The sequence below is a fragment of the Rhea pennata genome, chromosome 15, assembly GCF_028389875.1.
Source record: "Rhea pennata isolate bPtePen1 chromosome 15, bPtePen1.pri, whole genome shotgun sequence".
NCBI classification, from domain to species: Eukaryota; Metazoa; Chordata; class Aves; order Rheiformes; family Rheidae; genus Rhea; species Rhea pennata.
The window spans coordinates 1,338,605-1,407,980 of NC_084677.1; the positions used below are offsets into that span (position 1 = coordinate 1,338,605).

Genomic DNA, 69,376 nt, shown 5'->3' on the forward strand with positions numbered 1-69,376 from the left:
CTAGTGCCAGGCTCAGGAAGTTGAGCTCAGGAACAGGAGCTACGGCAGCTGGAGAACAGGTCAGATCCCCTGGGCTCGGTGTTGCATCCCTGGGATGGCGCCGGCAGCTGCCCTGGGTAAGGATGCACAGGCCTCAGGCTGAAGTTATCCAGCCTTGCCACTGCCTGTGGTTGAAGCTTGGAGGAAAGCGAGAACAAAAATAGTTCACCCTTTGCTCAGATTTATTACCGTGGTCAAAAGCCCCTTTGTACTTAGCAGAGGATGAAGCAAAACGATGTGTGCCAAGGGGCTTGCAATCCACAGCTATCACTCCAATAAAAAGGAGAGGGCAACAAGAGCAGCTATTTTTATTATTGCATTCATTGGCAAACCATTTCCAGGTCTTGTCGAGGCTTTCAGTTCTTTCTTTTTCCTGACTTGAACAGGCAGAATCGCAAAAAGCTTCATAAACCAAAAAATTCCAAGGAAACAGGCAGTTTGTATCTATAAAAACATTTCGAATTCATTTGATTATGACAAAAAAACTTGCATTTCCATTTCAGCTACATTTCATTGATTTAGTATTACTAGTTTAATCGCTTTATAGCAAAAAAAAACCCATAGAATCATAGAATTGGTGAGGTTGGAAGGGACCGCTGCAGATCATCTAGTCCAACCCTCAAGTGAGTGGCCCATACAGGGATCAAACCCGTGACCTTGGCATTATTAGCACCAAGCTCTAACCAACTGAGCTACACCTAACCCCCAAAGTTTAAACTTTTACAAGACACTGGAGAAAACATGGGTTGAAATATTTTTGCCCTCTCGTTCCTTCCTTGCAACCCCAGATGAGAAAAGGCATTTTGGGCACCTCCTCTTTGCAATTTGATGTATCAGCTTTATTTAATGCCAACCCAAGCCTTCAGCATCCCAAAACTGCAAGTGCTGATTTGGACAGGTATAAGAAGGAGCCTTCCAATTGCATTTCTCCCTGCCTCCCATTACTCTTCCTGCTCTCCAGTCATTTTGAGCACAGCTGAATCTCTGGGCCGGTAACACAGCAGCAGCCAAGCTGGGACAGGCAAACCATCCACCACAGTCTGCTCCTGATCAGGAGGGGTTGGTGGCCATGCAAAACTATGCATCCCCTTGCTCTGGGAACACACTCATACCCTTATCATGGGCCAGGACACGGCGGGGGGCTTGTTTTGATGATTAGCACTGTATGTCCCTGTCCACAGCTATCTTCAAAGCTACCTTTGAACCTCGCTGTTGGCTTCCTATGGACATCAAAGAGGTCTTCACCATCCTGCTTTCCCCTCCTCAAGAGCTGTTGTCCTTCTTGGGGTTGACACCAGGTCCTTTGCTTCACTGCGAAGCTGACCAGCTACAACCCATAGAGTACCCTCAGCTGCCTCGTTCTTCACCTGGCCTATCCTCAGGCTGGAAAACCTGTGTTGGGTGAAAACCCATGTTGGAAGTACCAGGGCTTTCTGCTGCCGCTGGAGGTACCGAATCATCTGTTATAGGCTCTGAAGAGCTAAGAGCAAAGGGGCATTTGTGATTTTTTGCTCAGCCAGAAGTCAGGGAATTTGCAAGGAAGGATTTCAGCTCTATTCTCATCTGCCCTGTAAGGTCTGATGAGGTTGAGGTGTCCACAAAAGTGGCAACAGTGACAAAAGTGGATGGCCTTGAATTCATTAAGCGTTGTGATGTTTAAAGGCGTTGCAAGATCAGCAGGATTTGCAGCAGCAGTAGCAAAAAACAAAAAGGCAGATCAAACTGTCAGTAAATGCCCCCCACCCAGAAATTTTTCCTTTTTTCCTTGAGCACACTGAGCCGAAGGAACAGCAGGAGCCGCGCTGCCAGGGCAGGCGGCCGTAAGGCAGGTGCGAGGCGTTTCGACCTCGGAGCGAATTTGCGGACAGGTTATGCCGTCTGCCGAGGCGAGGGGCGGTGATTAGCCCGCGCACCCTGCCACGGGGAAAGCGCGAGGCGGAGGTGGAGCGCAGGGCACGCAGGACACGGCCCACGGCGCGCGGCCCACGGCGCGGAGCTGCTGCCGCCGCCGCCGCCGCCCCCTCTCCCCCCCGCCCCCGACAGCGGCGCCGAGAGGCGGGGCCAACGCCGGGGCGGGGCCGCGCCGAGGCCACGCCTCTTTATGCTAATGAACGCTGAATCACGCTTGCAGGGCCGACGCTACGGTCGGCCCCGGAGGCAGGCGACTGAACCACCTCAGCGAGGGGAGGGGAGGAGGCCAGCGCGGCCGAGCGCTCCGCGCGCCGCAGTGGGCACGTGCAAGGAGGGCACGCGCTCAGTTCACCATCGTGGATAACAGTCTTTGTAGGAGTGGGCAATTGTGGCTGCGGGCGGGGGGGCGTTTGGCTCTTGTCCCCCCCACCAGCTGCCCGGGCATGGTAGCGTCCCGGAGGGAGGGACGGAAGGGCGCCGGGCGGGGGCGGGGAGAATCACGTGACCGCCTGGTCGCCGCCATTTTGTCTTGCGGTGGCTGGGTATTTAGAGCGCAGCGCCCGAGCTGGTAGCTCACTTCAGCCGGGAACGAGCTCAGAAGTGCTACCACCCCCCTCCACCACCCTGCTTGGGGCCGGCCCCCCCCCTCCCCCCTGCCCAGTACCAGCCTCCACCCCGTCTCCCTCTCCTCCCTCCCCCTCTTCCCACCTCGGCTTCCGCCATTTTGTCGCCGAGCCCTGCCTGAGGAGGACCCGGAGCCCCGAGGCAGGCGGCGGAGGGTTTTCCTCTCCCCTTCCTTTTTTTTTTTGTGCTTGTTTTTATTTTTTTGTGTTCTCCGCTTCCTCCAGCTGCGCGTAGCACACAGCTCCCGTCCCCTCTTCCCCCATCCCCTTAGCCCAGCACCTCAGAGCCATGTCGTCGGGCAGCACCCCCGAGTACGCCTCCTTCTTCGCCGTGATGGGCGCTTCAGCTGCTATGGTCTTCAGCGGTGAGAAACCTTTCCTACCGAGCCGTACCCCCGGGGGGCGGAACGGCTGCCTTGGCGCCGGCGAGGGGAGCTGTGCCCTGGCCTCCGCCATGCTAGGGGCAGGTGTCCCTCGCCCGCCAACGGAGGGATTTTCGGCTTGCCGGCTCCCTGTCGGGTCGGGTGGGGGAAGGTGGCGGCGGGCGCGGGGAGGAGCGAGCACAGCCTGGGTTTCCGCGCTGCGTTAGCGTGGAGGCTCGTCCGCGGAGGGGCTTTGGGGAGGGAGAAGGGGTTCCCCTTTTTCCCCCCTGAACGAGGGGGGCCGGTAGTGGCAGCCGCTGGGGATGTGGGGGTGTTGGCGAAGGAATTGCCTAGAAAGCCTTGCTCAGCGGAGCCTGGTGGCTGGCCTGGATGTGGGTGTCCTCCGTCAGAGCGCTGGGGGTGGAGGAGCCAGAAGTGGTCCCACCTCCTTGGCTGAAGGCGCCTGCAGCCGAGGCGGGGGCTTCCTCTGGGGCTGGGAGCGAGGCGCGGGGCCTGCCCCGCCGTGGGGCCGTGCGGGGCTCCCACCGCAGCCGCTCCCGCGGCGTTGTTCTCCCCTGCGCCCCCGCCCCGAGCGTGTGAGCCCCGGTGAGCCGGAACCCTCTGACCCCGCGCTCGGTCTGTGGGGGCGAGCGGGCGGCTGAGGCTGCCTGCCACCCGCCGAGCCGGCTCCGCTCCATCCCGCCCCCTCCGCCGGGCGCCTCGGCTCTCGGCCTCCTGCCCGCCGGCGCTCCCGGCCGCTCCATCCGGGCTACCGCGGGCGCTCGGGAGCCGGTGAGGGGCGCGGGGGTGACGTCACCGCGGAGGGGGCCCCGGCGGTCACGTGACTGCGGCGGCGCGCCGGCGCCCCAGAGCGTGGCCGTCGCAGGGGTCCTTCCAGCGGGCGTGAAAAAGCGCCTGCAGTGACGGTGCCGGACGGCTCCACGGTACCAGTGGCTGCCTAGACGGCAGCAGCCTCCCCCTGGAAGGATCACCGCCTTCAGGGAAGGCCGTTCTCTGCACTGGAGACTGAAGGCTGCTTTCAAGGAAGAAGGGCTAAACTGGTACAGTTTGGTCAGTGGTCTCCCCGTTGCCCTTCAGATAACTGTGTAATACAGTGGCTGATAACCGTCTGCTGTGTGCTTATTAACGCTGAATTAGCTGTGCTTTCAGATCTAACTTGTCAGATACTACGTGGCCATCCTCAATGTCAAAAACACATAACCTAAAGGCCTTGCTCTCATAATGTTGTACATGTTATGATGAGTTTTAATATCTGCTGCTGCGTGTGACCTTCAGGAATTTCCTCAGTGCTTTCACTTGGCAATTTTTGATGGTGAATCTGCACCAGTCTTCTATAAGATCAAGTCACCTAGTCTTTCCAGCTTCTCCAAGAAGATAGAGTTGATCTGGTTCTGCACTGTTTGGGCTGGATGTAGCTTTCCCCCCCATAAATAGGGCAAAAGCTATTTTTAAAATGAAAACATATGAATGCTTTCAGTCCCACTAGGAAGTGGTCTTGTGCACCTGAGCAGTAAGACTTAAATATGCCAGCTCCTTTTAGGAGTAAGGCTAGTTTTAGAGGGCTTAATATCACTAAAAAGAACAGATAGTTTCTGACAGTCTCTTTTTAAAATGGGAGCTGCACCAAATATCAGAAAATGAAACTTCTGTGGTGGCACTTCATCTGCATCTTAAGTCATTGTTTGGTTAAACTTGGAGTGAATTGGGTTGTTGAGCAGTATCACTCTTCCTGCAGAAGAATGTTTATGCAAATGTTCATAAATCCTGTTGTACACCAGAAGGACTATTATATGATCCTTTGTCTAAGACTCTCTTGTAGCCTGAGTAAAGCCTTCACTAAATGTTACTGTTACTGCTGAGCATGAGTGTTGCCTCATGGATCACATGCAATGACCATCCATCCAACAGTGGCTTGAATGGGTTCACTTTTTTTGAAGTATAGATACTACAGTAAGTAGGAGGAACTCAAGTCTCTTCAAAAGAGGAAAAGTTAACCCATTCATTTACATGCACACACATACACTGACCTGTTGTCTGTTCATCTGTTACCTCGTTTTGGTTCCTTAATTAGGAATTAAATGAGAGTTCTGAAGCAGCTACAGCTTGAGTTGCACATGGCTGTTAGTGTCCTTGGCCTCACTGATCATGTTGAAGTAGCCTCTGAGGTGGTAGCTAGGTCTCTAAAGGTAGAGTTACAGGAGCTACTCTTGTTTGATTAGTATTTTGGATTAGAAACGGCACTTGTAGGGAAACTATCTAGCCTTGCTGGTGTTGGCAAAGTTGACTGCCTAGCAGTTTCACATGTTTCCTGGCTTCCACCTTAGAATGGAAAGGCCTGATTTTACTGTATATGCTCTTGATCAGTTTGTGCCAATTAGCGGGGTGAAGGCATTTTATGTTGAGGTAGTTAGTGGCCTACTGTCTTGGAGATCAAGCAGTATACTTATGCTGGATAAGTGGGAAGTTTCTACAGCGTTACCGACGTACTATTTTCAAGAAGTTACCATAGTCTACAAAACTATTGACTTACAAGCTACTTGGCCAGTGATGATGATGGAGTAATAGGCTAAGACATCATTACATTTTCGAGAAATGAAAAGAAATTGGGTTGGCAGATCCTTGCCTTTTGCAATACCAGTAATTGAGGTCTTAACTTCCTTAAAGTTCAGTATTTCTTCAGTTATTTGTGCAAAATTGAACTTGGGAGCAAAACGTAGACATTAAAATGTTTAAAAGGCCATACAACTCAATCTTTCTCTGAAAGCCTCACAGTGAGGGATATAAAGTTGAGTTGGCATTTTAGTAAGAATTCAAAGAATTACTTGGCATCTCTAAAGTAAGACTAAAGTGTTTCCTAGATACTGTAGGTTTCATGTTGTATTGTGGGATTGCAAATTAAACAAGGAGGCTTTGAATTAGGTAAGCACTCAAAATGAGTTGATCTGCTGTACTGATGAATGATGGTAACTGTCATTGCTATTGGTATGTGACTGGTTCTTGATATGGAGTCTTGGTGACAGATGATTGTAATACTAGCAGATGTGATCCATCAAGTTAGATTCTTAGGGCACTAATACACATGATGAAGAATAGTTACCTGCCAAATCTAAGTAGATATTGCTAACTCAAAATTGTCTTGATTGTGAATGCTGCTGAACTACTTGTCTAATTAAATATCTCAATATTTTTAAGGTAGTGCTGCAGAGGTGTCAGTACAGGATCAGCTAACATTTGTAGTGCCATACAGCTTTCCCGATTGGGATGCAGCACTACAGCATGTTCTGATTGTTAATTGAACATTAATTGTTAAACCAAACTGATTTAGAATCAAGGAGCTTAAAAATCAGCCTGGATAAGCAGTGTAAAACTGCCAAAAGAGTCCTGGATCAGTGTTAATTAGTGCAGTAATCATGTCTGATTCATGCTGTATCTAAAGATCAGATTCTTGTGGAGCTTGTATTTCAGAGACCTGTTTCTAGTAAACATGTTCAAGTTCTATACTGTCCAGGCTAGTTTGATGTGAAAACAAGCAACTTTATGCAGTTCTGTTTGGTGTTTGAACATTAACTGCTGATAGTAAACAGATAGCAAAACTTGTTCTGGTCAGCTAGTACTGATGGCATCTAGAAAGACTACAGCAGGCTCCTGTGACCTTGGCTATCTTCAAACCTGCTTACTCATTTGGTGATTACAACCTGTTCTGATAGCTAAGGTTCCTTTATTTCCTATATGTAAAACATGTTATTGGCTCAGTGTCAGATGCTGTTGAGTGATCAAGTTATACAAGTGTTTCCATGTGACTTCTGCATGTCAGAAATGGAAAAACATGGTATTGGACAAAGCTGTCTGATTTGGTGCTTGCTGATGCTTTTCATAGAAAAGCATGGTGTTTTGGGCTTACACTGCTGTTGACTTCGGTGTTAGTTTGATTTTGACACCCTGTTGCGTGGGGGGGCTCCTAACATTCAGTGCCTTTCATACTGCTACGGCATCAAGCATCTGGAAGATCGCTAATGAAGAGAATTTTAGCCAACAGTTTTAAAACTAGTTCTATGTCCTACTTCTCATTTTTGCTGCAGAGCATATAAAATAAGCTTTTTAGTGTCAGCTAGGGCCACAGATATTGTAACAGCTGGTTAGTTAAGTGACCTCCATGGTGAACTTGCTAGCTCAGAATATCTAGCTTAATGCAGCTGACTGAACCCCGCACAGTCTGATTCTGGAAGACACCGTTTCTATAAACAACTTGAAGGCAAATTATGCTTATGCTTCCTGAAATGTTGTTGTCCCTTGAGTCTCCCCAAGGGGAAGGGAGCTGCTGACTTCTCAAGACCAACCTATACATATCATCCAAAGAGAAGCCTGTAGATTCCTTAGCTGTAACTTGTGGGGGGGGGGGGGGAAGTGAAGCTGCAGAGTAAAGTGCAACTTAAGATGCCATCTTCTGTTCCAGAATCACTAGAGAATACTTCAAAGGCAGTGTGGTATGAGCAGGAATAGTTGCACAGGAAGAAACTTGATTATCAGAACTTGGAACTGCTAAACTCTGAAGTAGAGACTAGCATAAACCATCTTTTACTGCAAGCAGGTAAAACATGGACTCAAGACAAAAGTATTGTAACAGAAGTGAGTCAGGTAAGCAATATTTCTACAGCTTAGATAAACTAAGGGAAGACATCTAAATAAGGGCATCCTTTCCACTCAGTAAATACCAGTGTTTGGAACATCTGAAATCCATATTCAGCATAAAAATGAATAGAAACGGTTTTAACCATTGGCTCTGCAAAACCTGGCTGAAGCAGACAGTTTATGCTGCTGCTTGTACTGTGGCTGACTTGCAAGTATGCATAATAAGACTCCTGTGTCTCACCCTGAAGTCATTGTAGACTACACAGTTTGCAGGTGCTCTGGGAGCATTCAGGGCAGCAGCGAAGATGAACACCAGCTGCCTCAGAATCTCTGATCATGCTTGCTTTTTCTTCTTCCTAAGACTAGTCTGTTCCATCTGCCCTGAGTCGGACTAGCTTCAACCAGTGGTTGCAAGCCTAAAAAAATGACTTCATTCTGATCAGTGATACTTGAGACATCTGGCTTCAGAAGTGCATGCTTCCACCTGTTCAGCTGTCATCACAAAATGAGGTGTAACCTGTTGAGGTTGCTATACTTCCTTCAAGAAGTGAAACTTGTGTGGCCAAGTGAGTCTGTTGGATGTGCTGTCAGATGACTGGCTTTGCTGTGCTTCAGAAGTGAGACATCTTACCTGCAAGTGACTTCTGCTGGTGGTATGGGCTCTTTTTGGCTAACTAGATGAAAATGACTCCTGCAGCAGGTTGAAATAACTGCTTTGCTAGTCAGCTTCTGGATCAGTGGTCCACCCAGTATGAGAAATGGGTCACCTTTAAAATTGCAGGGCGGTTTGTATGATAAAGATGAATAGCAAGCTAATGGACTCAGCTTCCATGTTCATGGACCTGTATGCCGCCTTGCTGGCTTAAGAGCAAGCCTGCGCTCTGATGTAATGTACAGTCCTTATCACACTTTGCAACACAGCATCTGAATCCAACCCTTTTGCAAACTAGAGTACCTTTAAGTCAGTGGTTTTGAGCTGCTTGAACAGCTAACTAGTAACTTTTTTAGACCACCACTTGTACAGCATAACCATGAGGAACTGGCAGGCTTGGTTTTCAGATTTGCTGAATGAGAGCAAATTGCCTGTGTTAGCCTTGATGACTGATTTTGTTAATTCTGTAACCTAAAAGTGCTAGGCTTACCTGAAGCCTCCATACCCTCTGAAGTTAGGGACAGTATGTTTTTATTCTTCTGTAATCCTACAGAAGGGGACTCACCGAAGAACTGAAAAGCATGTAACTTCTTGTAGAGTGGCTTATCTGTTTACTCTCAACAGTTACCAGTGGGGGCCTAGCTAAAGTATTCAGTCAGTGATTTGAATTTGCATAGGCTCCAAATATTCTGCTGATGGGGCAATTTTTTACCTGGTGATGCAAATGTACACAGCAGCAGGGTTTTATTTATGAGTTATCCATGTGGATTCTTACTGTAATCTGAGGTATAGCTGTCTTCCTGTTAAATTTGTTGGCAGGAAAGTCTTTAGAATATCAGTGGGAAGAAGCTTGTTTCTTTGAAAATGCCAAAGCTTTTGGCGTGGCAAAGCAAGCAGTGTATTTGACCTGGATACAACTTAAACTGTTGGAGAACTCAACAGAACAAAGCCTCACAGATCTTTAGGTGAATTGATATCTGCTGTTTGGTTCAAGGGAAGCTTGCTTCTTACTGTATAGGATAGCCCATTTGATACTGGATTAATCAAGGTTCCAGATGTGAGTTCTTATCCAAGATGTAGTGTTTCAGACTTCTATGACAGTAACACAAAATATGTAAATGGAAAGCTTGGTTTTTATTACTAAATCATTTGCTACTGCAAGGAAATACTGTTTATTAGTGTTCTGGAAATCTCTCCTGTATCATTCACTGCTCTTGTTTCTCACCACAGTTAAGTGGGTTTTCTATACAGCAATCACTTGCTCTTAATGGACTGAATGCTGGAGTATGCATAGCAAGCTCTGAACACAAACCTCTGATTCTTCAACTAAGCATATATAGATGTATTGCAACAGCTGAGGCTGGAGAAAGCTGTATCTATGCAAATAATTCTTTGGCTTTAAGGCTGTTGATAATGCAGTCACTACCCAGCAGTTGCAGTCTTGGTGGGTAGTAATAAATACAGCTCTTTTTCCGTTTTTGTCTTCCATATATGTGTCTTCAAACTGTATTCACTGAGAAGGTTTCAGAAGCCATATCCCTATCTTGTAACTCAAAGGTAGCCTAAATGTAGAATGTGTGAAGTACTGTGCTTCAAATGTGTGAAGTACTGTGCTTTAAACACTCACAGTTGTCCAGAGGTACGTGACAACTGACCTGAGTGCTAAGTGACCCACAGCTGAAGAGCCGTGACATTTGATGGCTGTGTCCTGGTAGGAGATGGAAATAGGCTCTGCCACCTGGAATACTGTACTGTAGTATTGCCAAAGATGGAGGGAGCATTTTTGAGTTTAGTGAAGCACAACAGAACCAGCTGTCCTGTAGGGGATGCAGCTATAGGAGACTCCAATGTAAGCCTGCTGATCAGGTTGCTGATACAAGACTTCTCTGGGGGAAGATGTGCCAAGCCCTGTTGAGGCTGTACTTAATGGGACTTGTGACTTCCCTCACCTCCCCTCAGGCCTGGTAATGTAATAGCTCTTCAGAGCTATATAAAACTGTAAGGTGTGACAGCTAGCTGCCACAGTCTGTGTAGACTAAGGCTTATCCAGATACCTTAATTTGTTAAGGTATAAGTGTTTGCCTGTGCCCCAGATTAGATCAGCTGAGAATTCACAAGTTTGCTCTGATCTTCCCTTCTCCAAAACCTTAAGCGGACTGGCTTTCTGTAAGCAGTATTACAAAACTAGCTTCTGTGTGGATCGACATGTTAATTGCAACATGTTTAAATAACTTCAGGTTTGGAGGAACTACTGACTGCTCTGATCTTCAACAATGAACTCCCTTTCCCTCACAAGCCTCCGCACAGGATTGCGGACAAGAGTCCAGACAAAAGAAATGACTTCTATGAAATGCTCTGGCCAGTCTAGAAGTAGTCAGAATCTTTTCCGCATACTTAATGTCTCTGAAGGATGCTCCAGCCAGAAGAGAAAGCCCCTAATTCAAGTTAGATGTAGGGTAATTTCTATCTTCCTAGGCCTCCCAAGGGAGGGGCACTTCACTGCTGTCACTGATTTTGCTGGGTTAAGACTGCACTGGTTTCCAGGCACATAGTTTAAATCTCCAAGTTCAGCTCTTGGTTCTGACTTTGTAGTAAACTAGACTATTTTAGATGTGAAGAGTTGTTCAGTGTGACTTAGAACTGAGGCCATCCTGCCTCAGTGGTGATCAGGATTTTGACTGGAAGAGAACCAGACTGCAGGGAATTCCAGAGCTGTGCTGGTACAGCATCAATCTGCAGTTCATTGAAACTTTCCCTTCAGGCTAGTGTAACTAAACCTAAACTTCCTGCTGACAGTGAGACTTGAGTTAGCACTGTGCCTTTACTAATCTTCTGAAGGTTTAGTGCAAAGCCAGGAGGACTACTATTCGGTTCTTGACTGCTTGAGTAAGACTCTGTAGATGCTGATGTGAAGCAGGAAACTATATATCATAAACCCATGAATACCTTCCAGTAACTTTTCTGGGCAACAACACTCGGATGCTACTAAGAGGAACAGGAAGTCTTCACTGTGGAACAAGCAGCTCTCCCTTTTAGAAGGGAGTACAGAAGCTTTTTGTGTGTGTGGATTGAACAAACTCGAGTGTAGCAAGTGTCTGAATAGCAAAGTGACTTGAAATCCTCGTAGCTTTGGCTACTTCTCAACTGTGTTTTAGAGCAGGCAAGAGCACGGTTTCATGCTAGTTAAATAGGACTTATCTCTGAATGTCTCCCTGATGGTATCTGAAAAGGAGGTTCCCTTTCCAAATAGCTGAGTTGTGCTGTTTCAAGTACCTAGTCCTGGATGTCTGCTGACCTCCATATTATCTCTTCACTGGCTATGAGTGCATTCCCAAGTTCCAATCTGCTTGACTGGGGACTGTCCAGTTATAGGGCTCTTAACTTACTCCAGGATAAGTTTGAGAGAACAGTGAGTCTTCTGAAGTACTTCAGAATCAAAGCATGAAGCATTCATTGAAGCTTTTGTGAGACTAACTTAAGTTTTCAAGGCAGAAGATCCTTGTGGGGTAGGACTACAGGTCTCTCAAATCCAGCAGCTCTCACTTAGAGGTGATAAGCCTGGGTTGTAGTTTGCAAACCTGGCTTTGGATTCATGGCTTAGTCTCTGTGTGCTCAGATGATGCATCTGGGTGGGTGGTGATATGCTCCAGTGAACTTTAGGAGCAAGGTTGTTGTAGTCTTCTAAGCTATAATCTCTGCCATTAACTGTGGTTCCAGTAGTTGGATTATCAACTGTTTGGACTTGAATCTTTCACAAGTAGAGAGATTGGCTGAACAGTGTCCTTTCAGCAAGGAATGAAGCACAGCAATAGTATACACATTCACTGCTATCTCAGTATATTTGATACAACTGAAACTGTATACTTCATCTCAGACAAAGCCAAGAGCCAGGCAGGCTTTGTGATAAAAAGACTTCTGAAGGATGCTGGTGGGAGACAACTTGGCCCAAGTGGCCTAAAGTTCAGTGACTATAAAACTTAACTTTCAGTCATGTTACATCCTGCTGCACTAGCAAGGTGCCTGCTGCATTTTTCTCCATAATTCCACTGAACAGAGCCTCTCCAGTGTGGACTTTCTGAGGACGTGAACTCTACAAGGTCAGGCTTAGACACTAAGCCTTGGTCCCTATAGAGAATGGATCTCTGTACTGGAGCACATTCCCTAACATGAAGCTAACTAGGTTGGAGAAAGTGTTTTATCACAGATACCAGAAGAGCACCCTCTTATCTAGTTTCCATCTAGATAAATGGACAAATCACTTCCCATCCTTTAGGGGAGTGTTCCTGGCAGCAAAATCAAGTAGTCAAGTGACAAGTTAGACTTGCACAATTCTCCCCTGTGCTTACTCAATGGTTCTAATGCTGCGGTCTAATGAAAGATACAGTGTTTGGGGACATGTTTAACATGATGATTTTTCTCTTCCAGCCTTGGGAGCTGCTTATGGAACAGCAAAGAGTGGCACAGGCATTGCAGCCATGTCTGTCATGAGGCCTGAGCTGATCATGAAGTCAATCATCCCTGTTGTCATGGCGGGTATTATAGCCATCTATGGCCTGGTAGTGGCAGTCCTTATTGCCAATGGCCTCTCACCCTCTATCACGCTATTCAAGTAAGTTTGTGCTATGCCTATTGTTTTTGTCCAAGTTTGTCTTAATCACTATTTAGTTGTTCCCAAATGGGTGGGTGTCACCTAACAAGGCCACAAGCAAGACTGGCAATGCAGTGCAGTGTAAATGCTAAATGATTCTAGCCAGGGCTCCAGAGTTTGGGCTGGATTTCAACTGTCTTGCCTAATGTCTTAGTTTCAGTTGTAGGGATGCTGACTAGTTTACTATATTTTACATATTAGCAAGTTATATGTATCAAATAATAAATTATATATGTTAGCTAACAAATCAGACATTCTATTGCTAGAGGCAGTGCAGTGGTTTATAATTTGTGTTTGGACAGTCCTAGGACAGGAAGCTAAGGTGGTTTCATGGAGCCAGATTCTAGACTTGGAATATTCAGGTCTTTCCAAGGAGTTAATCAGACTGTCTAAATAGTTCAACTGTTGCCTCGGAGATGCATGTGAATAATTAATATTGCTGACTTCTTTACATGCTGGTAAGCCAATCCTCAAGGTATGCAGGGCTTCTACACCTGCTGCAGTCTGAAACTTAATCTACCTTTGGCTTTTGAGAATAGCTGGAACAAGCTTGAGACTTGTCAGAGTAACACAAGGCCTCTGAGATGTTTAACAGACTAGACACCTGCATCATGGTGCAAGCTGTAGCTCACGAGCCTTATGTTTGGCCTAATCATATTCAGCCCTGATCTGAGAAACAGCAGGTTCAAATGTTCCTTCTTGGTTACCAGATGGTCAAATACTGATAGAGACTGCTCCTCAGGTACCCCAGTCTGGAAAACCAGACCATTCACATGAACCTGACACACTCATGTCAGTCAGTGCAATCTTCCTGTGCTGTAGTGCGGGAGACTTAATTTATCCAGATGTGCTGTGATAAGGTTGCTAAAGATGGGAAGCAAACAGCTGTTAATAGGCTACACAGCACAGTGGGATAGGTGTTACTGCAAATGGTAGTCCAGACACCTAGATTAAGTACTGCTCCAGCAGCATGCTAAACCTGGTGCTGACCAAAGCAACTACAGGCAGGCCCGGGTGGCTGTGCAAACTTGTAGGCCCAATAACCAGGCTTAGTTTACATGGCATATTTGACATCAGCTGATCAAGATCCTGCATAGCTCCTGATTCTTGAAGTGTGTGCTTTCTGAGACAACTAGCTTCAGTACTTACCCTTAAGCAAGCAGAGCATATCTTGTTATGGAAGCTTTTGCTGCAGGGAAGATGCTCCCTTTATATGTTAATCCTTATTATTAACCCCCCTACTCTGAGGAGAGCAAAGAGCTGACTAGCCTGAAGTTAAAAGGTTGGGTTTCCTGTTGCTTGCCACTGAAACTTTTCTCATCTCTGTCCTACAGGAGCTTTCTTCATCTGGGTGCTGGCTTGAGTGTCGGCCTCAGTGGTCTGGCTGCTGGTTTTGCCATTGGCATTGTGGGTGATGCAGGTGTACGGGGAACAGCACAGCAGCCTCGGTTATTTGTGGGCATGATCCTGATTTTGATCTTCGCTGAAGTTTTGGGTCTCTATGGCCTCATTGTTGCCCTTATTCTCTCTACAAAGTAAATGTCACAGTGTGATGTAAAGAGATATAACAAATCCACATTTAAAAGAAGCTCCAGAATGAAAATGGTCTCTCCAATGTGTACAGTTGTCCCAATTTGGTAGTTGATCTCTTGTAAATGAGCAATGTATGTTAGTGACTTGTCTGTCCTGTGTGTACTTCAATATTAAATTGGATGGGCTGCTCCAAGCCTCCTGCATGGCTTGGAGTGGCCTGTGTGCAATTTTCCACCCATTTGCTGTTAGTACTTTATGTATAAATATGAACTAGACATGTAATTTTTTCTCTTCACTGGATGTTTATTTATAAAAGACTTGACATGTTCATACATCTATGGAGCAAGGATTTTCAATTTCCCATGCTATATATATTAATCTTATATAGGTAGATTATTACACTGTGGGGTCAATTGTAAGTGCAGAGAATTCCTTGGATGTAATTTTGATTCTAAAGATTGCTGTAGTGTCCTGGTATTGGAGTATGAGAATTGTTTGTGTTATATTACAGCAATTGTCAGAAACACTCCTGTGTTTCCAGTAGTAAAAGCGTATGCTCCGGCATCAAAGTCGTGCACCCAGTGTTGGGTTACAAAGTTATACAATGTTTCCAAATAAAACTTCCTCACTACATTGCTGTATCAGACTCCTGTGGCTTAATTTAATGTATTTGATAAGTCTCTTGCTGCCTCCTCAGGAAGGGGGAAAGGTTCCCTCAAGAGGATTCAGATGCTTGAAGTAACTGAGCACAGGGAAGAGGAGTCCCATGTGGTAATTAAAGGCTAAAGTGACCTTTCTCCTGGGCAAAGAACAACGGTGCTTCTGACTGCTGCCTGTGAGGAGCAGTCAGTGACTAGTAGCAGTGCTACTGATGCTCAGATACAACCTGACAAAGCAGTATCTCTTCTGTGTCACATGCTAATTCCATGTAGCAGGCTGGGCAGAGTGCTCTGATCAGACTAGCTCAGGGAGCAAGGGTGCAGGCTTCAGCATGTGACAAGGAACAGAAGCTGCCAGAGGTCCTTTGGGCAGCTTGTCCTTCTGCTTGCTGGGCAAAGAAACTTAGCTGGTTGAGAAGCCACAGTGCTAGCAAAAGATACCTCTAAAATGCTTGGACTTATCCCTTTAAATAATCAGCTTGTAAGTTGAGAAAATTCCAGCTGAAGTTCTGCTGTTACAGCTAAGTAAAGCTGAAGCAACCTTCTCTTGGACTTAAATGTCACAAAGTAATGCTGGAGCTGGTACAACAAATCCACATCAAGAACCCTACATGTGGAATTTGTTCCAGACTAGCTTCAGGAAGCGCTCACCATGTGTATCACCATTGTGTGACTGGAGAACAAATGGAGCATTTCTTGACTATTATACTTGGACAGCTGGTACTTGTAATGCCTTGGTGATCAAGTTAAGCTGAGGACTTTGGAATGATCTGTCACAACCCCTTTACTGTCAGTTGTCATGAGAACATAGGTGTAGCAGTGGTGTGACTGTGTCAGTATGTTTAGTGTATATACCTGTGCAGAAAATGGGTCAAATACATACATTGTAAAGAACTGTGGCCCAAAGCACTGGGAATGTAATTGGAATAGTAACAGCTGGAGCATCAATCTGGCAGAAGCATATTCACCTTCTAGGTAGCTGGTCTCCATACTAGAGGTCACTTGGTGGGTTGTTATATAAGCAAATAGTCCTGTAGTATGAGTTTTCATCACAGCTTCCATGAAGGTGTAGTTTTATCAATTGGTTCATTCTGTTTTCTAGAAGCTGATCTGCCTGGATTCATTTAACAGACTCTCAGCTGTTTGCCTTTGCAATGGGAGTACCCTACAGATCTTATGTTTTAGAATGACTTCAGAGCACTCTCAGCAGTGGTGATGGTAGTAAACCATCTGGTTTACTCTGGGTGTATGGAGACATAAGCTCATATATGGAAAATGATGGATATCTACTGAAGTATCGGATGGGGGCAGAGGAAAGTTTTTATAAAGCTTGCTGATTTTAATCACTTTGATCTCTCTCGAGCAGAAGTAGCAGTCTCAAGCTCTAAACTATTTAACCCAGTGGTCATAAACGCTTATGGAAACTATAGTGTAATTCTCTCTGTGATATTTGCAATGAGTGTCTTCCTACAGCTGTTGCAAAGCTTGCAGCTGGGATGGGTGAATTAGAATTTCAGGCTCTTCCCTGAAAGCGTACTACATGTAATTCTGTTTTGCAGTGCTAGTCAGAAGAACTGTATTTTGATTATGTAGTAGGATAGGAGGAGACCTGGCTGAAGTTGTGAATATGTTTATGTGTTTTTACGTTCTTTAGGGGGAGTCTGCTGTCAGCCTTGGTTTCAGCCAGTTTAGAAGAATGTGAACAGTAGAAGAACATGAGTAAATTGCATTTAAGAGAGCAGCTAAATGCTGATGGCAATTATTTCCAGAAGAAAAAAGCAATTTAAAGGCAGGTCTCTGTAGGACCTCTAAAGATCACGTTTTAGCTTGGTGACATCTTACAGAAGAGTGGCGGTTACTAGGCTCGGGTTCATGACAGACATTTACATAACCAAATGCAGGCAAAATCCTATCACCAAGCATTTTGTTTCATGCCTTAGAATGTCAAGCCTTTCTCATTATTATATAAGCCCACGCAAGGCAGAAAAACAGAGCATAAAACAAAAGCTGGAGTAAGCCTGCATAGGGAGAGGATTGCTTTGCAGTGAGGACTAGCAAAGCAAAGGAGTTATGAGTAAAATTAACAGTCTGAATGTGTTGCTTTAGCCATACATTTGCTCTGGTGGTCACACTAGATCTTCACGGATGACTCCCAGGTGAAAACTTGCATTTCAAGTCCTTTGTTGATGCTGTGTTTTCAGAGAATTTCTCAAGTGGCTCAGGGCATTAGGAAAATTATGGACTTTTCAGTCCCTTTCCCTCATTTACTGCCAGCATTGTGCTAGCAGAGTACCGTCCCTGCCAGGGGATGGGAAGACACTGATGTCAAATTCTCTCTTGCTAGGACAGAATTATACCATGGTTTCCTTAAATGTTTATGGCCACTGGGTAAGCATAGTTGACTTTATAGTTGGTTTGGAAGAGGAGAACAAGCAGTCTCAGACCATGAAAGGACAGGCTCTAGAGTGCCTGATTCAAAAGAGGTGGCGTCTACTGGCACATAAATAGTTTCTCTCTAGTGTGGCAGATTGCGTGCCTGTGATTGTGCACTGCAGAGTGAGTCAGCCCTGCAGAGAATGGAGCAGGATGGCTCTGCAGCAGCAGCAGATACATGTCCATTAGCAGTCAGTTCAGGCTAGGTAAGGTCAGGAGATGCCTGCTGTCAGATGCTGCATGCATAGACAATGTCTTCATAGAGCTTGCTGACCTTTCTCTTATTTAAATATTTAATACTAGCTGTGTTTTTTCCCCCAAAAAAAGGCTGCAGGTCTTTGCTTTGCTGATCTGTTGGAGAAGCACATCCTTGAAGTTTGGCCAGTGACTGCTTTCTAGGACTGCTTTAGTAGGTTCAAATATATCTTTAAATGAACTGCAATAAGATAACTCCTGTTCAGGAGAAACGCCTATTCCTCTCCCATAGGTATCCAAGGGAACCCTGTGGTTGATGCATTACTGGAGATGGGAAATGAACACCGCTGACCAGAAAAGTGTAACTGTTGGTGAGAAAAGCCCAGCAGCTGGGGTGAAAGAAGGAACAAGCCAAGCAGTAAGAGCTGCAGAAAGCTGTATGAATGAGGAGAAAGCTGTACTTGTGGTTCAAGATCTGGGTCCAGTTTCCAGCATTATTCCAGTTCCCTTGTGTGATGTTGAACAGACTGTGTTGCAGTTCTACACTGTGAAGTGGAGGTGATAATCATTTGTCAGAGATCTAGTTTTAATTATACATGCAGCACACAGCTTTGCTCTGAGTGGAAGCCTGTGGCTGTTTCTGTAACACAAATAGTTTTTGGCCTAGAAGATAGCAGGAAGGAGTCAGAATGCTATAGAACATGTCCAGCAGCTGAGTGCAAGAAATGGTTAGGTCTGAACAAGAAACCTGTCTTCATTCCCATCAGCATAGAAACCTGGGAAAGCCTTGGCTTTATGCTGGCTTAATGTTGTTAGATGACCTGATTTTAGTCTTGCTGTGTGTAGAAGTAACCAGGTGATAACTTGCATGTTCTTTTTCTACATCAATCAGCCTGCTCAATGACCCAGTCCAGAGCCAGCTTTTTATGGGCACTGAGGCAATTCTGTATAGGATGCTGAGCTGTTCACTGGCATTACGAATTTTCCCCCTTCTCCCATGAGAGTGAGTCTTCTGATATGAGGTGGATTTTGCACCCAGCTTGAGCACTGAGGGAATGGGAGTGTCTGTCAGTATTTTCAAGTAGGTTAATTCAGAAGATTTTGGTAAAAACTTGCTTCAGGATTACTGCAGTGGTCAGTGGTAAAGAGGAGTTGCATCTCTTCAGCGTTTCTTATTTCAGAATCAGGATTTCATCAGCTCCAGCAAACCATAGAATGTTTGCTAACAGAAGGATTTCATCACCATCATTACAAATGTGCTAATCCCATCTGGACTCCTAGCTAGCGGGGGTGAGTGATTATTCAGCTGATAGGGTCAAACTTAAGATTGTTTGAGAAATTTCAGCCTTGAATTTCTAATATGATTTTTTTTAACTTTAACCTTCACCTGTCTTTCAGATAATTGCTTTAAATTACTGTGTTGTTCTAAAAGGAAAAGTCAACTAAATTTACTTTAAAAATCCTCATGGTTTATCTTTTGAGAGCTTCCAGTTTGGGATAAACTCAGCAAGGGAAATTGCTCAGTATGGGGGTGATCACACCCCCATGTGGAATTACTTCTGTTTCAGTTCAGAATATAGTTTGGGTAGCAGTTGAGTCCTCAGTGTCTATGATCTGTTGGAATAGTCTGGTTGGGTGACGTCTCTAAAATTCCTTAACATATGTGTATAGTAGGATTTTATCTATGATTGTTTAGGGATTGTTTTTTCTTGGGAGATCTGGTTTCCAGAGAAGCATAGTAACCTGGAAAAGTAAATATGCTTTAGGAGAATAAAAACCTCATGAAGAGAAATTAATTCCAAAAGCTAAGCAATTGTTTCAAACTACAATGCAACAGCAGATATAATAAAAATAACTCTCAATAAACCTTGCTTCCCTCCCAGTTTAACCACACGGATGTTGATTTTGTGGCCTTTTACAGTTTCCATCTTAGCTTCCCATAGAAAACCTCACTGTTCTACAGGTGAGATTACCTGTGTCTGACATACAGGGATTTACCACTTGTACTCTTAGTATACCTCTTTCTTAGAATCGATAAGGTTGAAAGGGACCTCTGGAGATCATCTAGTCCAACCCCCCTGCTCAAGCAGGGTCAGCTCTGCAGGTATGAACCATCTCTTTCTCCTGATACAATAAACAAAAGAGGAATTCTTCCCAGTGCCATTTACTCTGGAACATGACTTTTTCTGTTTCAAAGTCAAAAGGATTGTGTTCCCATCTCTGTTTTTGTTACTGTCACTCACTAATAAATGCTGTTATCTTTCTCTACAAGCCATGCTATATTTAAGCTCCTTAGACAGTCACAGCTTTGCTACTCATGTCTCTGAATTTCTGTGTCAGACTAGTTTCTGTATCAAAGCTTCAAAACCAAACCATCCCAAAACAAGCCCCCCACCTACAACCACTCCCCCACCTTGAAGTATGTTAGGACCAGAACTATCGTAGGGACCAAACTGCAGAGTGCTGAATGCCTTCCACAAGACCCTGAGCTTTGACTTTTCTCACCGATTCCTATCAGAGTGGGAGAGTTGGATAGCAGGAGGCCAAGAGGTGGCCCTGGAAAACCCCGTTACTCAGGTTAGCCATTTTTCTTTTGCTGAGGGAATGAAATGTGCTCACCACCTGCTGAAGTCACCAGTAAACCTCTCTGTTTACTGAATGTTTACTGGTGACTTTTTCACTGGCCCTGGTCCCTTATTTGTACTTTGAACCATCTTGTTTATGCTGTTAAATCTCTTCTTTGCTCATGTGCCACTTGAAAGGGGTGACCTCAAGTGGCAGAGAATGATAATGACCACCAACATCTAAAATGCCTTTGTTTAGATCAGGTAAGTTGAGATGAAATCAGGAAATCGCTATTATTCCCAGGACTGGCTGTGTGTTTCCAATTCATTGATGTGAACAACATCCCTGGCTGCTGTGTGCATTAGGGCAATTTCTTAGACTTCTTTGTGAATGCACATGAAAAGTTAGAAGCCAAGGCTTTATCTTCACAAGCATTTCTTTTGGCAGCAATGCTAGCCTAAGCCCTCCCTCCTCTCGCCACCTATATCTTCTTTCACAGCTATAGCACACTCCCCCCTGTTTCTCCCAAGTGTGTTGATACAACTGCCATGCTGCCAGGCAGTGAATCTAATTCCGGAATTGAGCCAGGTTAAAAATAACTAGACCTGAAGAAAAAAAAATGTCTGCTAAAGAAAATGCATGCGAAACTTCAGCTTGAGATTCCCTCAGCCTATTACTGGAGCAGTAGAAAGAGTGTGCAATTGCTGATGACACAAGACAGAGTTCATTTCAAACTCAGCAATAAAGACAGAACATCCAAAGGGATAAGTATGTAAGCAGGTCAGATAGATGACATAAAGTTGGTCTGTGTGACATACCTACAACTTTGATGAGGCAAATTGCAATATATTTAATCTCAGCACAGGCTGTTCTGTTTTTCCCAGCAGCGTGGAGGAAGGTTCAGGCATCAATGTTCTGATTCAGTGACTCATTTTCTGGTTTACATCTTCTTACAGATTTTGCATCCCTTTGTCACCAAAGGGTCAGCAAATAAATCTATGTCAACAGAGTGGACATTGTGGCAGAATATTCTTAAGCAGTGGATGTTACTATCTGTAAGCAGTCAGTATTTGCGTTTACCTGGATGTCTCTTCCACTGCCCAGAAAAGTTACTGTCACAAGTCTGTCAGCACGTACATTCAGATGGAAGTGCCCTCCTTTGGCCACAGGCAGTTTGGGTGCTGCATATATCTTTTGACATCTGAGTTCACTGTAGCAGCTTGGAAGGGTACCTTCAGTCCTGAGAGAATCATTTGATCAAATAAACAGGCTTCAGATATATTTTCGGGATCCATTTTCTCATTCCACCTTGATGCTTTTGTTTCTTCAGCTTTGCCTGTACTAAAGCCACAAATCATTCCCAACTGATGTGCACCTGGATGCCCCTGAACATGGATAATTTCAGCCACAATGAGAAAAACCTGCCTGAAGCCATTCTTGGCCTCAAATTCCCAAAACAGTGCTGTGCATGGTTTTTCTGGGCTGTATTCAAATCATTCCCAGCTATCTGTTTCAGGGGCCTTTACCACTAACCCTGCTGACAGTAAGATGTAGTTTACATAGTGCAGGCAATCATTGACATCATGGAATGGTAAGTACAGCATAAAATCTCATCTAAATTCAATTGTTGGCCAGGCAGGGATGTTATGTTCATGCACAATTATGTTCCCCATCATTTATCTTTTCCAGTGTGATTCATCAGAGGAGCTTATATCAGCACCCTGCCTAGACACAGTCCTTGACTCTCTGCAATACTGTGGGGCGCTGAATTAGATGCACTAGAGTGAGAATGGAGACTGTTGCAGCAAACAGTTGTCCCTCTGAAGCAAAGAGGATAGAAAGTAAATGGAAGTGTTTGCAAGGAGATATTTAGCTCTAAATACTTAGACTGTTGAGGATGCTGGCTTTGATTTGAACAAAATGTAGTACTTGCCTTTGAAGCTTAGGCATTTTGGAGATCTATTCCCCTTCTGGCCACAGAGATTGCAGACATCAAAAGGGCCATTGGTAGCATCAGAACCACTGGAGAGAAAAGGCAGGAGAAATCACTGTTATAGCACAGAACAAGCATTCTATGTTCGCTTCCACGCTACTACTGACTTGTCAAGTGACCCTAGGGAGCCTGCCTATGGTAATGCTGTTAGCTTAAAAATAACATTAAAAAGAAGTAATGACTTACTGGCCCAGGTTACGGTTAATTCTTTTTTCCTGAACATGAGATTCAAGAAGGAATAGTGAAGTGAGGCGTTCTACCACTTTTACTTTGACTGAGCCAATAAGCAGTTTGAATTTTATTTTGTCAGTGTAATTGGTTTGGTGTAGTATTGTGCCTAGCCAGCTTTCCAAACAGGTACACAATTTGCAACACTTCATCTACCAGCAATCTGGGGCAAGAAGCAACTTGTACATTTGAGGTTAGGTTCAGTTGGTTAGAGCATGGTGCTAATAATGCCAAGGTCGTGGGTTTGATCCACATATGGGCCACTTGTTTGAGGATTAGACTAGATGATCTCCAGAGGTCCCTTCCAACCTTACCAATTCTATGAGTCCATGATCTAGCACACCTGAGTGTAGTCATTCAAGAAGTAAATACTCATGAGCCCGACAAAGTAAAGCCTACAGTGTTGCTTCCTTGCATACTGAATGTAATCCACTGGCACCACAGGGTACGCTGTGCATGCTGTGGGCAGACCCTGGAGAATCACCTGCATGTGCAACACCAGTTCCTCCAAGCAGAGTCCCCCAGAGGAGCTTCTGTCCACCATAGGCATTGAAGCCAAAGTTACTTATTCATAAATACACAGACTTAAAAGCCATTAGGAACCACTAATTCATCTCAGCTGACCTCTCAGACCTTTGAACTTTGCCTGATGTTATGCTTGAGTACAGCCTTTCTTCCACAAAGGCATTCAGTTCTGACTCGAAGATGTCAAACACTGGACGTGTATGCCAACCACTGGCTCAGCAGTACTGAAGGATACAGCACCAGAACCCGTCAGCTTATGGCATGACTTTTCAGCTATACCTGCATCGTGGCTCACTAAGTGCTGCAGGATCCTCAGCTGGAAATTACCAGGTATGGGTAAGGTAGCAAATTTGTAAGGGTAAAGGTAGCTTGGGCTAATTCTAGTCTATCCTAGAGCTGCAAAATTCTTCAGTGATGATTCTTCAGACTAACTCCTGCCCTGAGAAGCTCGTATCTGCAATTAGTGTAAACACAACAGAAAAAGAATCTGCCCTAAACCTTTCTAATCTGAGCATAAGGCAAGCAGCAGCAGGAGGTGTGCATTGAATGGCAAGAACAAGGTAACAAGATGATTGTGACAAAAATAACATCTGCAGTGGCCAGTGCGCTGAGATGTCGCCTGCTACAACTCCTCCTCCACTATTTTCTCCAGCTCATTTGAGCTCACTGAATTTGGGGGTTCCCTGGGTACGAGTCCCTTCACAATGGTGTTTTAAAGACCTTTCCAAGAGCATTTCACAAATTATCCATTACATACTGCAGTGAAACACCAGCATTTGCTGCTGCCAACCCCCTTAGAAACTTTAATATGAAACATCACTCATTTGTTTACATGTAATGCTTAGTGTGATTAAAACTGATCCAGTGAGTAAATCTACTGAGACATTCAGCTGCAAGCGTAGGAACTGTCAAGAAACCAGCCTGATGGTTAGGCTTACTCTAATTTGGGCTGCAACAGAGCGGGAGAAAGGAGGCAGAGGAGCCACAGCTCTGCAAACTCATGACACCCTGGTGGGATTGGTTGTTTTTTCCTTCAGTGCACAAGCAGCACACAACTGGTGCATTCAGAGGCAGCCAGTTCCTCTGGACGTGCTAGCTCCCCAGATGAGAACGGAAATTTTTCTATTTATTTTATGTTCACCACAGACAATTACCTTTGGTCCTGTGCAGGTGACAAAAATAGACTGCACGCTCATCATCCTTTGTAATTCAGTAAGTAACCTTGAGGCCCCAGAGAGGCAGTTCAGCAGCGACTGCCGGAGGCTGTGGTGTATAGAGGCCACCCTGAGCTAGAAAGTCACCGTTCGGACATTGTATGTCAGGTTTCACCCATCTCTCTCCCAACTAGATCTTTCTCTGCCTTTGAACAGTCTCTCACTGAGCTCTGGTGGTATCAGGGTCTATTTTTCTTCTCAGCCGCCTCAAATGGTTTTATTTCAGATTTATAGCCTCCCCGGCAAGAGGGATACGAGGCTTCAAACCGCTGTCGGGGTTTTAAAGCAAGCTTGCCACCTCCCAGAGTGATCCTCCGGTGCAGCAGCAGCTGGGTTTGCAGGAGCTGCTACTTTAGATGCTTGCAGAGAGAGAGGTCAGGGCTGGAGATACCTACAGCAGCTGGAGCCTCAGAGATGCTAAGCCGGAGGCGGCAGCTCTCACGCATGCCACCGGGCAGCGGGGCCTTCCGGCATGGTGCAGAGGAAGAGGCTCATGGAGCGCAGCCCCTCTGCCAGGCAAAGCCCTGCTCTCCCCACTGCCCATGGCCACCGCGGCCTCGCCAAGGCCTGTGGGGCACCACAGCCCGTCAAACAGCCGCTGGGGCAGAGCTGCTACCGGGAGAGGAGGCCGCCCTCTCTGAGGGGCTGTGGCAGCGCCCGGGAGGACAAACCCCCAGGTCGTCCCCCACCCCCAGCAGCCTGCAGCTCTCGGGCTTCGCAGCAAGCAGTGGGGGCCCTTAGCAGGTTTCTCTTCCCTCCCCTCAGGTCCCCAGCCTGACCGGCCTCCCCTCAAGCCCCCTCCGGACTCCTCCCCCGCCCGCGCAAAGGCAGTAACCTCCTCAAGATGGCGGCCACCGCCAACCACCCCCCCCCTTTTCCCGCCCTTCCCATGATGGCGGCTCGGAGGGAGCTGGTCACGTGGGGAGGGGCGCCTGCAGTCGCCGGCTGGGCGGGCTCACGTGACCGGGGCGCGGGCGGCGCTGGACTGAGGCAGCCTCGCGCGCCGGCCTCGCCGTGGGGCGCGGAGGTGGTGGTCGGGTCTCGGCGCCCGGCTCCTCCCTCCGCCCCTCCCGCAGGCGCGGCAGAGCCGAGTGCGGCGGGGCCCCGCCGGCGGCCATGCGGGGGCAGCGGAGCCGCGGCGCTGGGGCGGGCTGAGGCGAGGGCAGCGGAGCCGCGGCGCTGGGGCGGGCTGAGGCGGCGGCGCGGCCCCAGGTGAGGTGAGGTGGCGGTGGGCGGCCTTTTCCTTAGAGCCCCATCCCAAGGGGGCCCGGTGGGGTAGGAGGCGCCTGTGCCGGCGCCCCGGGAGCGGGAAGGAGCCGGGAGCAGCGCGCTGCCCGCGTACGGTCGCGGGGACCCCCGGTCCGGGCTGCCGCCCTGTGCTGGAAGAGCAGCATCGCCTTTCTCTCACTGCCTGTCTGCCCCGGGAACCCAGCCCTGATTTCCAGCCCGTGTCACCTTCCCTCCTTCCTTCCTTCCCTGACCGGTTTCAGGTTGGTTCCCTCGCAGCCCTGATAATGCCATCTAATAAATCTGTCTCGGATGCTCCGATCTTCCAGTTCACAAACTGCCGCATCCTGAGGAATCACGAGCTGCAGAGGTGAGTGGGCTCAGCTGGGGGCTGAAAAGGCTCATTATGGGGCCTACAAAGTTGACCTTGAACCCAGAAGTATTCTAGGAAGCGGATCCCGATTTCTTAGGGCGTCACGTGTAGGTTCCTGTAAGCTGCTCTCCCGCTGTCCCTTGTCTCCCTCAGTCCTGCTTTTGGCCTGATCTTTGAAGGCAGTGAGATGTGTACATCATACTTCTAACGTGCTCCCCTCATCTTTAATTTGTCTCTCTTCCCACCCCCTCAGTCAACTTCGGGGCCCATTAGCCATTTCTGCTACATTTGATAGAGGACTTGGGATTATCGGGGGAGTCTAATAAAACTAGAGGTCAATGATATGTCAATCATATTGTCTCAAGAGAGACAATCATATCCTAGAATAGAATAGTTTCTGAACACGGCCCTTCAAAGGTGTCAGAGAACTCACAAAGAGGAGGATCTTGACTAAGAAAACAAAAATACTTTATTTCCCTGCTTGTGGAGCAAGCTGTGGTTGCCTCCGTTACTTGTGCCTTGGCCTTCTTTTCCCGGGTGTTTCCAGATCCCTACACAATATTAGAGATTGCAACTGGATAGTCTAGCAGATATGGGGAGAGAATGAGGGTTTGTGGCACGTGGAGCTGTTGGGGGCCCCTCTTCCGCCGCCAGGAGGAGCGGTGTGTGTGTGTGACTGTCCGTTCAGGGAGGACCTGTGGGTGCGAGAAGGGAAGATCCTCAACCCGGAGAAACTGTTCTTTGATGAGAAGGGGTCTGCCGACATCCAGCTGGACTGCAAGGACAGCATCATTGCCCCTGGTTTCATTGATGTGCAGATCAATGGTAAGGAGAAGCCACATGCACTCTTGGAGAAACTGGGGGTTCCCAGGCATGTCTGCTGTTGCTCTTTGTTGTGTGTATGCTGGCTGTGATCAAATTTATTTCAGCAGGGCATCAGCTGCTTGAGGGAGATGTGAATCACCAAGCTCATGATAAAGAACCATTATGCCCATGGTTACTGCTGTTGCATAATGGATCCATTTTGGTGCTTTCGCCCTGTAGGGTTTTGAGCCCAGCTTTTTTCTTAACTTCTTTTTAATCAGTAGTTTCTTTTCTTCTGCATCCGGCTGGTAGTATGCCTGCTCTGCACTTTCTAGGACATGGGGAGGACAGCGCGACTTCTCAAAGGAGCAGAGTTTACCAGCAGTTGCTCTTTCCTGGACGCCTAGAACGGCTTGTTCAGTGCTAGATTACATTAAAAGACAGATCTCCTCTTTAATGGGTTTCAAATTTACTTTTTTTCCCCCGAGTCAAAAGGAAACGTTGATGTTTCTTGCAGAACACTGGGATGTTACAGCAAAAAGCACTTCAGCAGGACAATGTTGGTTGGTTTTGCAGAGCTTTGAGAGTGTAAAACACAAGTGCTGATAGAGCCCTTTGAGCCCAGTCAGTGCAGATATGAATGGAGTGGCTCACTTTGCTCACACAAAATATTTCTTAAGCATTTTTTGTATGGGGAAACGTAACACCTTCTCAGAGTACCCTATTTGTCCTTGACAAAGGGGAAATTCTGGGCAAGGAGGAGCACTGTCCTGTGAGGAGGCTGCAGCTTTCATCTCTGTTTTGTTCATGGTGCAGGAGGCTTTGGCGTTGATTTCTCACTGGCTACAGATGACTTCAAATCAGGGATTGACCTAGTCAGTCAGAAAATCCTCTCCCATGGAGTGACCTCCTTCTGTCCCACCTTGGTGACTTCTCCCCCATCTGTGTACCACCAGGTAAGAGAATATCCTCCCCACTCATCCCCAGGGTGATAAAGGGCTGAAGGCAGAGACTGGTACCATGAGCTGAGAGGACTGAGGCTGTAGCCTCATTCTTCAGAGGCTGAGATAGCTGCCTTAGAGGAAGAGCCATGAGCATGAGCAGCTGACTCCGATTTCTTGGCCTTTACCTTTAGACTATTGAGACAACGATGCCTCCTAGGCAGCTGCCTTGCACAAATGGGGCATGCAACTTGCTTTTTCTTTGTGAGCTGTGTTTTAGTGGTTCCCAGTGCTCCACCTTCGAAGCACTGTAGGGACCCAAGGATTTGGAGGCAATATTCCCCAAGTGGAACAGAGATGCAGCTGTTTCTGCTAAAGTGAAACACTTCAGAGTGCTCCACTGAGCAGAACCATCTGAATTTTACATGACAAATATCAGCCCTTGCTATTGGTACCTGTGGCTGCTGCTCTGTTGGGGCAGCTCCATGAGTATCCCAGCAAAGATACTCTGTTGGGCAGGCTGGAGTACTGTGTCTGCAAGGCTTCTGACAAACCTCCCTTCTCTAGATTCTCCCTCAGATCAGTATAAGAAATGGTGGAGCCCATGGAGCAGGTATCCTGGGTAAGTGCTTTTGCTCCTTATTATTCTACCTGGTGCTACTGTAGGAGAACAACTATCTTTTTTCTCATTAAGGGAAAAGAAGCTACATTAGGGGCAGAACAAATGGAGGCTGGACCTCCAGTTGATGGGAGGGATACATGGGTAGGCGTAGACCTGCTTTCTCCTTCAGCCTTTCTCTGGCTTTTGTCATATTCTCTGCCATTGAATGTGCACAACTCCAGCACTTCCAGGCCAGACAGGATAATAGCAGCACGCTGCTTGGCTTGGCCAGTCACCAGTGCTATGTCTCTTACTATGCTTACCATGCTGAGCACTACAATCCAGAGGCTTTTGTTATTTACTGGGTATTTGGGGCATCAGTGCCTCCTCAACCTGAAAAAATGGGTTGAGGTACCTCTTTGGGAAGATTGCCTTCCTGGGATCTTACTTGGAGCTCTTCATATCCAGATCCAAGAATGGAGTACCAGTGGAGCACAGCTTGGAAATGGATGATAGAAGTGATCTTGGAGGGCCTGAGCTGGGGGAAGCTGGAGATTTGGGGCTGCCAGCAGCTATTACACAGGGCTATTACACATGTTGGCACAGGGGGGAGCTGATTGCTAGTGGAGAGAGCTGGGGTAGCCGGACTGGAGCAAAATAAAAGTGAACAGGAAAAAACCTTGCTCCCACTCAGGCCTCTGTTGTTACTCATGCTCAGAGTTACCTGAACAGAGGGTATTTTGCTGAGAGAGGATACCAGGAGCTTGAGTGGATAGAAGGATAGAAGCAGCAGGTTTCCTAGTCTGAGAAAGGAAGAGCCATGGCTGTGTGTTCCTGTTTGGGCAGGGGCCCACCTGGAAGGACCATTTATCAGCAAGGAGAAGAAGGGGGCGCACCCAGAGCACTGCCTCCACACCTTTGAGGCAGGTGCCTTTCAAGACGTGCTTGCCACCTATGGGACCCTGGACTGTGTCCGGATAGTCACCCTGGCCCCAGAGATGAAGAGGAGCAGTGAGGTGATCCGTGAATTCACCAAGCGGGGCATCTGCGTCTCACTCGGTAAGGGCTAGAGTGTAATGCTTAGGGGAAGCTCAGGCTGACAGCTCAGTTCCTCTCTGTGCTGCACAAAGCATGGGCCAGGCAACCACGTCCCTCAGGGCCATAGCACCTCTAATGGTGTCTTGGTGCAACTGGTCTGGATGGGATTTCCTTTTGCTGTCCCCTCCAAGACCAGAGAACTGCCTCTCCATTTCCCATAGCTAGTGGGAGCTTTTGCAGGACAGTGGTTTTCCGGGGTCACCGGCAGCAGTCCTAGCCTATATGGAGGTAACAGACTTGTCACAAATAAGGATGTAGGTTGATGTTGAAGATCTGTCTCCCTTTGTATGATAAGGGTCAAATTTCATATTGATTAAAGAGCCCCTGCAGTTTAACATAAGGTAGTGCTGGTACTGTTCAAATGGAGGAAAGATTTTTTTTTAAAAAAAAAAAAAAAAAACCTTCACTTTAATAACGGCTACTTGGAAAGGTTCAAACTCTGAAGTTCAGCTGCTTTAGACCTTATTGACAGGTGAAATGAGTTTTCCAAAGGTTACTGCTTACTTCTGATAACTCAGTTCTTCAACCAGAAAGGGTGTGGGAGACATTTTCCTCCTCCACTGCTTTGAGGCTACTGACTTAAAACTGGCCACATTTTTCTGGTCCTGTTTCACATATTCTTCTTTCCCTCAGATTCATTGAAAAAGAGATTTTTGGTTTTTTAAGAGGTTTTTCTTCAGAGTGAAATTGAGCCTTAAGCAACAAGAGTGCTTGTACAGCAGAGCCCACAGCTCTTACCTTACAGCCCGGATAAGGAGAAGAACCTCAGAAAGGCAAAGTTTACCCATAGAGATTAGAGCTGCTGTCAGCATTGGGAAAAACAAAATTTTCTTTTGCATTGTGTATTATCCACGTTCTTTCTCAGCAAAGTCCCCACTGTCTCTCTACTCAACGTACATCTTCTCTGTATTAAGCCTTTAAATACCTGAGGATAGCAGAATGGCCCTTGGGCCTCTAGTCTAGTCAAATGGCTAACTCTCCCCAGTGCTGCAGGGAGCAAGGCAGCATCTCTGATTATTACAGTATGAACAGTGAGTGTGTTCAGGCGAACCATCTGCTACCAGAGTCCCTCGCAGTCATTGCCAGATATCTCTGTGCCAAGGCTGGTATCTCATACCTGGACCGATTGTGGGGGGCATCAGAATAGGGTCCTAGTGTCAGAACAACTTTATTCTTGGATATCCCTGTGGGGAAATAAATGGAGAGACAGGAAGAAAAAAAATCATGCAGTGGCCTTTGTTTCCAGGTCACTCAGTGGCTAATCTCTCCCAGGCAGAGGAGGCTGTGCAGCATGGTGCTACCTTCATCACTCACCTCTTCAATGCCATGTTGCCGGTGAGTAGCCAAGGGTACTTGCCCTGTGCTTCTAATGCTTTCAAGTGCTTTCTCTCTCTCCCGCCTCGGGTGCTTATTCTTCTCGGCTTGTTTCATACCAGGCCTTTCAACGGGATTTCGGTAGAGAACTGAATGCAGTACATTTCTACTGCCTGATCTAAAAGAATCAAGGCTGTAGCCAACTTGTGAAGTTGATGAGTTGTCCAGCCATGTCTGGTAAAGCATGGAGCGCCCAGCTGCCTATCTGTCACTGTGTGGTAGAGATGGCAGCTCTGTCCCCTGGCAGGAGCAATCTCAGACTCAAAGTCCTGGCGATGCTCCCCACAGCTTGTTCTCTCTCTCCCCCTTGGGCAGTTCCATCATCGTGATCCTGGGATCGTGGGGCTGCTGACAAGTGACAAGATTCCTGCTGGGCGGAGAGTCTTCTATGGCATGATCTCTGATGGCATCCACACCAACCCTGCCGCGCTGCGAATTGCCCACCGAGCACACCCCAAAGGTGAGCCATGCCAGGCCCATCCAGTGTTGTCAGCCTGGCCCCCTGCCATCTCAAACGCTGTACCATCTCCCACAAGACAGTTGTATGAGTGCTGTGGTTTGGTGCCTGAAAGATGCTCCTGCCACATATTCTGGACAACCAGAACCTCCCACTTCAATAAGGTGCTGCTGAAGATGTCTTTGATCCCCTCTGTGAGGGTCAGCAGAGCGTGGTGCTTGGACCTGCAGTGAGAGCAGGTATGAAGCTAACACAGCCTATTTCTTTGCATTCCTCAGGCCTGGTGCTGGTGACAGATGCTATCGCTGGTATGGGGCTGGCACCAGGTCGGCACACGCTGGGCCAGCAGGTAGTGGAGATTGATGGGCTGAACACCTACATTGCAGGTAAGCGCTTCTTGTCTCTTGCAAAAGAGACAGGGTTAGCACTGTCTTTCATATCTGTTCCTGGAGAGCTCAGCATTATTTTCAGAGCCTGGCAGCGTAAGGCAGCACTTGTGCCACCTTCTTGGACTTTGTTGCCTGCTCAATTAATAGCCGAATAGTAACACGGCCCTGAGGTGAATGCAGCACCTCATGAGGAGGGGCAAGGGCCCTGTTTTGCTGGAGTAAGGAAGAATCTGTTGTTTCTTAGTTATCCACACCAACTTTGGACTCCTTATTGCACAGTGTTATGGATGCTAGATGTTCTGGTGGGGTCAGAAAGGACAGATATTTACTGTCCTTTGTCTTTACCATAACACCACTGCTTTTGGTTAAAGAAGTTTCCAAACTGCAAACAATTGGAGACTTGGAAGATATTTCAGAGGAGGGTCGTTCCTTGCTCAGTACCCATCCCCTGTCTCTGACAGCAGCTTCCTAAGCTGTGAGCTCGAGTTTTATTCAGTCCAGCTGGTCTTATGTTGGAACTGTGGGGTGATTTCCCAGTAGCCCTCCCTGCACTGCCAAAATAGGTTGTGTCGCACCTCATTCTATCACAGCAATGGCTGAGAGCCTTCCAACTTGTTCCTGATATTGATGTGTAGAAGAACCCAATTTTGGGACAATTGCATGTCCCAAGATTTCTACCACCTTGTGTTTTGCTTTCCCCCCACCTTTTCCTTGATACTAGTTAAGGGGACGTGCTCAATGCTGTCCTGCTTCTCTTCCAGGCACGAAGACCCTGAGTGGTAGTGTAGCAACCATGGATGCGTGTGTGCGACACTTCCTAGAAGCCACAGGTAAATAAACCTTATCCACAAGCCAACACTGCCTGTGTGGACTCAGGAAGAAGTCTGGCTCTTGCTCAGCTAGAGAATGTTTCTCTTTTGCCCAAGACATGAGGAGAAAGGCCAATATCAGTGACACAGACCTCACAGATTAGCATCTTTTTAAGCAGGGACTGCATTTTAACTTGTAGCACTAATGACAGGTGATCTCTTATCTTTTTTCTGACAAAGGGATTAAAGGTAATTGATTTCCTCTCCTCATGTCCTAGATACTTAGTTCTCCTCTCCCTGCTGAGTTGATAGGGACATTCCCTTCCTCAACTCCGTCCTGCTGTGGTGACAGCATTGCAGCCCCTCCTGCACTTCTTCTATGTAAGCTCCTGGTAGTTCAGGGAAAAGGCAGCATCCCCCAGGGAGATCAGGTGTTAGTGCTCTACCATGACAGGAGAGGAGAAAGATTAGTATTGGCAAGTACAGTGGTGCTTCTGTGGGTTTGGTTATCCAGATAAGTCTCTGCCAGGCTACTGACTGAAAGAGCTTCATTGCTGCATTTGCCCCTGAAATACTGCCTTATTCAAGGGACTTTTGGGCTGCTCTGCAATGGTTCTGTGTTTGCTGTCCTAATGCCTCCTCCTTTGTTCAAGGGTGCTCAGTAGAGACTGCTTTGGAGGCAGCATCTCTCCATCCTGCCCAGCTCCTGGGGATTGAACATAAAAAGGGAACCCTGAACTATGACTCTGATGCAGGTACTGGTATGGGGACAGCGGTGCAACTTCTTACACTGAGGGCTCCTGTGTACTGGAGTGGATGTTGGGCAAAGCAGGGGCTGCTGCCAGTGCAACCCTTTCCGTGCAACCCTCCCTATACAGCCCTCTGGGAATTTCTGGTAAATCTGCTTTGCTGCTTACGTGGGATTTGCTTTGGGCTTTTTGTAGTTCTTGGCTCCTGGTGGTGATTGCTGAGCCCTTTAGACAGAACTCCACATCTCGGCTGGGCATGGAGCATAGCTACCATAGCAGGGATGGCACAATGCACTGCTGTCTTGCTGACCTTTCTGCACTGAGGAGATGCTCTTTCCTTCTAACCGAGTCCTAGAGCCTAGCTCCTCCCAGCCAGCTTCAGCTGCTCCAGTTCCCTTTCCTCCATTTCTCTCTGACGACTCTTCCTTTCTCTCTTGTCTGGTGCAGATTTCCTGATGCTGAATGACAGTCTGTATGTGCAAGCCACATACATCGCAGGCGAGCAAGTCTGGAGACAAGATACGTTATGCATGTGACTGGGTTTTCCTGGTGCCGCCCCCCCCCCCCCCCCCCCCCCGACGCTCCCTGGCACTGTGGTTAGCAGCTTTGGTAACCACCCCACTTTTTTCTTCTTCCTTCCTGCAACTCCCTTAAAGGAGACTCATACCAAAGAGCTGTGTTTTCCAGCACAACCACTGCTTCCAGTGCAACCACAGCCATGCCTGCAACAAACTTGTTGGTGCTCATGGGTGGAGTGGAAAAAGCAGGCAGGTCTGTTGTGGGGGGGGGGGTGATTGTTAGTCCCTGGAGTGTCCTGAAGGACTGCACAACTGTCCTGTACAGAGTCCCCAGGCAGAGGTGCTCCTGTCGCTGTCTTAGAGCAGTGTGAGGCTGTCCTGGTCTCTGCACTGCTTTATACAGCACACACTAACCTGCCCTGTGTCCAAGGCAGGCTCAAGCCATCATTCCTCTCCTTGCTGTTTGCCTTACTCTGGGGCAGCCATGGTTGATCAGACATCAGCTTCCACCAGCTCAGCTTGCAGTTCTTCATGTTAAAAGGTTCCTGTTGTGTTGGCAGAAGTTCAGGATCCTGTTCTGATCCCCTGGAACTTCCTCCATCGTGCGGAGCAAGGCTGCCACAGCTCACTAACTCAATACCGTTGTGGGGCTGTATTTCTATGTGGCTGAATCCTCAGGGCAGAGATCAAACCCAGGAAAACAAGGCATTGTTGGCCCTTTGTGCCTTTTCCCTGCATGGGTATTGAATCCACAGCCTGTGGTTTCTGCTGGAGACATGGACAACATCCTGCCACAGAGAGCAGTGTTCCTCTTCACCCTCTGCTCTGGCTAGATGGATTCTGCAGGCTCTAGTCTCTGCACCCTGCCTTCACATCACCTGATAGGTTGGTACTTTCCTTAAGTCACGGATGGGATGTTTAGGGGATGTGTCCAGCCTGGTAATGACTGTCTCACCAGCCCTTGGTCCAGCTCAGGGGCAAAGGGAAAGAATTCTGTGGTTCACAGGAGAGAGTTACAGTGGGATTCTGGCCTTTTAAGACAGTTGCTGATAGCTCACTATTTCTATGCTCATTATTATCTTCTCCAACACTTGACTGTCAGCTAATTTCCCGACACTTGAAAACTTCTTTTTGAAGACTGATTGTGACTTGGAACCTTCCGTGATCAAAAAAGCCTTGTGATAAGTCACAGAATAAGTCTGAAAAGCCTCAAACCAATTAGATGACCTCTGTAAGCAAGAGGAAGGCTTAGGCAAGGGCTAAGTCTTAGCAAGAGCAGAGGTTGCAAAGCAAGACAAGAGTCTGGTAAGTTTGTAGAAGTGTACAGATTTTTCCAGTATCTTTTTATAGCCTTTAACAGCAACATTTGAAAGTGCTTTCCTAGCAATTTAAAGCCCTGATGGAATGACTGGCAGCCTTGGAGGATTTCTAACATCTACTGCCTATGTCAGCAGAAACTGTAACCACCAGGACTGAAGTATTTGAAAGAGACATCAAATACTGTGCTATGAAATACAACGTGCTTCAGCATTACAAACTTCACCAGAGGAGCATCTGACTGCTTATTTAAAAAAAAAAGGGGGGGGGGAGGGGAGAAGAAATAAAAGAAATAATAATAAAAAAAAAAAAAATCCAAGGGGGGGAAAAAATGGAAAAACATGAAATAAGGTGTCTAACTTGCTGGGGGGGGGGTTGTTGTTGTTTTTTTTCAAAATTTAAATAATCAAAAGGACATCTAAAATAGAAATAGATTTGGGCAATACCTGCATACAGGGGTTAGAGGCTTAAGCCTACCCATTTTGGTCTGCTCAAACTGTGCCCTGATGTACCCCCTGTGTTGTATACTGGAGTGGCATGTAACAGGTTGGGATTTGAGCTGTTGGTGACTCTGATTTTCGAACTTCTGCGTCTTTGGGGGGATTTTCATTAAATTGGACAAAGGCAGTGTGGTATTCGGTCCTGTAGTGAGAGAGGCCTCATCATTGCAGGTAGTGGCGATATGACCCTGCATCGCCTGGTGGCCCTCGGAGGAGAGGAAGGGAGACCGGCTCGTGAGAGAACAAATGCGCTTTTTTAAAGCGGGAATTGGGCTGCTCCCCTTTCTCAGCAAGGCAGGTGGGAGCTTGGCGCCAGGTAACAGGCGCCTGCGAGAGCCTCACAGCCCCTGTGCCAGGGCGTAGCCGCCTCCCAGAGCCAGGGCTTGCCGGCCGCTTTCCAAAAAAAGCCTTAATGCTTCATGGCCACCTTCCTCGAGCCTCCTCCGAGCAGCTTTCCCTGAGGAGCTGTACGTGCTGCTTGCAAAACCTCTTTGCAGAGGCCTGCTGGGGAAGGAGGGCTGTAGCCAAAGCTGGGAGCAACTGCTGCTCTGGTGGGGCTGGGTTGCCTGGCAGAGGGCAACTTTCCTGTTCAACTTATTCATCAATGACCTGGATGAGGGGACAGAGTGCCTCCTCAGCAAGTTTGCTAATGATACCAAGCTGGGAGGAGTGGCTGACACACCAGAGGGCTGTGCTGCCATTCAGAGAGACCTGGACAGGCTGGAGAGCTGGGCAGAGAGGAACCTCATGAGGTTCAACAAGGGCAAGTGCAGACTCCTGCACCTAGGGAGAAAGAACCCTAGGCACCAGTACAAGCTGGAGGCTGAGCTGCTGGAGAGCAGCTCTGCAGAGAAGGACCCGAGAGTGCTGGTGGATGACAAATTGACTATGAGCCAGCAATGTGCCCTCGTGGCCAGGAAGGCCAATGGTGTCCTGGGCTGCATTAGGAAGAGTGTTGCCAGCAGGTCAAGGGAGGTGATCCTGGCCCTCTGCTCAGCCCTGCTGAGGCCTCATCTCAAGTACTTCATCCAGTTCTGGGCTCCCCAGGATAAGAGAGACATGGAGCTACTGGAGAGAGTCCAGTGTAGGGCTACGAAGATGATTAGAGGTCTGGAGCATCTGCCCTGTGAGGAACGGCTGCGAGAGCTGGGCCTCTTCAGCCTGGGGAAGAGAAGTCCGAGGGGGGATCTTATCAATGTGGACAAGTACCTGAAGGGAGGGTGTCAAGGGGATGGGGACAAACTCTTTTCAGTTGTCCCGTGTGACAGGACAAGAGGCAATGGGCAGACACTGACGCACAGTAAGTTCCTCCTGACCGTGAGGGGGAATTTCTTCCCTGTGAGAGTGATGGAGCACTGGCACAGGTTGCCCAGAGAGGTTGTGGAGTCTCCTTCTCTGGAGATATTCAAGGCCTGCCTGCATGTAACCCTGTCTGACGTGCTCTAGGTGACCCTGCTGAGTGGGGAAGTTGGACTAGATGATCTCCAGAGGTCCCTTCCGACCTTACTGATTCTGTAATTCTATTAAGAGGGCTCCGGGTCCCCCCCGCGTTACCGCTTGGTGGGAGGCGCAGCTGGTCCGCTGCTGAGGGCTCTTCCTTCCGGCGCGGGCGGCCGCGGCGGGGCGGAACCGCGGCGCTGGGGCCGGGGAGGCGGCTGCGGCGGGGCGGGCGCTGAGCGTGAGGCGAGGGGCCGCGCGGCGCCGCCGCCGCTCCCGCCGCCTGCGGGGCGCCCCGAGCCCTGCCGGACCCGGCGGGCGCGGGAGGCCGCGGCAGCTCCTGGCGGGGCGCCCAGCCGCGGGGCCGGCGCGGCCCGGCTTCCCTCATGGCGAAGGTAGGAGCTTCCCGCCGCTCCGCTGGTGTCTTTCGCGGCTCAGCCCCCCGGGGCTTTTCACAAAGGGCTTTCCTAGCGCTTGTGTCTGCCTCAGAGTTTTCTCCATCCATCTCATCATTGTTTGTTTATTTATTCATTTTATGATCTGTTTAAATCTTTTTTCCCATTTGCTAGTGCTTTTTAATGGCTGCCTTATTCAAAGGCAGGCTTCTCAGCACTGCTGTCCAGCTGCTTATCGCGAGGTAGGTAGGGTGAAAACGCAGCAAAAGATTATCTTAAGGACTTAAAGGTATTGGTTACTGTAAAGAATTGGTTAATGTAAGGAAAACATTCTGTGTATGGTCACAGCTGTGCTGGAGGGAAGATCTGCTGTAGGAGTATATTAGGCTGTTAGCTGCAGCATAGATGAAGAGTGTACCGTTTGGGGCCTTTAAACGGGGAAAGAGGGAAAAAAAGAAGGAAAATCACCCAGGGCTAGTCTTGGCTTGCCAAGGGTGACTGGCCTGCTAGAACTTTGCTGCCTCCAGTATTTAAAATAAGGAGGCTTCACTTGGCATGAGCGCGGCGGGGCCTGTGTCGCTCTGTTCCGCGCTGATTTGCGGTGCAAGCGGTTGTGCTGCACGTCTGTACTGTCAGGCCCCGAAAGACCTGCTGCTCTGATCTCCCGTGTAACGTGGAGCAGGGGACTTCAGAAAATGGGGGCTCGGAATCGGGTTTGCGAGTCTGCTGCTTGCACTTTTAAATGTTGTGCCTTCCCCCCATGTCTAAGGATCCCCAGGGCACCTTCCAGGATGAGGTGGAGTGGTGCATTTTGCAGCTGGAGACAAATCTCCTTTGCCTCCAGCCAACCCCAAAACAAGGTATGTTGCCTCCTTTATAGTCTGCAGCTAAATTTCAGCTTCAGTGTTGATTTAGTAGACTCGGAAGCTTTTTGTATTTCTCCCAAATGATCTGTTTTCTCTTTTTGTTGTAAATTCAAAATTACATAAAACATTGAACTTTAAGAGCTATCTTATTTTATCTGCTTTCCTGTGACTTTTCTCCTCAGTTTTCTATATTTTTTTTTCATATTCTCATTTTCCTGTCTAGTCGCTTGTTGTTTGGTTCTACTACAATTCTGCTTTTGTTTTCCAGTCTTAAGGAAATACTATTTAAGTATGGCTAGCTCTTAGACCTGTAGGTTTATTTTTGTGAAGCGTGTTCTTCATTGTTTTTGTTTGAAGGAGAAATTACTTGAAAGATAAAGTCCTTTAAAACACTTTTGAGGAGACTGCAGTTTCATCCAGTCAGTCCAGCTTGTTAATGCATGAAGACTTGTATCCGCCTTCTACCAATGACCAGTACTTAATATTTAGGAGAAGGATGCAGTTACGCTTTGTAACATGCCTTGCTGAGCGTATGCTGGTGCACCTGAGGATATAGTAGTCATTAATATATGCTCCTGCACAATGGTTGATCGTTAGACCATTTTTTTTTACACTGCTCTCCTGTTCTGAGTACACAGGGTCAGGGAGCAGCAAGGGCAGCCTGCTCCCAAAGGGAAGTGAGATGGGAGCCGATCATAACAACAAGGCAGGCAGGGGCAATGACTTCACTGAAAAGGGCCCCAGTACCCAACTGTAGGGCTATGATCTCATTGGGATCACAGAGACTAGTGGAATAGCTCATGTGGCTGGAATGTTGCAACAGATGGATACAGGCCCTTTGGGAAGGACAGGCCAGGAAGGTGAGGAGGGGGAATCACCCTTTGAATGAGAGAGCAGCAAGAGCATATGGAGCTCTGCCATGGGTTTGGTTATGGGCTGACTGAGAGTTCATAGTTTGCACGGAGGGGCAGACTAACATGCATGACATAATTGGGGGTGTTTGCTATAGGTCACCTGATCAGGAAGAAGTAGTAAATGAGGCCTTCTGTAGACAGCTAGAAGTAGCCTCATGTTTGCAGGCTCTGGTCCTCATGGGGCTCTTTAACCACCTCAATAACTGCTGGAGAGACAACGCAGTAGGGCACAAGCAATCCAAGAATTTCCTGTAGAGCATCAATGACAACTTCCTGATACAGGTGATAGAGGAGCCAGCATGGAGAGGTGCTCTGCTCGACTTTGTACTTGCAAACAAGGCAGGGCTGCTTAGGGATGTGAAGGTTGGGGGCAACCTTGTCTGCAGTGATCATGAGATGGCGGAGTTTGGGATCCTGAAAGGAGAGAGCAGGGTGAAGAGCAGGATCACAACCCTGGACCTTAGAAGAGCAGACTTTGGTTGCTTCAGGGATCTAGTTGGAGGAATCCCATTGGATAGGGTCCTAGAAGGAAGAGTGGTCCAAAAAAGCTGATTGATATTCAAGCATCACCTCTTCTAAGCTCACGAACAGTCCAGCCCAGTAAGCAGGAAGTCAAGCAAAGGTGACAGAAGACCTGAGGGATGAACAAGGAGCTCTTGGCAAAACTTGAACATAAAAAGGAAGTATGCAGAGGGTGGAAGCAGGAACAGGTAGCCTGGGAGGAGTATAGAGACATTGTCCAAGCAGGCAGGGATGGGTCTGGAAAGGCTAAAGCCCACCTAAAATTTAATTTGCCAAGGGATGTCAAGGAAAAGGTGGATGTACTGAATGCCTTCTTTTCCTCAGTCTTTGCTGATAAGGATGGCTTTCTGGAAAAACCCAGGCCACATGTACCTGGGGGAAAGTCTGGAGAAAGGACAACTTGCTCCTTGGTGGAGCAAGATCAGGTTAGGGAACAATTAAGCAGACTGGACAAACACAAGTCAATGGGTCCTAATGGGCCCAAATGCACCCACAAGTGCTGAAGGAGCTGGCTGATGGCATTACAAGGCTACTCTCAGTCATCTTTGAAGGGTCATGGCAATTAGGAGAGGTGTCTTAGGAGCTGGAGAAAGCAAATATCATTCCAGCTTTCAAAAAGTGCAAGAAGGAGGACCCAGGGAACTACAGGCCAGGCAGCCTCAGTCCCTGGAAAGATGATGGTCCCACTAATCCTAGATACTGTTTCTAGGCACATGAAGGACCAGAAGGTGATCAGGAGTAGTTATCATGGGTTCACAAAGGGGAAATCATGCTTAAGCAACCTGATAGCCTTCTATGACAGAATGACTGGCTGGGTAGATGAGGGGAGAGCAGTGGATGTTGTCTGCCTGGCCTTCAATACGGTTTATGACACCGTCTCCCAAAGCATTCTCATAGAGAAGCTGATGAAGTATGGGCGAGATGAGCAGGCAGTGAAGTGAATTGAAAACTGGCTGAACAGCAGATCTCGGAGGTTTGTGATCAGTAGTGTGAAGTCTAGTTGGAGGCCAGTAACTAGCAGTGCATCCCAGGGGTCAGTGCTGGATCCAATACTGTTTACCATCTTCATCAGTGACCTGGATGATGGGGCAGAGTGTACTCTTAGGAAGTTTACGAAGATACAGTGATAAAATGATACAGCAGAGTGTTGGAAGAGTGTTGTCATATAGCTGGAACATGTTCGGAGGAGACCCTGTCATCAACATCCTGCAACAGATCTATATGACCTGTTTCTTCTCTCTTTTGGTCTTTTTCTTGAATGCAGTAGAAGAAACGCAGCATGTTCTCGAGGTCCTGCGCTCCGATGAGACCCCCTTGGTGAAGAAGCGACAAGTGATGAACCATGCGTTTGGGGATTATCGACTCAAAATGGCTGAAGAGCAGAAGAACACTGAGAAAGCAGGTGAGCTTTAACTGTCCCTTTAGGGGATGGTGATACTTGGTTCCTTTCTGAAGGTTTTTTTGTTTTGTTTTGTTTTTTCAATCTTGCAGCTTTTGACTGCATTGCCTCCCTGCAGCTGTGCCTTATAGAGGGAGTTGCAGTAACAGTGACATTCCCGTAGTAGGAAATTGGCATATTAATAGAAACATTCTTTATTTCTCCTAGCTCTGAAACCTGGGGAAGCAGAAGTGCAGCCAGGCAGTGGGCAGCCTTCAGGTAGCGTGATATACAGGAAACACTCTGACAAAATCTCTGAGGCAAAACCGAAGCAGTCCATGTTGTCTGACAGCAGCTCCCGACTGGACTTCACACCTTCTGAGATGGACCCAGCAGCACCTGGTACAACTTTGGGAGCAGCTCCTAGTACCAGTGGTGCTAAGCAGAAACAAACTAATGTAGGAGCCCCAGAGCAAAAGAATTTGAATGAAGCATTGAGTTTTGCTACTTCTGGACAAGAACCCAAGTTTGCTTTCAATTTTACCATCACAGATGAAGATCATCCTCTGGTTCCATTAGTTCTAGCAAACCAACCCTTAGAGAATACAGCAAACCATGAAGCGCTGGATAATTCACTGCCTACTGAATCACTAGATGTGCTACAGAGTTCAACCCTGCAGAAGCCGGAGCTGACTCAAACTACAAATAGTGCACCTGGAGAAGACAGAGGCCATTTCGTGTTAAAGATCCCCATACCAGAGAGTGCTCCTGTGACAGAGAAGGCAGCTGCAGATGGAGCAGCCCAAAAAAAGAAAAAGAAGAAGAAACAAAAGTCATCTAGCAATAAAAAGGAGATAGAAGAAACAGAGATAAACGGGAAGGCAAAGGCAGACGCCAGTGGATGTCAGAATAAAGATGCATTCCACCAGGATGAGACCTCTCAGGTGTTTGAATACTGATAGGATTCCATAGATTATAAATCCTTCAATAGAAGAGAAACTTGATGTCTATGCATAGTTTAACGTGCAGTTAGTATACTGACATGGAGTGCAAGCTGAAAAACAAGGGTTGCTGCTTATTTCTTACAGCTGCTGTTTTCTTCCTCTGCTGGTCAGTTGATGAACCGAACAAGTAGAAAGGAAGTTAATGCTTTTTTGTTGTCTGCTTGAGGCTTGTGCTGAAACATTAAGAGTTTTTGATGTTGAGACATGTGGTAGCTAAGCTTTGAGAAGCCAAGAGCACAGTTACCTTAGGAAAATAAAATTTTTAAGGCAGGTAACTGCTCTCAGGGCCAGCTGGGTATCTGTGGGTACTGAATCAGGCACTGTACCCATGACCTGCTATCAGGTGGGATAAATTATTCATATCATGCAAATAGCAAAGCTGAGGTGCAGACCTCCATCCACATGGGATCTGAGATGCCAAGATTCTGCTTCTGGTTTTGTCTGTTGCTTGCTCTGTGATTTTGGGTCTGTTGGGGGTGGGATTATTATCGTTGTTAGTGCTTATTTCTTCCATCTGTAAATTGACTCGACAGCTTCTTTAATATCTTGAAAGTCCTGAAGGGCTTTCCAGAGAACCGCATCTTCTGAATGGCAGCCAGATATTAAATCAATCAGATAGAGACAGTGAGTCACAAGTGAATATGTGTTTAGCACTTTAAATTTATCCAGTGAAAAACACTATAGGCAAGATCTCATAAAGTCTATAAAGTGACCACCAGAAACTGAAATTCTGAGTTACTCTTGATTTTTTTTCTGTGGATTTCCTTTGTGTGGCAACTGCTGCTATCATGTTAGGATGATTTATTTCCTTGTGCTTGCTCTGTTCTGTGTTGTATAGCAGTCAGATGACCAGCTGTGGAAAGAAGTGGACTGGTGTGTAGAACAGCTGGAACTTGGCCTGAAGACGCAAAAATCCAGTCCTAAACAAGGTAAGGTTGAAGAAAGCGGGGAAGAGTTACAAGAGACTGAGTGGGAAGGGTTGGCAGACAGGAGCAGTGCTGTAAGGGAGGGGCCAGTGCAGAGTCCTAAACTGTGGGTTGTTCGTGCTTCCCTCTGCTTCAGTGGAGGAGGCTCTCCGTGCAATAAAGACACTGCGCAGTGACAAGGCTCCGCTAGTGAAGAAGCGTCAAATCATGAGAACCATGTTCGGAGATTACAGGAAGAAGATGGAGGAGGAGCAGTGCAAACAGCTGAAGCTCATGCAGGCAGGTAGGAGACTGCCTGTAGGGGGAATTGAAGAGGAAAGCAAAACCGCCTTCACTCTCACCCTCTATATAGCTCTTCAGAGTGGGATATAAGGTGACTAAACATTTCTTCTTACTTTCTTCTCCCCTCTGTAAGCTGCAAAATCTGCCAGGGTTGTGGAAGTGAAGGAAAACATCCGCAACAAGAACTGCCAGGTCTTGCGGAAGCGCTCTGGAGCTTGCAGGAAAAGCCAGGATTCATCAGGATCCCCTTCAGCATCGCCCAGGACATCTAACACAGACGTATTCAGATTTACAACTTCCCAAGAAAAGTTTTGCTTTAATTTTTTTTAGGAAATTTATAGACTAAAACCGTGGCTAAAAGCTATGCCAAATTTCCTGCAAACCTTAGAAGGATGCTGAGCAGGGAAAATGTTACTTAGGAATCTCTGCGTGTTTCACAAAGAAGGGATTGACTTTCAGAGTGCCTTATGTAGAGATGTAATAACAGATCTACTTACTATATACATAACCCCAATACTCAGTCTGCATAGTAGACCTCTGTCCTCACACTGTACGGAGGCACCTTTTCAAATGATCAGTACAGACTCTGGTATCCAGAAAGCATTGGGCAGTGTATTTAATCAAATACAATGTGCAAGAGTTCAGGAACTGACAGGAAAATGTGTGGGAATCTTCTTTGCATGTTCATTTGTCTAACTGACAGGTACAGACTTAGAAGAAAACTGCAGATGCTGATTTATTCTAGCTTAGGGATGTCAGCGCAGGTATTTCCAGACAGGGAAAGATTTTAGTTTCTGAATCCAGGTTCTTGCCAGCTGGAAAGGATGTACAGTCAGTTCTTAAAAAAAGAAGCTTACTTTATAAGTAGCCCAGTGACAACCAGCAGTGAATCAGAGGATAAATCAACTCTGTCACAAACCTTGGGTGACAGTGAAATGAACTGTGACAGCCCAGAGGATCTATTGCATTTGATCTGTATTAAATTTTTACTTTCTGGACAGTTGAATGTACATCTTCAGTGCCATGATACTGCTACTGCTTCAGCCAGCGAAGTTGTCATCTATGTTCATGCAGAAAATCATCCTCACTCAATCTTGAAAAGCTGAAGAAACAGAAGGCCTTTAAAAGGAAACATGGTATCAGGTGTCCCTAGGGAGCAGTGCTTTCCTCCCTTTTATAGACCAGTCGGTCATCCTGCATGAGAAGCAAGAAATGGAAGCACAGGCAGATTTCAGGGTGTACTGAGAGACAGTGGAAAAATAGGTTTTTGAAGACTTTTCCTGCAAATGTTGTTGGCTGCAAAAAAGGAATATATTTTATTGCTAAGCTCAGATACAGTAAATTGCACCTGGAAGATTTATTTTATTTTAAATGTTTAAAATAATGACTGTTCAAAGACATAGGGGGAAAGTAAAACTGGATAATGCATTTGATAAGGAGAAATATACAGAAGACATAAATAAAACTATAAATCAATAGCTTAGTCAATTCTTCTACTCGCCGGTGAGCACTGTTGTTATTTTGACTGTATGGAACAACACATTTTTCAGACTTGTTTTGGATTTCCAGGATTTTATATTAAATGTGAAAAGGCTGTATCCTTTGCAAAATTTCAGCATTTTCATGTTGTTTACTATATGACCTTGGAATTACAGCCATTTTCTTACCTAGCTGCTTATGCAGCATACATTTGACAAATAGTGATTTTTTTTTTCCCCCATGTTGTTTAAGGTAAAGTTAGATCTGATAAAACTGTATAAAATCTTATGCTCTGAGAGACTTGGAGAGTATTCTGGGAAGCATTTGTACATAATTGCCTTGTTCTTTAGGCATTCACAGCTAAAATAAACATACTGCTGAGGTGGACCTTCGGTGTAACCTAATACAGCCAGTTTTATGTTCTTACTTCTGAAGAGGGCAGGGAAAAATGTCTTCGTAATACATGAGAGGCTCCTGTGGTTTTTGACAGGCCTTCACATAAGGCTGACTTGCAAAGCCAACCCATTGCTTCATTCCTCTAGTGGTACTTCACTGTTAGAGGACTCAGAGGGTGAAGGTTCATCAAAGTGATCTTCTATAGCCCTCAGCATCATCCTTGACCTGGGGACCTGAATGCAAGACCTGGAGTAAGCTGGAACAATTCCATGGGTAGGATGTGTGATGTTGGAGAAAACATTTTGCCTTTCTGTTTCCGTTCCCTGTTTGTATAGTCAAAGTGTTGCCGCCTGCACTTTTGACAGACATATCAAAGTTAATTCCTAAATGATTGTGCCTTGAAGAGGCAATGATACAATATTTTGCATCTGAGATTATAGTAATCTTTACCCACTCTTAAGCTTTGTAATGTTTGAAACTTCTTTGCTGCATTAGCACTCCTTTAGATCAAAAGGAAACAAGCAGAGTCTATTAGAAGTTAGCAAATGTTGTCCCTGCTTATCAGTCCATTCCCCTTCATAGGAACCATGACACATTAATTACATTTTTTTTTTAGAAGTGTTTCCTCTTTTTAGCAATGTTTTCATTTGGATTTCAATTACATCTCTTCCTAGAGCAGCATCAGGCCTGGATCAGGGCTTTGCTGTACTAGGTGCTGTAATCCATGTGGATGGAGATGTGATCCAGGCCCTAAGATGTGTGCTAACGAGGGAGGAAGGCTGTCTGCTTGGAGTTCTTAATATGGTAGAAAATAAGCTCACTTCTGACCTGCCTGTCTTTTCCTCCTCAGCTTGATGCTATGCATTTTGGGGTCAGTGTAAAAGGGATGACTATGATTTTTGCTGTATCTCTTTGGTGACTGTCCACTTACATGTAGTGTAGCAGTTCCAGGCCCAGGTTTGTAGGCAGCAAACTGTTTACAAGTTCTTCCAGTATGGATGTGACCTCAGGAATGAGTTAAAGGCAAGGCAAGAATGGAGTGCAGAGTACACTAGTGCCTTTAGGGCATAACTTGCTTGATTGCATTGGTCCTGAAGAAGTAAAAATTGAGGATCAGTTTTTCTAAAGTGAATAATGGGATCAGAGAATGCTATGCTTTTATGCTTTTTCTTTTTTTCTTTTTTTTTCTTTTTTCTTTTTTTTCTTTTTTTTTCTTTTTTTTCTTTTTTTTTTCAGACCATCCTCGCAAAGCAGAGGAAAAGTGTCACTTCTGGGAACAAAGTGAAGAATTTTAGAGTTGGTTCTGTGGTATGTTGAGCCCAAGAATGTTTTCATGCAGAGGCAGCAGAAATTTGGGTGTGCTCTCTGTCCCTTTTTTGGCTTGGCACCCTCATGTGTAAGAAGATCCCCTAGCAAAGGTTAGGAAATGCAATCCTGCTCCAGACAGACTCTGCCTCTGAGAGGGAGAGAGCAGTGCTCTTGATCAGCCTTCCCTCTCGTGGATTAGGGAGAGGTGGCTTCTCACCCCTACTTTGATTTTGGCTGTTAACCTCAATCCTGGGAGCTAATTGGTAAGTTCTCCCAACCCCTTCCCTTGGGGTTGGTCAGCAGAAATGGATTTATTTACCCCTGGGCTGCCCAGTGTCTGCTTGAAGTAATTGGGGGAGGGGGAGCAGAGTCACTGAGGAACAGCGTGCAAAGGATCTCCAAGGGATCCCCACAAAGTTCAACTGAAGCTGCCTGCCGAGTCCCTCGGAACAGCAGCTGCTTCGGCCGGGGCTCGCTCTCCCAAAGCTAGCAAAGAGAGGAGGAAGCCAGCAGAATTGCTCTTCCTGAATCTGTAACTCAGGTGACCAGATTCCCTTCTGTCACTTTATTTTTTTGAAAAGTGCTGAAGGTCGACTGTGGAATCAGCATCTAATGCCCCCTAAAGGATAAAATATTTTATTTATCTTCCTTAGGGGAGGAAAACCCCAATCCTAATTTATCTTCTGTTTGAATTAGAAAGAAGAAAAGCTTATCATTTCAAGACAACAACTTAAACGTAAGAAAAGAAGAGGTATTATCTGAAGAGTAATAAGTATTGGACCTGCAGTTCCTTAGATTGTTGCTGCAAAGTGCCTTACACCGGGATTTTCCAGAGTTCCTGTCTCTGAAGATACAAAGTGGTTACAACTGATAACAAAAAAAAAAAAAAAAAAAAGAGGAGAAATAGTGATATTTTAATAGCAGAAGGAGCTGGAATAGATGACCTTGTATCTTTCTGCTGAAGCTATTTTAATCCAAGGAGGAAGTAATTTTATTTTCTTTGCTTAAAAGTTTTTGCTGTTCACTGTTTGTGCTGCTTGCATATTGAGACCTGAAAGAAGCTTTGCAAGTCACACTGCTTAAAAATAATAATAATAATAAATTGATCTTTGACATAAGCTACCAAAGTATTTTTGTTGCTGGCAACCATCCTTTTCTGTGGATACTGAAAACTGGGAAGCACAAAACATCTGCTGTATTTGGCATATTTGTCACTAGCCCCTTGATATCTCACCACCCCAATGGAAGAAGTCTGGGTTGTGTATCTATGCCTGATCTTGCTTATCATAGTGCTTTTTCTAATGAAGCATAACCCACACTTGGAAGAGGCCAAGAAGGAGAGGGAGAGCAAAAGCCCCCCACCACCCTCTTCCTATTTTCCCAGTGCTGTGGGCAAACAGCTGGAGCATACCCAGGAAGAGCTGGAGCACTATCTGGAGAGGCTAACCCATGTCTTGTTTGACGCGGAAGCCAGGAAAAGGGAAGGCCACCATGATCAGAAGTCTCAACAGCACCAGCACAGAACCGCTGATGTTACGTCTGAAACTCAAGAGCCTTCAGGGAAGGAGGCAGCGTATTCTCAGTATCTGTCGAGCCACACAAGGGTTCAGGTATGAGGCCTCTAAGGAATTTCAGACTCAGTAGTAGTGAGTTCCATTGAAATATGTATTCCATGAACTTGGATGGGAAGTGAGGGAAAGTATCTTGCTATGTTGAAATATGACACTAAATTCATACTTTTGCACTGTATATTTCAACACTGAGCAGTCATTCAGACATAGCTCCATGTGGCATGAGTTGCATGTATGTTACATGCAAAAGTAAGATGCTAATGTTGCCATGATCATCTATGCATGTGTACGTATCTATATGGTAAATTACGTTCCTTTCTCTCCTATTAGATACTATTTTTTACTTAAAGAAATAACAGGGCAGCTCTTTAACTGTTACAAATCTACCCACTCTCACTATATAAAGTAGCGTTTTGCCAGTTTACTCAGCTGAGGATCTGGCCCAGTAGGGTACAGGAGCTTTGCAGCTGCCTATCCTAGCCAGTAGTGTATATGCAATATTAAACCTTCGGAAATATTACGTTATTTTTCTGATCACACATATTGCACTCTGAAAACACGAAAGGCACTACTGTCAGCCTGCAAAATTCTCCGTGCCTTGGCCAAGGCACTTTTTTAGAGAATGAAACCAGATGCATGCCTTTATATTTTTATCGTTATCCTCATCGCAATACATCAAATTTTGCCCTTGAGATGACAGAGTTTCATGGCAGTTGTGCAAGGCTATATTACATGTGGTAGCAGCTGTCTGTATTCTTCATTCTTAAGACAGGTATCTTGCAGTGCCAATACTCTCCTTTGGCAGTGAGCAAGTTCTAGGCTCAAGGTGGAAACTCCAATACTCCTTCACCTTAGGAAGAACTGGAGGTCTGGATGTCAATAACTGCTCCCTGCCAAAGAATGAAGAGACAGATCTTCCTTTCTTAGTGACTAAAGCATTTCTTTACAGGCTTTTCAGTGAGCTACTCAGCTGGCTGAATTCATTTCACATTCTGAGTCTTCAAGAGCCATCTGAGCTATTTAGGGGAATCAGTACATCCAGTTGGAGGGAGAGGGAAGGATATATAAAATGGGAGACTGCGTTGTGCATAATATATGGCAGAGCAGGTAATTCACGTGATTATTTACATACTGGCATATTTTGTTTACTGAGGAAGGTGCTATTAGTTTTACTAGATCTATTGCAGATCAAAAATTAGCAACAGTTTGGAAAATGGATCAGGCTGCAAAGTAACAGCATTAGTTTATTTTCTTTTTCTACTATTATTACAGGTGACTATTTGTACAATATGAATTGGGAAGAAAGTGTGCTGTGATTGCTGTTTTTATACAATTGAAAGTAGTGCTATTTAACTTCAGTGATGACTTGCTCAGAAGAAATGGTTATATTTTTTCACAGACTTGATGCAGCAGCTCATCCTTGACTGAACAGTTGAAAACATTATATAAGCTCCTCTTTGGTGCAACATCAATGGAAACCATGCAGAAGCATAGTAGCAGAAATCATCTTTTGTTGTTACTTGCTTGGTTTTTGGGAGTAGTGAGAAAGAAGTCACAACCTAAACAAACACTTGTCTATAACTTGTCAAGAATGAAAGGCTTAATTCTGCTCCCATTGAAGTGAAATGCTTAACTTTCAACTTTGCTTGGAAGGAGGTTAGTGCCAAACTGTCAGGGTTTTTCTTTATTGGTCAGGCAAAGTGGAAGTGTTGGCATAGCTTCAGAAACCATATAATGGTTAACAGGGTGTACTGCTTGATGAAGATTCAGTCAGTTCAGAATCTGATTTGTGTATCATCTGAGAGCACAAGAATGTTTGGGAATGTATGAAGGCGTTTGGGTCTCTCACCCAGGTGAAGGAAGGACATGGCTGTTTTTGTTCAGGCAAGGCGTAGCCTTTTTCTTTCTTTCTTTCTTTCTTTCTTTCTTGAGCATTTTATAACTCTTCTAAAGCATACGGGTTATTTGAAGGCGCCAAAATACGTTCTATGGAAAATGAAATCCTATGTGTTGTCTAGAAGGGATAGAACGGCTTGCTAAAAGCCAGCCTTAAAGCTTCTGCGTGTCAGTCTTATTCTAAACCAGCCACATCCAGGATTTCTGCTGCCTTTGCCAGCCCAGTTCTGAGAAAGACAGCAGCATTGTTCATGCTACTGTGCAAAAGAGGAGCAATATAAAATCTGTTATGGATGGAAAGAGAGAGAATGCCATCCAGCTGGAAGAGGAAGCTCTGGACAAAGATGTTCAAGAGCAAAAGTCTATGGAAATTCAGAATAATATAACTATACTAGACAAGAAGCCTTTCAGATTTTTCAGGGGGCAAGGAACTTGAATGGATTTTGGATCAAGGCACTATTGGCCATAGTTGGTCAGATGTCAATGTAGACACCTCCAATTATCCCATTTTTCACCAGGGAAAGGTGGTTTGCCTTGCAATCAGATGTTCAGAAGAAGATGGGTTGCTGAGGGGTTGGGGTTTGGGGGCATTTTTTTAATTCATTACACACATCTAAGCACTTGCCTAGTATGATAAATTCTCTATTTTTCTATGTATTTGTTTGGTTTTACATTTGAAATTTTTTTAATGATGTAAAAACTAATTTCCAGATTCTCTCTGATTACCCACTGACTCCCTGTCCTCATGGAAACTGAGGAGTCCGCTTACTACAGCCAAAAACAGGAGCAAATAAATGGATTCAGATTTAATAGTAAAAAATACAGTGGGGCAGGATGGGCAAAGGCAGTAAGTACGACACACTAATAAACAGATTATTTGGGAAAAAAGTACTCAAAGGGTTTCCTGCTTCTTTAAACTTACTTAGAGCAGGAGTATTCTTGAGCTGTTTTCAGAAGCAAAGTAAAACAAATGGGGACGGATGGCAAAGAGGTATAGGCCTCCTACACACTGGAAAGAATCACAGAAGCACAGAATGGTTGAGGTTGAAAGGGACCTCTGGAGATCATCTAGTCCAACTTCCCCTCTCAGCAGGGTCACCTAGAGCACGTCAGACAGGGTTACATGCAGGCAGGCCTTGAGTATCTCCAGAGAAGGAGGCTCCACAACCTCTCTGGGCAACCTGTGCCAGTGCTCCATCACTCTCACAGGGAAAACATTCCTCCTCATGGTCAGGTGGAACTTCCTGTGCTTCAGTTTCTGCCCATTGCCTCCTGTCCTGTCAAAGGAAAGAGTTTGAAAAGAGTTTGTCCCCGTTCCCTTGACACCCTCCCTTCAGGTGCTTGTACACATTCATCACATCCCCCCTCAGTCTTCTCTTCCCCAGGCTGAAGAGGCCCAGCTCTCACAGCCGTTCCTCACAGGGCAGATGCTCCAGACCTCTGATCATCTTCGTAGCCCTACACTGGACTCTCTGCAGTAGCTCCATGTCTCTCTTGTGCTGGGGAGCCCAGAACTGGATGAAGTACTCGAGATGAGGCCTCAGCAGGGCTGAGCAGAGGGGCAGGATCACCTCCCTCAACCTGCTGGGAACGCTCTTCCTAATGCACCCCGGGATACTCTTGGCCTTCCTGGCCACAAGGGCACATTGCTGGCTCATAGTCAGCTTGTTGTCCACCAGGACTCCCAGGTCTTTCTCTGCAGAGCTGCTCTCCAGCAGCTCAGCCCCCAGCCTGTACTGGTGCATGGAGTTATTCCCTCTAGGTTTCTTCCTAGAAAGATTTTCAGCCAATCTAAGGCGGTACCGTGGGCGGTAAAGCACATGTGCCTTTTAGGATAAGGTAGAAGTGGGAAATCTTAAACATAGCCAAAGATCTAGACAGCCTGCAGGAGTCCATGCAGTAGCAAAAGCTAGAGCTGTACCCAAGCTAATCATGTGCTGAGAGCTTCTTGGCTGAGTACTGGTGTACGCTCTGTGACGGTGAGAATTCAGGTTCCAAATGAGCATGTCCAAGATTGTCCATCAGTCAGTGGTTGTTAGAGGTATCAGCTACATGAATGTGTAGTAACTTACTTGACTGTAATAGAGTGAGTTTGTTGGAACTGAGACCAGAATGGAAACCTGTGTCTACATACGCTCTTCCTGACACGGGCCATGAGGTTCAGTGAAACCAGTTCTTCTACTGGAAGTGACTCCTGTAGTCAGTAATCTCTAGCGCTGTCCTCAACCTGAATACCCATGGAAATACTTGTGATAACCTGTCAGTGCTAATACAGCTGTTAATCAGATAAGCTTGGCACTTGTTAACACCAATAGGCAGAAATGCAGGGAAAAATAATTACTATTTATATACACAAGGTTGCCTCCTGTGATACAGTACTGGGCCTTCTTGCTTTTCCAGGTCTGGCAAGAATGACAAGTTTTCTCTAGTTTGCTCCTGATGGCTTTTGGGTTGTATTAATTATGCTGCAAGAGGCTTTACTGCTTCAGCTAGCTAGAGCTCAGTCTGTCACTTAGCCACCTACATGATATTCAGAACCTGTGAATAACTTAGTTGTATGCTTAAATGTCTTTGTGGATCTCATCCTGCAGCAATAGATGCCTTACATGAATTACCTAAAATGAGATTACTGTTAGGGTGTGTTTCTAATCTCCTCAAGGCCTGGCATCATGCTGCTTTTTAGGTCTGTGTTGTAGTTTTTTTGTTTGCTTGTTTGTTTTTTCCCCTTTTAAGGCCATAGGTTTCTAGGCAGAGAGAGTCTTTCATTACACATGTAGTCATCTAAAGAAGGACTTGTGTGCCTTGTGTTTTTTCTAGCTATATCGTCTGGTCTAGTAAAAGATATGCTGTCTCCCACATTTGTTTTTCAGGGTGCACCTAATCTATGTAGTTCCATACAGACTCACAGAATAGCTGAGGTTGGAGCAGACCTCTGGAGATCATCTGGTCCAACCTCCTTGCTCAAAGCAGGGGCAACTAGAGTAGGTTGCACAGGACTGTGTCCAGTGAGGCTTTGAAAATCTCTATCTGGATACCTGAATATCTCTCGATACTTTGAATAACTCTATTTACATACTTACACATCCTCTAACATGGTAATATTTGAGCATTTCTATAGGAAAAATAATATACAGTTTCTTTTGAAGTCTCTGCTTATATCCAGATTATCCTTCATCTTTGTATTCTGATCCAGCAGCATATAGATATCTCCCAAACTCATAACTCCTCCAGCATTCACTGTACCCCCAGGGAAGTTTTCTAGGAAGATACCAGGATGTGTATCTGAAAAGAGTTTCGTGTTTGTTCTTCAGCCTTGACTTTGAGCAGGCATGTTCCACGTAGCACACAAAGCATGGGAAAGCTTCTCTTTTGATGTGAGCAGGTGGTTCTGCTCTGCTTTTCCTTGCTCTTCAGGAGGCCTAGGAAGTTCTGGCAAGATGAGCAGAGGTTCTGTGGCTGCTTATCGTAAGCAACAAGCATCAGTTTACAGGTGCAGAAATTCCATTTCCTTGAATCATTCTTCTTAACTCAGCTGCTGGTGACATTTAAGCAACAGCTCTACTTGTAGTCTAATAGATTAGGATTCTTTAATTCATGAGATTTAACTTCCAGCTGACTGAAAAGCTAATTACAACACAGTCTTCATGTAATCCACAAGCCCAGTAAGAATCCAGCATGTCCCAGCAGTTTTTAATACCAGATAGCAGTCAGCAATGCGGATGTGTGTTGGTCAGCCGCATATGTTAGAAGAGAAAGGATTGACATAAACTGAAGAGGAGCTGGAGAAAACGAAAATGCATTTAAGCATTTGTGCTTTGTTAGACAGCATATAGTTTTCCTATGCACTTGCTATCCAGGTATTGATAGAACAATATTCACAGAATAAGTAAGCAAGCAAATATTGTCACCCTGCACATGTCGCCATTTTTAGGCTTGCTGAATGATTTCCAGTTTCAAAGAAGATAAAAGGAAGAGCATAAGATGACATTAAAATTAGCAGGGACATTAGAATGGCAAAGGACAGACATTTATGTTCCTCTGTAGAATTTTGCTCATGAAAGTCTGTCCAGACTGGAAGTTTCCCAGAGCTTTGCCCTAGTTTTTAACAATTTGAGGACTTTGTGCAAATAAATTTCAGCCTTTGGGATGGTCATAAGCTGCCTTTAATGCGTATGTTATCCATTTATTATCCATTTGTTATCACCATTGTGCTGTGAGACGAGACATTTTCAGTTGTGTGACATTTGCTCACAGCTGGGTGAGCTGAGCTGAAGAAAAAGAAAGAGGATATGATCAACTCAAGGAGATATTTGGTTCTTTGAGAAAAAGAGCAGAAACAATTTATGTTGTTTTGGGGAAAACTAATGAACATTTTGGAGAAGCCTTGGCCACTTCCAGTGTCTGCTTCCCTGACGTTTCACATAGCTGCTAAGTACTGTTACTGAATGCGCTAATCTGCCATTTTTTTGCCACCTGTTCACTGCAGACACTGCCACTGTTTACTCTTCCATGGCTGTGGTTAGGAAGGTCAGAGCTGAAGCACCTGTGTCATATCTGCTGTACTGAATTTGGGGAACATTTCAGTACATGTCCTTTGTGGTTCTTAAAACACTACTTTTTAGTGGCCTTTACAGATCTCCTGAAGACATTCCTGTCACTGGAATGGAAGGAAATGACCGTAAACAAGCAAGCAACCTCTTAACACAGGAAAAAATCAGCATGGTTTCATCCTTACAGTTAGACAGGCCTACTGAAGCTCCGTCTCATTTTGTCCTGCAAGCTCAGCTCTAAAGTAGTGGTGTTCCCAGCCTTTGATAGATAGGCAACTAGAGAGGAAATTTTGATCAGCATGTTCTCTGTACTCTACTCAGTGTTACCAGATCTGGAATAGGATCCCTGCCAACCTCTTAAGGTGAGCAGAAGTGACCTCAGGAGTCATTCTAACTTAGGTGCCCTCAATCACCTTCGGGAGGTAACAGCCTCTCTGCAGTGACTGTACAGGCTGATTTGGAGCACTGAAGTTGGGAGCAAAAATAAAATGCCTAAAGTAGCCTCGGTTAACAGTCTGATTAACCATATACCAAACCTCTTCCACTAGCTTGCCCCTAGCATGCAGCGCTCTGCCGAGCTATTGGCATTGGAAATGAAAGACAGAACAAGCGATGGGTGTGCAGGCTTGCAGCTCAGGAGTGGCAGTGTTCAGTGACACCATGCTTTGGGGTGCTTTTGAGAGTTTGGGCCTAAACCTTTAATTTGTCTAGCTATAGACATCTGTGGAGGAGAGTCCCCGTGTTCAAACTCAAGCACTTAAAAGTTAGCCATCTAAAGCCTGACCTAATTAACTATGGCTTCCTTTGTAATCGAGAGAGAGAAACAAGCATCCTTGGAGGACAATTCATTTCATCCCATCAGCATCTCAGATCATATGAATTGCCCAAGCTGGGCAAAATGAGTCCCATCCATCTCTTTATGGCACAGCGTGGAGTGGTTTAGAGATAACAGAGCCGGTGGTACAAACAAAAGCAGTGCAGATGTGTTGGAATGGTGCTCCACTCACACTAATTAGCCCAGCATGTTACTTCAAATAGTTGCTGGATTTTAGGACTTTGCTTCACAGTTTTCAGCTGACCCTCATAGAAGTTTCTTTTGTCCATTGCCTAATAACGAAATAGGAGTCTTGTCATTAAGTTCAGGGGCTTTGGGAAAGACTGCTGCAGTTCTGGAAAGAGTTCATCTCAGCTGGCCCCAGTTAAACAAATTAACAAATGGTTTAACAGATTAATAAATATATAGTTTAACCTTAAATCAAAATACCTGTCATTTGCCCAGAGAAGTTCTTGTGATTGTTCCATGGCATAAAGGTAGTACAGAAGTTGGCCTTTAGTGTCTCATGTTAGGTTTCTGCTTCAAACAGATAATAGTACAAAGAAAAATCTCCTTAAGAGAAATATAATAGCTAACATTCTTTTCCTTGATTTCAGAAAGAAATATTGCAGTTTTGTCCCTTTTTTATATTAATGCATATTTATATTATCACAAGCTCCTGAGCTATTGCTACTTGATGCATTTTTCCTTATCAGCTGAGCTTTCTGCAACTGCAGTCTAGAGTTTATTAGCTTAAATTACCCTGATGTAAACTCTGTTAAGCTGTGGTAATACATTAGACTGCTCAAGCAAATTCTTAGTTCTGGAGGAATCTTTCTCAAAGTCAATTATGTTCAAAAATACACTTGAGTAGGTGCCTGAATATCTCAGGAAATTGTACATGGAGAAGGGTAACCTTCAAGTGGATGCCTTAAATATCAGCTGGTTGATAGTGATGGAACACTCTTGTATCTGATTTTCCAGTGGCTTCTATGACATCTTTTTTTATCACAGTCCAGTTGTTAGTAAACACGTGTTCTTACCTCGATTTGGTAGTTTTGAGAGTCTTGGCACAAGCTGTGGAATGAGTTGTTGTTGTCCATGTCATGCCATTTTTCTAGAACACACAAAGGATTTTGGTTTCTAAGACTGTTGATCTCTGTACCTTTAAGCAAACACCATGTACAGTTTAGTTTTAGAAAGCGTGAATCTTAATTTCAAATGTGTCTGGGAGAAAGACAGCTGAAGAGAGTGCGATAAAGTCTTTAAAACTTGAAGGACACAGAGAAAGTGAGTTGGGAATGACTGTGCACTCTTTCTCCTTCCCCGCAAGAATGTGGGTTAGCCAACAACAGTACCAAGTGTCAGATTCAAAACCAAGAGCAGCACACACAGAGCACATAGTTTAATTGTGAGTTTCTGCCAGCAAATGGTGTGGACACCAAAGGTATTAGTTGTTTTCTAAAGGATTAAATGCATTAATAGAAGTTGGGTCTATGATGGGCACAAACACAGGGAGAAGCAGCCTGTTTCGTGCTCCCTCTTAAGTTTTGCTGCCAAACTAATTGTCCTGCATGTCCTTAGTTAAAAAAAGAAAATTACCTTGTGTATGTTGCATCTTGGATTTGGACTGAAAAAGACTCTTCAGTGTCCACCCTCCCTCAGAAACCGGGATAGTTAAAAAATAGATTGTTTCATAGGCTGAATGGAGGCAGGACAGGGCAGGTGTGCTGAACATTTAGCCTCTGGTGTCCTGCCAAACGGAAAGAGCTTCTCCAGTCCTAGCAAACATATAAGGTGAGATCTGAGAGGTCTCAGATAAAACAAGACATTTGTTTCAGCCAGCCTCACTTCTGACAAACTAGTTTTCGAAGTCTTCTGGCCATCAGAAAGGAATCTAGCATGGTTGCTAGCTGCCTGAATCTCAGTAATTGAGCAGTGACACTCGCACTTACAGTGACAGATTTACAGCTGATCATATGTCTATTTTCATGTCTGAGACAGCTGAAGAGTCTTGTGAGAAATGTCGATGCATTACAGAGGGTTTTGAAGGAGCACACCGGCCTGCAGCAAGATATGGAACCAAGTTGGGTTAAAGCCTTTGAGGAACCATTATAAGTCTAAAGGTAGATTTCCTAGACACGATAATGTCTTTCTTATTCCAGCAGGCCAGAGATACTGTACTCTAGAGACTGATCAGGGCTGTGGTGGCATTGAGCTTTCAGGATTTGGGAGCTGAAGGTAAGGGAATATTTAATATGCAAGTGTTTTCAAGATTGACTAACAATTCCTATCAATTCTGTCTCCAGAACTGTTAATCAGGTTCTGAAGCAACAGAGGAACAAACAGGACAGGGAAGTTCCTGAGACAGGATGAGGTTTAGGAATGGATTCAGGAGAAGTACATTTGTTTGGGGGAAGTGTAAGCGGAACGAAAAGTCAAAAGACAAGAAAGGAAGGAAGGAAAAACATAAAGGCGGAGCTAGTGAAGGAGAATGGGCTGTCAGTACTGGTTTCATTAGGGCTGGGAGAGAGGAGTCATAAGATGAATTTGGGGAGTTATGAGGCAACACGGGTGGAAGGAGCAGGTTAAGAGTAGCTAGCTGAACTTCTCCAGGCTGAAAGAAGAAGCTTGAAGGCCATCTAAGTAATAGAAGACTGGACAGGAAGCTGTCAAGTCCAGACAACTTGCAGGGTGGGGAGAGCAATACAGGCCCAGAGAGGCAACAGGAGAATGGTGAGAAGTGATCAGGAAGAAACTCAGTGAGGAGAAGCATGGAAAGGTGGTGAAAAAATCTGCAGCTTTTAATAGAACTTGTCAGCTGAGCTGCAGAACTTATTGTGTGATTTTTGCTTTGCAATCAATATGAACTTAGTTACATTGGCTCATCTGACTGATGATGTGTCAAGAGGTAGTAATATGATCACTCGCAACCATTAAGTCTGAGGAAGGATGGAGCAAAATCACTACTTGCATTTGACTGTGTCCAGTGGCAGTAGCACATCCATGGATGCCAGTTCCCTGGCAGGTCAGAGCCTGAGGCTCTCTGCTCTGGGTTAGATGCCCTTTTGGATTTAGCAGGCAGAGGTCTGTGAGAGCTGGGCAGAAGCTGAATGTCCCATTTGTTATACCCTGCTGCATGCAATAGAAGTGATAATCTCACATGTAATGGCCTGGCAGCAGGCATTGCTGTGGTTCTCCTGTAAATAGTTTGCACCTAGATGGAACTGGCTGTTCTGTATTCACCACCAGCGGTATTTCAGACCCTCTGGCCAGCTCTTACTGACTGCTGGATTTCAAGTTTTGGTCTCAAAAAGTGGAGTCCCCTGCCAAATGGGTGTTCCTGGGTGGCTGCATCAGTGGGCAGTACTTACCTGAGTCAATGGAGCTAGCAAGAAAATATGTAGCTCTGCCGTCAGGGACTGCAACTTATTTCTTAGTTGAAACTTTTCCCTGTCCCAGCATCCTCCTCGCATGCTGCAGTTGCTGGCCATCTCCAGCTGGTGTTTGTGGGGTGTGTGGCCTCCAAGCGGGAGCCAGGAATCTTGGACTCCTGCTCCCGCTAGCAGGTTGCTGCAGTATAAGGAATGCTTGACTGGGACAATATTGAGTTACAGTCAGGCCCCTGCAGGAATGCAGGACCGTGCCAGTGTGACCTGTTCAGATATCCAAAGCAATGGCAGGAGCTGCTGACAGTCTTTAAACCAGCTAGGTCAAGTTAATGTCACATCGCACCTTTGCCAAAAGGAAGGCTTCTGAAAGCACGGTCTGGAGGAGCTAGCTGGATATGTTTCCCATGTGTTCTGTATTTTTCCATTCCTTTGTTCACTTATTCTCTTTCTCAGCTCAGTGCTAACCTGCTGGGAAAATGTCAGGTTTTGGATGCTGGAGGGCAGCAGTTAAGGCCAGATGAGCCAATGTTTCCTTTGGGTTGCTCACATGGTCTCTTTTGGTTGTTTGAAGCCCCTGGCTACTATAGGATGAGTGATGAAGTCAAAAGATACCCCTGGAGGGCAGGCAATGCTCGGCAAAGAGCCCACATAGGCAGGTCAGCAGCAAGGCCTGCCTTTAGGGAGGCCAGCATGCTGAATAGGAGGTTTTTCAGCTCAAAGGTCAATCCCTGATCAGCTGCTCAGTCTTGCCATATGAGTACGAAACATGAACTCTTGCACCAGGTCCCGTACAAGGAAACCTGGTAAGTCACAGCTCTGCTTGGACGCAAAAGCAGCCGGTTACCAGGAGCTTTTCTGAGTTCAGAGAGTTTCGCTGTACAAGCATGCTAAGAGCAATCCCAAAGGGAAAGGGTGCCTGCTCTCCGCAAAGCCCTCTTTACAAGCTACTACTGAAAGGCAAACAAGGTGTTAGCAACAACATCCAGGCAGCAGGGCTCACAGCCGATCCAGTATACTTCGTACACTAGGAGAAGAATCTAAAGCCAGCTTTAATATTGAATGCTAACCTGAGAGCTCAGACGTCACTTCTATCCTAAATGCTGGGTCGTACATCGACAGGCTGAGGGATGGTCTGTGCTCTTTGCAGTCACAGAGAATGAGACAACCAAAGGAAGTTGCCTGATGTCAGCCAGCAGACCTGCAAGGTGACTCCAAGCTCCTGCATCGCTTGATGCACAAGAGCTGCTCCTGCAGCTCTTGCTCCTCCACAGCTCCCTTCCTTGAGCCATATTCATTTATAAAGCTTACAGCTTGGACACGCAAGACATAGCAGCTCAAAAGAGATTTTTGTAATTGATAATGGCAGCACATGATTGTCAGGACCTGCACAGGGGCAGAAAGTATCTTTTGCACTTGCGTTAAATCAAATTAGAGTTTTCTTGTTCTTTTCTCTTTACAGCTAGAAATAAAGGGAACTTTATTGTGTTTTTTGATTTAAAAAAAAATTTTTTTCTCTATAGATTTTCTTTTCCTTTGTTTTCCTAATAGTTAAAATCAGATTCCATTTCATGGACTCCTTGATATGATTTCCTTTGTTATCTCAAACAGCAAATTCTTCAGCACTGGTGGGATCAATGTAGTCACTTTTTTTCCACTGAGAAACTCTGCAAATCCCTAAATAAATTCATAACATCATTTGGCCTTACCTTCCTTTCCTACTTCATCTTTCTCTATATACAGCATGGTCACTGATTTTGATAGATTAGAAAATGCTGTGCAGGGTATTCAGGTATTTATGTTCATCGCTCAGCTGGAAATAGCAAGGCCTCATCTTGCATTATAGACTCTAGTTAACAGAGTGGGCAGATTCCCATTTAGTCCGTATCTGCTCTTTGGGTGATGGAGGATGAGATCCATTTCCTAAAGACCTCAGAGTGGTCTGCAGACAGCTCTGATGGGGGTGCAGCTGCAGGAGAGGGCATCATCTGCTTAAATGGGTCTGCAGTGCCTACAGCTAACATGTCAAGAATGTTTAAACCTTTAGTATGAAGAAATCTCTAATATTTGGTTACTCTGAACATATCACTCATAAGATCTTTAAGGATTTGTTCCTTTGTAGGTTTAGGGGCAGCTTTGCTCTTCGTAGGTACTCTGTGTGTATGTCAATCACATCAGCAATGTCTTTTGGAAGGATGAACTGCAGCTCTTCTCCCTGTTCTTTCTCCCAGACTCCGGCGCAAACAGTGCAAACTCGCCCAGTCATCTCGACGTTGCCCTTTTTAAGGAAAAAAAAACATGGGGAGAAGGACTTAACTCTTGAGGTGGCTTCACAGCAGCATAATTGAAGGACTTATACTAAATGGGATGGAAATCACTTTGCTGGGAGGTATGGATGAAGCCTCGGTATGGCTGCAGACAACAGATTCTGGGGTTTTCAAGCAGGTGGACACCAGCTCTGTCTCCGTGGCATTCATGGTGTTAATCACAGCAATGACCAGGAAATCCCCAGCACTTGGTATTCTTCTCTCAGAGCAAAGGGGCAGGTCAAAGGGGCACCCACCTGAGCTTGTTATTCTTTTTTGTTTGTTTTATTTTGTTTCTGAACAGGAAAAAAACACTCCTCCCAGAAGCACTGAGAATATTGAGGAAGAGATTGGTGAGTTGAGCCAAGTTGTGAGATTATGGCTAGAAGAAACTCCTTCTCCCAGGCAGTGTGGTCATTTCCTTTGTCACTTCAACCAGGAGTGATGGGGAAAACACTCTTGGCTTTGCCATCTCTTGCATGAATATCTGTACACCCAGCCAAATACTCAGGTCCCTTCTTAGTTCCCTGGTTTGAGTATTGTATATTATCTGCTAGGCAAGTGGGTATTTTCTTGCAGCTAGTTTTTGAAGGAAAACCAACCCTCTAAGATGTGCAAGAAATCAAGCACAGGCAAAACTCTCACCGAAACACTAGTTACTTTTGGTGACAACTTTTGAAAACTTGTGAGAGTTTATTGGTTTTATCCACCATCCTACTAGAAGTTCTGAACAGAAAGAAAGAATTAAATCCATTACAAGAAATCCTTTGTTGCCAGAAGACAAATATGAATTAATAACAAAATTAATAACAACAAAATTCTAGTACAGATTTTGTTTTTATATGGAAAATTAAACTTTTCCACCTCCAGATTTATTTTTGTCCCCTTTACTTTCCCCCAGAGTTAGTTGTTCCCCATTAGCTCTTTGCAGGAAAACTTAGATCGATCCCACCAAATCCCTGCACTTGCTTTTATATATATGTGGGTATATCCTAGACACATAAATTCACTCGTGAATAATAGTATCACTTGTGTTACTGGGCATTTGGTGTTTAAACTCAGTCAGTCCCAGCACTGGCCATATTGTGAACACTCTCACAAACACTTGCCTTTGATCTGCAAAATCTGTAGAGATTCTTTGACTCCCAAGCATTCATTCACCAAAGCCTTACTGAAAAAATCCAACTCTCAGATCTGCTAGGCCATGTATTTGATGGTCCAGCCAGCTCTGTAGGGATGTTAGTATTGTGTGTGTTAAAGGGAAGGAAGCCCTCATAATTTTTGTTTCCTCTGGTTTATCACACATAGGTAAAGCCACTTCACTCGCTTCCTCATTATGTAGTCCCTACAGATTTATATTTGGAAACCACAAGTTGTTTTATTTATATACATGCTTATTATGCTAAAAATATACCTATGTATATATGCACTTAACATAATAAGCATGTGTAATGTTTCCCAATGGACTGCGCAACACAAAGAACTAAGACCCAGAGTCTCAGCTGCACCAGCAGATGAGGAAGAGACTGAACAGCAAAAGAGCTGATGACCGTTCTCCAAATGGAGGAGTAATTTTAATTTGGCCATATTGTTTTGGGCTTTTCTATACTGTTTTAACTTAATATGAGGTTCTGAGAAACACAGCAGTGAATTGCTTCCTAGAAAGGCAAGAAGAAAGGCTTCAGGTACTGAAAAGGGATATGTGCCTTCGTATGGTATAAGACCAGCCTTCTTGGTCAGGGTGGACCAGAGGCATGGACATGTTTCCAGTGACTAGGTAGTCATTTGGAGACCGTTGTTTCTGCGTACGCATGAGGGCTGGGATTGTGCTGGAAGCCAGTGACTCCCCCTTATATTGGTTCTATGGGGCCAGGTATAATCTCAGTTGTAGAGGCTTGTCTTGGCTCTTGAAGAATGGAAAACCTATGGTTTCATGTGCTGTGAAGCAGCAGGATCTTCAAGAGGCCAATGTGCTTCATTTCCAAACACACCACAAAAAAAAAAAAAAAAAAAAAAAAAAAAAAAAGACGAAATTAAAAACATATAATCAAGCTTGAGAAGATAAAGGCATTTTGAACCAGAGAAGGAAAGAGGATTCCAATAAAGGCTTTCAGGACCTTTATATGAGAGCCGACATTTGCTAGTGCCATTCCTAACTTCCTACAGTGGTTAACCCCCACCATCAGCTGTCACAAGTAGTCTTCTGCAGGGCCTCCTGAAGACTGCAAGGAGCTTATCAACAGAGGTGAATTTTTCTTTGTCCCGCTTCCAGAGCAAATGGTTCAGAAGACAGTAGACACAGATCTCTATGTAAGAAGAAGACAGTGCTCAACTGCTTCCAGGAGATACCATGAGTGTCACCAGTAAAGACAGTTCTCCATGAGCAAATTTGTTCTGGCTGTAGCTCTCCTTGTCTTATTCTTCTTTTCTTTTCTTGTCTTGTGGACTCTGTTTCTGCTAAGCTCAACTCTCTCCTTACCAGAGCGGGGTGAGGGGACAGAAGTTGCCAACAGGCTGGCTCTTGGCAGCTCCCCATGGAAGGTGTGCAGTGGCCCTGGGGCAGGGGGTGTTATAGTAGAAGGCAGCGCTGGCTGCAAGAGTGGGCTGTGGAAGGGTGATACGGTGAGGCCAGGGGATATGGAGGAGCACTAGTTGTTTCTGGAATACTTCCCCCCTCCTACTGTGGAGCAGGAGCTCTGGCCATGCTTTGAGGAGAAGCACTGAAGAGGAAGTGGCATCATTTTTTTTCCCTGGCGTGGGCCGATGAAGAGAGTTTCTCATGAGTGGCCCAAATTGGCTGACATTTCAGCATACCTTCTACTTGGCTTCCATCATTCACTTGGTGTGATTGTCTGGGGAAATGGGTCGATACCTTGTCTCAGGAACTTCAGTAGAAATGGAACGACCTTTCCTAGTGCGCTGTCTCTGCATGGCAGGTGAGCCCCTGATGGAGCTCAGCATCTTGCTAACAACCTGACATGCTGCATTGGCCATGCCAATGAGATCCTGGAGGTGATGTTGCAGCCTGGTCTTGCATTGTCCAAGCCGTTCTCAGTCACTGTGCAGAGATGCTGGGAATTCTCTTTCCACTTTTGAGCCAATGAGGAAAGGTTTCATTCCTGTTGCAGAGCCCTGCGCTGCGGACTGGGAAATCCCACAAAATCAGATGTCCTGATGGACTGGAGCCAAACAGCCATGTCACAACAGGCTCAGTCCAGCTCCAAAGATTGCCATGACCTAAGTAACAGGAAAGGAAGGAATTACACCTATGGAAACTACAGTGTGGACTCTTACTGCCAGGCAACTGTCTGTCTAGCTTTCTAGCCACTTCAGGAAAAGGAGGAGAGAAACAGGGATGTAAGGTCTAGGTGTGTGTGCCAAAAAGGCTGTGACCATCTTTTTTATGTTGTGAAGCCATTCAAAAATCACCTCTCGGGGATTTTGTTTCTTTTCAGTTTCTCCCGGCAATGCTTACACGTTCCAAGGACATTCCACTGTTTGTGGGAGCTTGGTTTCTCAGCAGTTGTATTATAGCAGTGCTCTTTGCTGTAATGCACAGTGTATAGATGAAAATGTGTACATATATTTGAGGGGAGGACATACTTATCATTATCTAGACCATCCCCTGCTTATTTTTACCTGCTTTAGCACACATTAAGTATGAGTGCTGATTTCAGCTGAGATTAAACACAGCTGAAAGTAGTTTACATATGCACACTTATTGTTAAGTATTCCCATGTGGGGATATTGGTAGTGCATCCATTGTATTCTATATATTATTTCATATATAGCACGTATGGCATGCATTGTATGTTAATGTTTTTACACATTTTAGCCTTGCGTTGACTCTGCAAGGTAAGTTTTACCAAATGCTCTATCGTGACAATTTAGAGCTGACCCAGAGTCCCTAAGCATCAGGTTATCTTGATAGCTGAAGTAACCTTCCTCAGCCATGCAAAGTATCTGCCAGTTTATAATTAGAGCCCCTTTCCTGGACAGCTGCACAAGTGCAAAGTCAGTACAGAGCAAGATGGAAGTGAAAGGAGGGAGAGGGTTGTGCACACCTCACAGGTATCCAAGACAGGTTAATAATGTCAGCAACCATCAGGCACATCAGAGGAAGGCATCTCGGTGTGACCCACTTCCCTAGAGTGCGCCTGTTGGTGAAATAATGTCCTGGTCATGGGGCTAATAAGGGCCTAGCTCTGTGACTCCACCGTGGAGACACCCAACCAGCGTCCAGGACAGGACAGACATTCAGGCAGCTTCCTCTTTTTGCCTCCAAAACATCATGAAGAAGGAAATTAAATTAAGAGAGTCCATCACCCAGGAGCCAATGTTAGGGGAAAACATATCCCTTTCTCCCAGAGTTGTCTGTAGTTGGAAGCAAAGTCTTCTCGTGCTTTCCTGAATCAAGGGCTAGGCACACGTCTGAACCTGCTTTGAAGTAGATGCAAATGTTGAAGCACTTACTGGACAAACAGTCTCAGCTTTTCATAGCTGAAATGCTATTCAAGGATGGGCACCAGGCCCCCTGCGTGCTGGAAGTACCTTTGGAAATCTGATCTGCCATGGCTGCGTGTTTGTTCATCTGTATTCTGGCAAAGCTCAGTCCTCATCTTAATTTGCTCTAATGTAAAGCCTAACTTGGGCCACTAAAGACACTTGGGCTTTACATCAGTGCAAAGAAGATGAGAATATGGGCTGGAGCAGTGAGTGTACATAGAGCTCTGCAATTGGATTGATGAAATGAAGTCAGGCTAAACAGATTCTCCCCTACCCTTCTCCCAGATTGCAATAAAGATCAGAAGTATCACCCTAACCCAGCAGTTTCCAGGTTTTGCCCAACGCCTCAGCAGTGATACTGAGCAAGTAACATGCTAGGCAGCTTCTTGTTTTGCTCTGCCCAATGACCTTGATTTGAACTGTTGTGTGTCCTCGGGCCATGAGCAATATCAGCAGGTCTTACCTGCTAGTATTTGGCTGAGGACTATGGTTCTGCCCCAGTAAAAGTATCCTTTCCTCCAAGAATGATGAGTGTTTTGTTTCTCCTGTTGCTTCAAGATGCATTTGTCTTTCCACCACTGACTGCCTACATGTTTTGGTTTTGTTCTTTTCTTGCAGGCCTGAATCAACTAGTCAGCCTGAGACAGATAATACTTAGAGCAGTTGCTGGTAAGTGTTCCCCCATAACTCAATGCTTGTTTCATGTATCTCTACCAAGTTAGAGAGGTTAAGCGAATGCAGTCTTCCTCACCTGTCTGCTGTGGTCAGTAGATGTGGCTCTCCTATCAGTCCTCTGTGCCCATGGATTGATAAATGAACCCCAACCTGCTGGTCAGCTAGCCAGGAGCATGAGCCACCAGGTTCCCTGCCCCCACATCCTCCTGGGGCTAGATACAATACCAGCATAACCCTGGCAAGTGGGAGCAGAACAAACTTCCTGGGCTTATTTAGGGCAGTGTTCCTTTCAGAAGGTGTTTGAATGGCCAGGAAACCTTGGGGGACATACCGGAGGAAATGGTCACAAAGAAAGGCCAGCTCCTGGAGAGAGAGAGTTCCTTACTTTCCTTCCTGCTTGCGATTAAGGGGCAATTGAAAGTGGCTTCCTCCAGAACCCTCCTGTTTATGCTGCCCAGCTCCAAGGAGTCCCCTGGGGAGCGCTTCAGAGCACAAGGACTGAACTGAACATGTTGTACCTCCAATTGCACTTCCTATTATGCCAGAAGTCCCAGCAGGCTTCAGGTTCTATGGCATGCTTCTTCCTCCCAGGCGTGTTGTTGCCTCACTTCCGAGTGCCTAGATGCTTCCAGAGAGGAGGACTGAAGTTGACCCCATCTTCTCTCTGCCTGTGCTGCTCCACTGCTACAGGAGTCCCACTTCATCCTCATATTTTATGTAGTTTCCGTGGGTAGATTTGGTTACCAGTTAGAGACTATTGTGGCCTTGCCAAAAGACAACCTGAAAGAGTTGGCAGAGGTTGGCAGGACGTTCCAGAGCCATTTAAACTGGTTGCTCACTCACTGAAAATGACTGCAGTTGGATTCATCCACCCCACAGAAAACTCCTACTTGGGGCCCAGCAAGGAGAACCTGACAAGGAAAATGCCCTCTTCCCCCTTTTTCTCATCCAGCCACCTCCATTCCTTTGCCTGTGAGGAAACTGGCAAGAGCTAAGAGATGACAAAAGTTCTTATGTTTGTTAAAGGGACCAAAAATTGAGAAATAGTTCTTTGCTATTGTTGTCATCTGCTTTGAAGCAAAACTGGGTTGGGTAGATGCTTGTTCTGGGGAGCAATTTAGGTGCCTAACAATAGGTGTCTAGTATCATCGGAGTTGCCCCCAGGACTCTATCTGGCCTCCTGCTACCCCTCCAAAAGAGGCAGGTCTCCTGTAAGACCTGGGTCATGTCTGACTGATCTTATAGGAGTTTTGGGTGCCTTCTGGCATCTCTCTCAGATGGTACTGGACACCTATGTTTAAACATTTAAATTGTACCCTGGTTTCCTTGTGTTCTCAATATACACTTGGCTTGCAAGCCACCCCTGCTTCTTCTGATTCTGATTTCCAGCCTTTGCCAACAGAGGGCTGGACAGGAGATGACATTCTTGCTCTTTCACATTCCAAGACTGCAAAAATATCCCTTCTATATCCCTTCCTTCCCCAGTTCTTCAAACAAGTTGTTAGTCTAGTAGGAAGTTCTATGTCTTGGCATAAGGTGACACCATCTTTGCCTGAACCAGAACCTGATCTTGAACCTGTGTCAGTCAGGAGAGGAGTGTGGTCTGGCCCTGTTTTAGACAGAGTAGGTCTCATTAGTTCTTGGGATTTTTCCATAAGGCCAACTAAATAAGAGCAATAGCTTTATTCCACAGCCGGACAGGTAGGATAGGCACCCAGCAGGGCAGGATTTTCAACTTTCATTCTCACACCTCATTTGAGTACTGGGCTCATATGGCTAATCTTCTTCCAAGCTGACATGTCACAAAAGCAGACAAGATGATCCACCTTCTTAGATATTACCTCTGCCTAAATCCATGGATGCTGGTACAGTGCAGCAGAACCTCCAAAATTACAAATATAGAGAAAGTACAGCAACAGGGTGCCTTGCAGCCAGATCAGAAAACATGCTGGGTGCAGTTTCTACTTTTCATTGCTTGGCACTGGGGCAGTGTAGCCAATGGAGACCAACAGAGAGGTCTGGGAGGAGGAGCAAAGCCCATACACGTAGAGGAGGAGAAAATCTCAGCATTGTGCTATCCCTGGGGGAACCCAAGCTGCAAGAGATCGTAGAAACAAATTTCTAGAGTCCTACAGGAGGTGCTAGAGGGCAGCAGACCGGAAATCTAACACTGCTCTACCCCTAATCCAAAGGTTTCCCTGATATCTAGAAAGCCCCTTGAAAATACCTGCGTTTCCTGGGGTGCCTTCAAATAGGGAACTGTCCCTGCCTGCCATAAATATGGCTTGGCTCTGCATGAAAAGGCAGACAGAAACGCTCTGCCTCTCTGCACAGAGCAGTCATCCAAATTTGACACTGCAATTTGCTGCTAGTTGACAGGATTGGGAAAAGAAAGGACAGGGAGAGGAGAAAGTGAAGCACATATAGACTAGAAACAAAAATGTTGGTGTGACCAGCACCAGCTTTGCTGGTTTTGCTTTCCTACCAGAGCATGGCCAGTCAGCATCTACAACTTCTCCTCCCCCTTTCAGAGTCTCTTTCTGCTTCTTACTCTTGCATCTGTATCTTTGTGACTGATCTTCAGTCAGGCTTCATTCCCTTTCATTTCTGTTCCCCAACAGCTCCAGTTTCCACTGTGTGTGGTGGCAGCTTGCAGCATTAGTGGTATTGCAGCCTTCCTGGAGGAGACCTGGAGTGAACCAAGCGGTTTGGTGGGGTGGGATGGGATAGGGGCATCTTTATGGGTGTATGCGGGTGAGGGGAGGAGGGACTGATGAACATTTAGCGTTGCATTTCTGTATTGGCTAAGGCAAAAAGCTTTCTCTGTGCTGAGGCCAGGTCAGGTACATTTGCTGTTTCTTGCGAATAAATGTCCCATCTTGTTGCACAGCTGCAGTCTTAATCTCATCAGAAGTTCCCTCACTGAAGACAATGCTCTGCATCAAGCCTCCTTGCCTGCTCCTGCAGCAGCCTTAGCTTCCACGCAGCTACTGAGCCTGATGAGCAGCACATGACACAGAGGAAAAAAGCAATGCATAAAAACAGAAGGCAGAATCTCAAGAAACGCTATATGATTTGGCCTGGCCTCTTCCTTTTATTAAGCCAGTGCAACAAGGGCCGGTTTCAGGCCATGCAGAATGCAAAATTATTCCACACCCTGAGGACTGCTGGCACTGGTTTGAGAACCCTTTGGGCTACATTGAGATGGGGTTTGTACAAACACAGATGAAACCAGGCAGCTGTAGGTGTGCCTCTGGCAGTGCTTTTTGCCATCTAGGGGGCCACACCAAAGCTGTTGCCTACCACTTTGATTTAATGTTTGCAAACTGAAGGAGAAGCCAGAAAGCACTGGGATTGAGCCCTGGAGTGCATCCC

The 69,376-nt window shown here is 45.8% G+C and overlaps 3 protein-coding genes and 2 long non-coding RNA genes across 7 annotated transcripts; 4 read left to right on the forward strand and 1 right to left on the reverse strand.

Moving 5' to 3' along the window:
* Nucleotides 1-330: 330 nt before the first annotated feature.
* LOC134147327 (uncharacterized) lies at nucleotides 331-3,638 on the reverse strand. Its single transcript, XR_009959991.1, has 2 exons — nucleotides 2,854-3,638; nucleotides 331-483 (listed from the first exon to the last, which is right to left on the reverse strand). It is a non-coding gene; the product is annotated as an uncharacterized LOC134147327 (long non-coding RNA).
* On the forward strand, nucleotides 2,477-15,051 carry ATP6V0C (ATPase H+ transporting V0 subunit c). The gene is made up of 3 exons (XM_062588378.1): nucleotides 2,477-2,938; nucleotides 12,663-12,846; nucleotides 14,220-15,051. Exons 1-3 carry the CDS (start codon nucleotides 2,863-2,865, stop codon nucleotides 14,422-14,424), a joined length of 465 nt encoding a protein of 154 aa, XP_062444362.1. The 5' UTR covers nucleotides 2,477-2,862; the 3' UTR covers nucleotides 14,425-15,051.
* A 1,627-nt stretch (nucleotides 15,052-16,678) lies between these two features.
* Nucleotides 16,679-19,976, forward strand: LOC134147282 (uncharacterized). The gene is made up of 2 exons (XR_009959983.1): nucleotides 16,679-18,263; nucleotides 18,598-19,976. It is a non-coding gene; the product is annotated as an uncharacterized LOC134147282 (long non-coding RNA).
* A 5,235-nt stretch (nucleotides 19,977-25,211) lies between these two features.
* AMDHD2 (amidohydrolase domain containing 2) lies at nucleotides 25,212-35,112 on the forward strand. Of its 2 annotated transcripts, none has more exons than XM_062588544.1 (12): nucleotides 25,212-25,447; nucleotides 25,721-25,827; nucleotides 26,519-26,655; nucleotides 27,451-27,590; nucleotides 28,143-28,197; nucleotides 29,023-29,235; nucleotides 30,521-30,609; nucleotides 30,964-31,108; nucleotides 31,384-31,491; nucleotides 32,256-32,324; nucleotides 32,957-33,058; nucleotides 33,500-35,112. In XM_062588544.1, the coding sequence occupies exons 2-12, from the start codon at nucleotides 25,745-25,747 to the stop codon at nucleotides 33,586-33,588; spliced, it is 1,230 nt and encodes a 409-aa protein (XP_062444528.1). In that variant the 5' UTR covers nucleotides 25,212-25,447; nucleotides 25,721-25,744; the 3' UTR covers nucleotides 33,589-35,112. The 2 variants fall into 2 exon arrangements, with proteins under 2 accessions (XP_062444528.1, XP_062444527.1); XM_062588543.1 differs by having other exon boundaries at nucleotides 25,212-25,442.
* Nucleotides 35,113-37,152: 2,040 nt separating this feature from the next.
* Nucleotides 37,153-44,587, forward strand: C15H8orf33 (chromosome 15 C8orf33 homolog). Of its 2 annotated transcripts, none has more exons than XM_062588163.1 (7): nucleotides 37,153-37,219; nucleotides 37,989-38,079; nucleotides 40,786-40,923; nucleotides 41,128-41,843; nucleotides 42,742-42,832; nucleotides 42,966-43,112; nucleotides 43,245-44,587. In XM_062588163.1, the coding sequence occupies exons 1-7, from the start codon at nucleotides 37,211-37,213 to the stop codon at nucleotides 43,439-43,441; spliced, it is 1,389 nt and encodes a 462-aa protein (XP_062444147.1). In that variant the 5' UTR covers nucleotides 37,153-37,210; the 3' UTR covers nucleotides 43,442-44,587. The 2 variants fall into 2 exon arrangements, with proteins under 2 accessions (XP_062444147.1, XP_062444148.1); XM_062588164.1 differs by having other exon boundaries at nucleotides 42,745-42,832.
* The last annotated feature ends 24,789 nt before the right edge of the window (nucleotides 44,588-69,376 follow it).

Coding starts and splice junctions, on each gene's coding strand:
- ATP6V0C (XM_062588378.1), top strand. CDS start 2,863: ATGTCGTCGGGCAGCACCCCCGAGTACGCCTCCTTCTTCGCCGTGATG. Junction 2,939..12,662: donor AGCTGCTATGGTCTTCAGCG/GTGAGAAACCTT, acceptor TTTCTCTTCCAG/CCTTGGGAGCTGCTTATGGA. Junction 12,847..14,219: donor CCCTCTATCACGCTATTCAA/GTAAGTTTGTGC, acceptor TCTGTCCTACAG/GAGCTTTCTTCATCTGGGTG.
- AMDHD2 (XM_062588544.1), top strand. CDS start 25,745: ATGCCATCTAATAAATCTGTCTCGGATGCTCCGATCTTCCAGTTCACA. Junction 26,656..27,450: donor CATTGATGTGCAGATCAATG/GTAAGGAGAAGC, acceptor TTCATGGTGCAG/GAGGCTTTGGCGTTGATTTC. Junction 30,610..30,963: donor TCTTCAATGCCATGTTGCCG/GTGAGTAGCCAA, acceptor CCCCTTGGGCAG/TTCCATCATCGTGATCCTGG.
- C15H8orf33 (XM_062588163.1), top strand. Junction 42,833..42,965: donor AAAATCCAGTCCTAAACAAG/GTAAGGTTGAAG, acceptor CCTCTGCTTCAG/TGGAGGAGGCTCTCCGTGCA. Junction 43,113..43,244: donor GCTGAAGCTCATGCAGGCAG/GTAGGAGACTGC, acceptor CCCCTCTGTAAG/CTGCAAAATCTGCCAGGGTT.